Here is a 70,735-nt window from a genome sequence, read left to right as displayed (position 1 = left end):
TTAATATAAGGAATAAGACATTATTTATACTTTTACTTGTACTTTTGATATATTTTAGCAATTTCATGTTCTTTTGATATTTAAGTATATTTACAACCAAATGTTTTTAGGCTTTAACTCAAGTAGTATTTTACTGGGTGACTTTCACTTTTATTTGAGTCATTTTCTATTAAGGTATCTTTACTTTTACTCAGGTATGACAATTGAGTACTTTTTCCACCACTGTTCATTAGTGATTCATTAGTGCCGACACATTGGGTTTAAGTTGTGGATACAGTCAAGTTGGAAATCAGGTGGAAACATTCCAAAGCAATTGTAACATACGCTTGCCGATTTCAAGATGTCATCCTTGCATTCTAAATGGGTGTGACAGACAGTATGTTATTTAGTCAACTGAGAGACAAAAGGAAGAATTACACATCTCATTGAAAGGAACTGAGTCCCATGATTATTACAGAGGCTTGCAATGAGACAGACACACAGCTCTGTTGCAAAGACTGTCAGCTCTTTGAGAATGATTGCATGTTGCAAAGATATAGCACCTGTATGACTGATTTGACTGGTGAGATGTTGCTGTTAGTGTACCACGATGACTTGACAAGTTGTTGACGGATAATTATCTGCATTTCCCATCTTTACGATTTCATTAACTGACCCCTCATCTCACTAACCCTCAAGCCCCGCTAGCTGTAACAGTTGTGGTTACAGATGTAGCTGTTTCCTGGTCCACTGTTTTCTGTGCAGGAAACTTATGCAGTGACTTTGTACTTTTTATTCACACATAGAGTGGGGAAGACTGTAACCTACTCCTTTAATGTACCCTCCCCTAACTCAATCCAAACAATGAATGAAATAATAGTTTTGTTTGTGGTGGAAGATTTCCCTTAAAACAGTAGTATAGTATCCCATGTTTTTACATTTACAGTATGTCCCCATGGTAACCAGATAAGAGAGACACGCCTGTGTTCTGGGTTAACACAGACAACAGCCCACACAATGATTTTTATTTATTTATTTTTTATTTTACCTTTATTTAACCAGGTAGGCAAGTTGAGAACAAGTTCTCATTTACAATTGCGACCTGGCCAAGATAAAGCAAAGCAGTTCGACAGATACAACGACACAGAGTTACACATGGAGTAAAACAAACATACAGTCAATAATACAGTATAAACAAGTCTATATACAATGTGAGCAAATGAGGTGAGAAGGGAGGTAAAGGCAAAAAAGGCCATGGTGGCAAGGTAAATACAATATAGCAAGTAAAACACTGGAATGGTAGTTTTGCAATGGAAGAATGTGCAGAGTAGAAATAAAAATAATGGGGTGCAAAGGAGCAAAATAAATAAATACATTAAATACAGTTAGGAAAGAGGTAGTCGTTTGGGCTAAATTATAGGTGGGCTATGTACAGGTGCAGTAATCTGTGAGCTGCTCTGACAGTTGGTGCTTAAAGCTAGTGAGGGAGATAAGTGTTTCCAGTTTCAGAGATTTTTGTAGTTCGTTCCAGTCATTGGCAGCAGAGAACTGGAAAGAGAGGCGGCCGAAGAAAGAATTGGTTTTGGGGGTGACTAGAGAGATATACCTGCTGGAGCGTGTGCTACAGGAGGGAGATGCTATGGTGACCAGCGAGCTGAGATGAGGGGGGACTTTACCTAGCAGGGTCTTGTAGATGACATGGAGCCAGTGGGTTTGGCGACGAGTATGAAGCGAGGGCCAGCCAACGAGAGCGTACAGGTCGCAATGGTGGGTAGTATATGGGGCTTTGGTGACAAAACGGATTGCACTGTGATAGACTGCATCCAATTTGTTGAGTAGGGTGTTGGAGGCTATTTTGTAAATGAAAGTCAGTTCGCCAAAGTCGAGGATTGGTAGGATGGTCAGTTTTACAAGGGTATGTTTGGCAGCATGAGTGAAGGATGCTTTGTTGCGAAATAGGAAGCCAATTCTAGATTTAACTTTGGATTGGAGATGTTTGATATGGGTCTGGAAGGAGAGTTTACAGTCTAACCAGACACCTAAGTATTTGTAGTTGTCCACGTATTCTAAGTCAGAGCCGTCCAGAGTAGTGATGTTGGACAGGCGGGTAGGTGCAGGTAGCGATCGGTTGAAGAGCATGCATTTAGTTTTACTTGTATTTAAGAGCAATTGGAGGCCACGGAAGGAGAGTTGTATGGCATTGAAGCTTGCCTAGAGGGTTGTTAACACAGTGTCCAAAGAAGGGCCGGAAGTATACAGAATGGTGTCGTCTGCGTAGAGGTGGATCAGAGACTCACCAGCAGCAAGAGCGACCTCATTGATGTATACAGAGAAGAGAGTCGGTCCAAGAATTGAACCCTGTGGCACCCCCATAGAGACTGCCAGAGGTCCGGACAACAGACCCTCCGATTTGACACACTGAACTCTATCAGAGAAGTAGTTGGTGAACCAGGCGAGGCAATCATTTGAGAAACCAAGGCTGTCGAGTCTGCCGATGAGGATGTGGTGATTGACAGAGTCGAAAGCCTTGGCCAGATCAATGAATACGGCTGCACAGTAATGTTTCTTATCGATGGCGGTTAAGATATCGTTTAGGACCTTGAGCGTGGCTGAGGTGCACCCATGACCAGCTCTGAAACCAGATTGCATAGCAGAGAAGGTATGGTGAGATTCGAAATGGTCGGTAATCTGTTTGTTGACTTGACTTTCGAAGACCTTAGAAAGGCATGGTAGGATAGATATAGGTCTGTAGCAGTTTGGGTCAAGAGTGTCCCCCCCTTTGAAGAGGGGGATGACCGCAGCTGCTTTCCAATCTTTGGGAATCTCAGACGACACGAAAGAGAGGTTGAACAGGCTAGTAATAGGGGTGGCAACAATTTCGGCAGATAATTTTAGAAAGAAAGGGTCCAGATTGTCTAGCCCGGCTGATTTGTAGGGGTCCAGATTTTGCAGCTCTTTCAGAACATCAGCTGAATGGATTTGGGAGAAGGAGAAATGGGGAAGGCTTGGGCGAGTTGCTGTTGGGGGTGCAGTGCTGTTGACAGGGGTAGGAGTAGCCAGGTGGAAAGCATGGCCAGCAGTAGAAAAATGCTTATTGAAATTCTCAATTATGGTGGATTTATCAGTGGTGACAGTGTTTCCTATCTTCAGTGCAGTGGGCAGCTGGGAGGAGGTGTTCTTATTCTCCATGGACTTTACAGTGTCCCAGAACTTTTTTGAGTTAGTGTTGCAGGAAGCAAATTTCTGCTTGAAAAAGCTAGCCTTGGCTTTTCTAACTGCCTGTGTATAATGGTTTCTAGCTTCCCTGAACAGCTGCATATCACGGGGGCTGTTCGATGCTAATGCAGAACGCCATAGGATGTTTTTGTGTTGGTTAAGGGCAGTCAGGTCTGGGGAGAACCAAGGGCTATATCTGTTTCTGGTTCTAAATTTCTTGAATGGGGCATGTTTATTTAAGATGGTTAGGAAGGCATTTAAAAAAAATATCCAGGCATCCTCTACTGACGGGATGAGATCAATATCCTTCCAGGATACCCCGGCCAGGTCGATTAGAAAGGCCTGCTCGCTGAAGTGTTTCAGGGAGCGTTTTACAGTGATGAGTGGAGGTCGTTTGACCGCTGACCCATTACGGATGCAGGCAATGAGGCAGTGATCGCTGAGATCTTGGTTGAAGACAGCAGAGGTGTATTTAGAGGGGAAGTTGGTTAGGATGATATCTATGAGGGTGCCCGTGTTTAAGGCTTTGGGGAGGTACCTGGTAGGTTCATTGATAATTTGTGTGAGATTGAGGGCATCAAGTTTAGATTGTAGGATGGCTGGGGTGTTAAGCATGTTCCAGTTTAGGTCGCCTAGCAGCACGAGCTCTGAAGATAGATGGGGGGCAATCAGTTCACATATGGTGTCCAGAGCACAGCTGGGGGCAGAGTGTGGTCTATAGCAGGCGGCCACGGTGAGAGACTTGTTTTTAGAGAGGTGGATTTTTAAAAGTAGAAGTTCAAATTGTTTGGGTACAGACCTGGATAGTAGGACAGAACTCTGCAGGCTATCTTTGCAGTAGATTGCAACACCGCCCCCTTTGGCAGTTCTATCTTGTCTGAAAATGTTGTAGTTTGGAATTAAAATGTCTGAATTTTTGGTGGTCTTCCTAAGCCAGGATTCAGACACAGCTAGAACATCCGGGTTGGCAGAGTGTGCTAAAGCAGTGAATAGAACAAACTTAGGGAGGAGGCTTCTAATGTTAACATGCATGAAACCAAGGCTATTACGGTTACAGAAGTCGTCAAAAGAGAGCGCCTGGGGAATAGGAGTGGAGCTAGGCACTGCAGGGCCTGGATTCACCTCTACATCGCCAGAGGAACATAGGAGGAGTAGAATAAGGGTGCGGCTAAAAGCAATAAGAATTGGTCGTCTAGAACGTCTGGAACAGAGAGTAAAAGGAGGTTTCTGGGGGCGATAAAATAGCATCAAGGTATAATGTACAGACAAAGATATGGTAGGATGTGAATACAGTGGAGGTAAACCTAGGTATTGAGTGATGAAGAGAGAGATATTGTCTCTAGAATCATCATTGAAACCAGGAGATGTCATTGCATGTGTGGGTGGTGGAACTAATAGGTTGGATAAGGTATAGTGAGCAGGACTAGAGGCTCTACAGTGAAATAAGCCAATAAACACTAACCAGAACAGCAATGGACAAGACATATTGACATTAAGGAGAGGCATGCTTAGTCGAGTGATCAAAAGGGTCCAGTGAGTGGAGAGGTTGGTTGGGGGTCACGGCGATTTAGACAGCTAGCCAGGCCATCGGTAGCAAGCTAGCATAGGATGGAGGTCTGTTGTTTGCCACCTCTTGCGTTCGGTCAGTAGATTAGTGGGGTTCCGTGTGGTAGAGGGGATTAATCCAAATCACACAACAACAACACAAATAAGAACAATAGATATAGTTATTGAGGCCCAAGAAGAAACATAATAATAAGAAAAATAAATAAATTGTCCGATTGTCTATTCAGATAGCAGCCGGTAAGACAGCTAACGGTTAGCGGGCCGCAGATGGGCGTTCAGGTAACGTCGTGACGGAGGAGCCAGCCAGATCTCCTTCGGGTAGATAACGTCGGCAGTCCAGTTGTGAAGGCCCGGTGGGGCTCCGCGTAGGCAGTAAAACGGGTCCGGATAGGTGACTGCAGCCCAGGAGTGAATGATGGAACTCAGGAGTGATTGACGGAGCTGGCTAGCACCGGAATAATTGATGTTTGCTCCGGAATCGACGAAAGCCGATTGTCACACGGATAGCAGCTAGCTAGCTGTGAGATCCGGGTATGAATGTCCAGAGAGCAGTTGAAATCCAGGGACATGGAGAGAAAAATTGGTCCGGTATGTTCCGTTCCGAGCCGCGCTGCGCCGTACAAAACTGGCGATAGATTTTCGAGCTAAAGGATAGCTGATGACCACAAACCGTGGTTAGCTGAATACTAACGATTTGCCAGTAAAGAAGCTAACTAGCTTCTGGATTAGCTTCTGGGCTAGCTCCTGGCTAGCTTCTGGCTAGCTTCTTGGAGTTTCTGGCTAGCTTCTTGGAGGATTACAGATCTGAGGTAAATAATACTTTTTTATAAATATAAATTGGTGAGGCGGGTTGCAGGAGAGTGTTTTGAAGATGACTTGATGGAAAATAAAAATAAAATGTATGTGAAAAAAAAAAAGTTGTAAATATATATATAAACAGGACACGACAAGACGAGGACAAAATACGTCTGAACTGCTATGCGATCTTGGAATGAAACAAGGCACTTGTCCTTGAACAAGGCACTTTACCCAAATTTTCTCCAGGACTGATGTAGTCATATCATTAAATAATTTATGAATACTGTTATGTGAGACAGAAAGAGACAGTATTCTCTCATGGTCTAGCAAGTCAAGTTTGTTGGGAAGGAGCCAACTTTCTCACAGAATATCAGTCATGTCACCACTGAGTCATAGAAATGTAATAGAAATGTCATGCTAAGTGTTTTATACAGGCCCCAGCTGAGGAAGGACAATTTTCCCTGAAAATGTGGTATATACTGAGCCTACACTCCTTCAATTAAGACCAGGCAGACGCCATAGACTGAAGGGTTTTTACTATTGAGACCAAGGCAAGGCATTCCATTACAACATATTCCTGCATGCAGCCCTCATTTGATGATGATCCTCACACAGTTGTGATTGGTTGAGCTGGTATTGGGTGATGTGGTGCTAAGGTCTCTAAAGTTACTATTCTTTAGAAAGTTAAACTGAACAGTGCTGGAGAAGTGATACACACAACCTACCTTCTATAAACTGCAATAATACAAAATGGTGAAGGAGGAGCTAATGGGGAATCACCTGAAGCACAAACGTAATTGGTCAAGTTGGTGTGAGGTGATTTGATCCTTTAAGTTTGTCAGGAGCTGGTTGTGAAACTGACACACAGACTAGAATAGCATACTCCAAACAAAACAGACATACAAGCAAAATATTAATATAAAACTGGATGGAAATTAATTGGGGTAGTTGCTGAATAACCTAGATTTTGCATGATTTATAAAAGAAACATGCTTATTTGTGATTGGGTGTAGATGCATAATACATACCACCTTTCTCATATTTTAAGAAACTTGCCTGAAACTTGCTTGTTGATGTGGTTTTTGCGTTTCCAACTTCCTGTTCAGCTTAGCTGGCGGACCAGGGAACTTAGCAGTGCATGAGGCCTTTCTAATCGCCCTGGCCCGGGTATCCTGGAAGGATATTGACCTCATCCCGTCAGTAGAGGAGGCCTGGGTATTCTTTAAAAGTGCCTTCCTCACCATCTTAAATAAGCATAAATAAGCATGCCCCATAAGCATGCCCCATTCAAAAAAAATTGAACCAGGAACAGATATAGCCCTTGGTTCTCTCCAGACCTGACTGCCCTTGATCAGCACAAAAACATCCTGTGGCGTTTTGCATCAGCATCGAATAGCCCACGTGATATGCAACTTTTCAGGGAAGTTAGGAATCAATAAACACAGGCAGTTAGGAAAGCTAAGGCTAGCTTTTTCAAGCAGAAATTTGCATACTGTAGCACAAACTCAAAAAAGTTCTGGGACACTGTAAAGTTCATGGAGAATAAGAGCACCTCCTCCCAGCTGCCCACTGCACTGAGGCTAGGAAACACTGTCACCACCGATAAATCAACTATAATTGAGAATTTCAATAAGTATTTTTCTACGACTGGCCATGCTTTCCACCTGGCTACCCCTACCCCGGTCAACAGCCCTCCACCTCCCACAGCAACTTGCCCAAGCTTCCCCATTTCTCCTTCACCCAAATCCAGATAGTTGATGTTCTGAAAAAGCTGCAAAATCTGGACCCCTACGAATCAGCCGGGCTAGACAATCTGGACCCTCTCTCTCTAAAATTATCTGCAGAAATTGTTGCAACCCCTATTACTAGCCTGTTCAACCTCTCTTTCGTATCGTCTGAGATTCCCAAAGATTGGAAAGCTGCCGCGGTCATCCCCCTCTTCAAAGGGGATGACACTCTAGACCCGAACTGCTACAGACCTATATCTATCCTACCACCATTTTGAATCCCACCGAACCTTCTCCCCTATGCAATCTGGTTTCAGAGCTGGTCATGGGTGCACCTCAGCCACTCTCAAGGTCCTAAATGATATCATTACTGCCATCGATAAGAGACATTACTGTGCAGCCATATTCATCGACCTGGCCAAGGCTTTTGACTCTGTCAATCACCACATTCTTATTGGCAGACTCAACAGCATTGGTTTCTCAAATGATTGCCTCACCTTGTTTACCAGGTTACCAGGTTGACCTGGTTTACTTTTCCGATAGAGTTCAGTGTGTCATATCGGAGGGCCTGTTGTCCGGACCTCTGGCAGACTCTATGGGGGTGTCACAGGATTCAATTCTCGGGCCGACTCTCTTCTCTGTATACAGCAATGATGTCGCTCTTGCTGATGGTGATTCTCTGATCCACCTCTACACAGACGACATCATTCTGTATACCTCTGGCCCTTCTTTGGACACTGTGTTAACTAACCTCTAGATGAGCTTCAATGCCATACAACTCTCCTTCCTTGGCCTCCAACTGCTCTTAAATGCAAGTAAAACTAAATGCCTGCTCTTCAACCGATCGCTGCCCGCACCTGCCCGTCTGTCCAGCATCACTACTCTGGACGGTTCTGACTTAGAATATGTGGACAACAACAAATAGACTGTAAACTCTCCTTCCAGACTCACATTAAGCATCTCCAACCCAAAATTAAATCTAGAATCAGCTTCCTATTTTGCAACAAAGCATCCTTCACTCATGCTGCCAAACATACCCTCATAAAACTGACCTACCGATCCTCGATTTCGGCTATTTCATTTACAAAATAGCCTCCAACACTCTACTCAACAAATTGGATGCAGTCTATCACAGTGCCATCCCCATATAGTATTCCCATATACTACCCACCACTGCGACCTTTACGCTCTCTTTGGCTGGCCCTCACTTCATACTCGTCGCCAAACCCACTGGCTCCAGGTCATCTACAAGTCTCTGCTAGGTAAAGCCCCGTCTTATCTCAGCTCACTGGTAGCAGCACCCACCCGTAGCACGCAATCCAGCAGGTATATTTCACTGGTCACCCCCAAAGCCAATTCTTCCTTTGGCCACCTTTCCTTCCAGCTCTCTGCTGCCAATAACTGGAACGAACTGCAAAAAACACTGAGGCTGGAGACTCATACCTCCCTCACTAGCTTTAAGCACCAGCTGTCAGAGCAGCTCACAGATCACTGCACCTGTACATAGGCCATCTGTAAATAGCCCATCCAACTACCTCATCCCCATACTGTTATTTATTGATATATCTTGCTCCTTTGCACCCCAGTATCTCTACTTGCACATTCATCTTCTGCACATCTACCATTCCAGTGCTTAATTGCTATATTGTAATTATTTCGCTGCCATGGCCTATTTATTGCCTTACCTCCCCTATTCTACCTCATTTGCCCACACTGTATATAGACATTTTCGACTGTATTATTGACTGTATGTTTGTTTCTTCCATGTGTAACTCTGTGTTGTTGTATGTGTCTTACTGCTTTGCTTTATCTTGGCCAGGTTGCAGTTGCAAATGAGAACTTGTTCTCAACTAGCTTGCCTGGTTAAATAAAGGTTAAATAAATAAAAATGAAATAAAAAATAAATAAAATAAAACACATGTAGTGACTTGGCTCTTTTTATTCATGTAAAAATATTCATTTATTCAGAGCCACGTGCCACAGATACAGTTACACACACACGTCACACACACAAACAAACACAAACACACATACCACACACAGACAAATTCACACACACAGTTGTAGGCGCAGTGACCGTACGTACATACCCCAACCAGAAGCCATAGATTACAGGCAACATTCGCACTGAGCTAAAGGGTAGAGCTGCCGCTTTCAAGGTGCGACCCCAGCCACCCCAGTCATAGACTGTTCTCTCTACTAACGCATGGCAAGCGGTACCGGAGTGCCAAGTCCAGGACAAAAAGGCTTCTCAACAGTTTTTACCCCCAAGCCATAAGACTCCTGAACAGGTAATCAAATGGCTACCTGGACTATTTGCATTGTGTGCCTCCCCCCAAACCCTCCAACCCCTCTTTTTACACTGCTGCTACTCTCTGTTTATCATATATGCATAGTCACTTTAACTATACAGTCATGTACATACTTGCTCAATTGGGCCGACCAACCAGTGCTCACACACATTGGCTAACCGGGCTATCTGCATTGTGTCCCGTCACCCACCACCCCCTCTTTTACGCTAGTGCTACTCTCTGTTCATCATATATGCATACTCACTTTAACCATATCTACATGTACATACTACCTCAATCAGCCTGACTAACCAGTGTCTGTATGTAGCCTCGCTACTTTTATAGCCTCGCTACTGTATATAGCCTGTGTATAGTCTTTTTACTGTTGTTTTATTTCTTTACTTACCTATTGTTCACCTAACACCTTTTTTGCACTATTGGTTAGAGCCTGTAAGTAAGCATTTCACTGTAAGGTCTGTTGTATTCGGCACACGTGACAAATAAACTTTGATTTGATTTGAGCGGGAGCACAGCATACCAGGGCAGCGTGTCACTACACTCTGCATTAAAGAAACACAGGGCCCCTCTGATTCACAGTTATTATCTGTTAAGCTGGTATATGCTGATCACTGATATAGTCCTGAGGTCACTATAGTTTACCTTCCCCAGTGAGCCAAACAACCTGGAAAGGAGTGCAGATAAACAAATTCACTGTCAAACTCATTTTTGGTTTAACAAGATTCCCTGTGCCCAAATGTTCCGAGTGTGATCAGTAGGTTTATATTTCATTTTTCTTGGTGTATCTCACGCACTATAGTGTCCCTGTTTTTGCATTCCTCCTCTTCTCTCCCCTCCATGTCCATGGTAACCTGCTGAATAACAGACACATTTCTGTAACCCCAACCCTCCTTAAAGGCTGCACATTCAGGCTATAACCCTGGTTATTTGCCCTGATAGCTCACACAAGTCTGTTATCCACGGCTATCTGCTCACTGTTTCCAAAGTCTCTGGCAATGTGAAAGTTGTGAGTATAATGTTTTAGATCGGGGCTTTCCAACACTATTCATAGAGAGCTACCCTCCGGTAGGTTTTCACTTCAACCCTAATCTAGCACAGCTCATTTTAATAATTATCTGCTTGATAAACTGAATCAGGTTAGTTACAACTGGGGTTGGAGTGAACATCTACAGGAGGGTAGCTCTCCAGGAAAAGAGTTGGAGAGCCCTGTTTTAGATTATAGTCTTGAAGAGTGTTAATTCTTCTTTAGTAGTTCGTATGCATTTAGCTCAGACTGAAGATACTGTGAGGTGTCATGTTTCAGACTGGTGTCAGAGAAGGACAGCATTGTGATCCAGAACCTTCTATTTAACTAAACAGTCTGGTACATCATCTTGTGTGGGGTGTGTGTGGGAGGGGGAGGCTGAGAGTGTGGCGTGACTGCTGAGAAGAGGGGGGGGGGGGGGGGGGGGGGGTGAGGATGTGGATGTGGTGTGACTGCTGAGAAGAGGGGGGGGGGGGGGGGGGGTGAGGATGTGGATGTGGTGTGACTGCTGAGAAGAGGAGGTGGTTGCACCTTGGTTGGAAGGAGAGGTAACAACAGTATTCTTCTTCTCCTGCACAGATTGTTAGCTGGAGGTGGAGTAGTAATGTAACCAGAGGAAAACTGTTTATTTTGTTTGGTTAATAGAGTGTCAGGAATGTTTACGTGCCACAGGGTGTGGTTTTGCTTTGGACATATTTGTGTTGTCAGAGCTTATTTGCTTGACATGCTTGAAGATGCTTCTCTTAATATGCAGTAGTAGAAATATGTTATCCCAAAGGGGAACTGGTTTAGTTGCATTGCTGTTTATTTAATCATTCCCTGGAGGTTTATTTAATATTTGTATTCCAACTTGTCAGACACTCCTAACCCTCCTCATAGGCTACCCTGTCAGGCTATTTCTTGTTTATTAGCCCTGATATCTAACAGTAGTCTGTTGTCCACAGCTATCTGCTCATTGTTTTCCAAAGTCTCTGGCAAAGTTAAAGTTATGAATCTAATGTTTTAGATTATACTAGTGGAGAGTGTTTATTCTTCTTTAATAGTTCTTATGCATTTAGCCCAGACTGTAGGTGAGGTGTCATGTTTCAGACTGATGTCAGAGAGGGACAGCATTGTGATCAGAACATTATACTTAACTAAACACTCTGGTCTGGTTGACTTGTTATGCATAATGATCTGGTCACTGTGGCTTTTATGTGAGCTGTAAATGTACAGGATAGAATGATCAGGTGAAGTTTTTTTTTTTGGGGGGGGGGGGGGGGGGGGGGGCTGAGAGTGTGGCTTCACTGCTGAGAAGTTCACAAGGAGGGGGGGGGCAGGGGGTTGTGTTAGGGTGTTGTCTTGAAGACACTTCATCTCTCTCTCTGGAAGTGCTATAATATTCAGTTTGCTTTACATAACTGGTCTGATATTCTGTCTGTTTCTGAGAAATGTTTGAACTGAATGGGGAAGTAAGAACCCACTTGTTCACTGTGTCACTCCAATTCAAACTGTGATTGTTGAACCTAGACTTAAGTTACTGCTTCTTCTGTCTTGTTGATGTGTTATGTTCGTTTCTGACAACACATTTCAGCCTACTGTCTCAACAACCTCACACCCAGTCCTGTCCAGACCCGCTGACCCCAACAAATCCTTACCACATCCAATGAGCATAACTGGGTAGTTTTCCAAATGCACCTCTCTCTCTCTCTCTCTCTCTCTCTCTCATGCTCTAACACATTCTTTCTGTAGGGGTTTTCCTGTGAGGAGGGCTGGATATGCTTTATTTTCTCTACATGCTTTAAGATGCTCCTCTTTAATACATAGTAGTAGAAAACTATTATCCAAAAGGGGGAACTGGTTTAGTTATAATGCTGCTTATTTAACAATTCCCTGGAGGTGTAGTTAATAATTTCATTACAACTTGTCTGATTTCTAACTGAATCCTACCCTTCCTTATAGGCTACACATTCAGGCTATAACTCCGTTAATCGGACCTCTTAAGGTATAGGGGGCAGCATTTTCACTTTTGGATAAATAGCGTGCCCAATTTCAACTTCCTGCTACTCATGCCAGGAATATAAGATATGCATATTATTAGTATGTGTATAGAAAACACTGACGTTTCTAGAACTGTTTGAATCATGTCTGTGAGTATAACAGAACTTATGTAGCAGGCAAAACCCTGAGGACTAACTGTTCAGAATATTATTTTTTTTGCCTCTGACTTTTCCCTGAGTTGTCTTTGCCAAGGGATATTTTCAGTTCCTACCACTTCTACTGGATGTCACCAGTCTTTGGAATTTGGTTGAGGTTATTCATTTGTGCAACGAAGAAGAAGCACATCCTGGAACAACGTTACACTATTGAGAGTTGCGCAAGACGTAAAAAGGAGCATGGTTTGTTTACTTGCTGTTGTCACGGTCGTCCTCCTCTTCATCTGAAGAGGAGAGGCGAGAAGGATCAGAGGACCAATATGCGGCGTGGTAAGTGTCCATGGTAAAATCTTTAATAAAGAAAGACTGAACACTATACAAAAGAGTAACAAAAACAATAAACCAAATTCGACCGTGAAGCTACAAAATGAGACCTGTGCTGACACAAGCCACTAACATAGACAATCACCCACAAACAAACAGTGCAACCCAGGCTACCTAAGTATGATTCTCAATCAGAGACAACTAATGACACCTGCCTCTGATTGAGAACCATACTAGGCCGAAAACATAGAAATGCCCCAAAACATAGAAAAACAAACATAGACTGCCCACCCAACTCACGCCCTGACCATACTAAATAAATACAATACAACGGAAATAAAGGTCAGAACGTGACAGCTGTATTGAACACAGATAGCCCCGTCTACAATTTGATCGATTATTAACGTTTAAAAATACCTAAAGTTGTATTACAAAAGTAGTTTGAAATATTTGGGCAAAGTTTACAGGCAACTTTTGAAATGTTTTGTAGTGACGTTGCGTTTTTTGGCAGCTGTTTTTTTCTGGATCAAAGGCGTCAAATAAATGGACATTTGGATATATATGGACGGAATTAATCGAACAAAAGGACCAATTGTGATGTTTATGGGACATATTGGCGTTCCAACAAAAGAAGCTCATCAAAGGTAATGCATGTGTTATATATATTATTTCAGTGTTTTGTGTAGCGCCTGCAGGGTTGAAATATGCAACTCTCTTTGTTGACATTGTGCTATCATCAGATAATAGCTCTTAATGCTTTTGCCGAAAAGCTTTTTAAAATCTGACATGTTGGCTGGATTCACAACGACTGTAGCTTTAATTACATGTGTGATTTAATGAATGTTTGATTTTTATATAATTATTTGAATTTGCCGCGCTGCATTTTCCCAGTTTTTTTCCCAAGTGGGACGCAAGCGTACCCTATACCATAAGAAGTTAATCGGACCTGATTTCTATTTTTCGTTTTTTTTATTTTATTTTTAAAATATTTTTTATTTTTGTTCATGTTCAACATTTTTTATATTTTTTGTACCCCTTTTTATCCCCAATTTTCATGGTATCCAATTTTCTAGTTACAGTCTTGTCCCTGCAACTCCTGTACAGAATTGGGAGAGGCGAAGGTCGAGAGTCCTTCGAAACACAACCCAACCAAGCCGCACTGCTTCTTGACACAATGCCCACTTAACCCGGAAACCAGCCGCACCAATGTGTCGGAGGAAACACCGTACAGCTGGCTACGTGCCCGCCACAAGAGTCGCTAGTGTGCGATGGGACAAGGACATCCCTGACGGCCAATCCTTCCCCTAACCCTGAAGACGCTGGGCCAATTGTGCACCGCCCCATGGGTCTCCCGGTCGCGGCCAGCTGCAACAGAGCCTGGACTTGAACCCAGAAACTCTAGTGGCATCTCTAGTGGCACAGCTAGTACTGTGCCAGTCGGGAGGCATTTGCCCTGATTAGAGTTGTGAAGTGTGTTTATGCTTCATTAGTAATTATTATGCATATATCTCAGACTGTAGGTGTCATGAGGTGTCATGTTTCAGACTGTTGTCAGAGAGGGACAGCATGGGGGGAGGTCTTAATCTTAATGTACATGCTCATTGTATTCTATTCTTTATGGTGTTGAGGGTATGTTTCTGGTTGCTGTTGTGGAGTATCTTCATCACTTATCTATAGCAGGACAGCACACTTTTGTTACAGTCCAGCTTTATGGTAAAACCCTGCTTCAAACTGCTTCAAACTAATCGTGGCCTAGATTGAAGACCAATAACAGTCAGTTGATTAGTTGAAATAGTTGTGTTATAGATAGTTTACCTAAGCAGCCCGTATATGCTACAGCTCAGCGTTCAACACCATGGTGCCCACAAAGCTCATCACTAAGCTAAGGACCCTGGGACTAAACATCTCCCTCTGCAACTGGATCCTGGACTTCCTGACGGGCCGCCCACAGGTGGTAAGGGTACGCAACAACACATCTGCCACCCTGATCCTCAACACGGGGGGCCCTCAGGGTTGCAAGCTTAGTCCCATCATTAAGTTTTCTGACGACACAACGGTGGTAGGCCTGATCACCGACATAGATGAGACAGCCTATAGGAAGGAGGTCAGAGACCTTGCAGAGTGGTGCCAGGACAACAACCTCTACATCAACGTGAGCAAGACAAAGGAGATGATCGTGGACTACAGGAAAATGAGGGCTGAACATGCCCCCATTTACATCAACGGGGCTGTAGTGGAGCGGCTCGAGAGTTTCATGTTCCTTGGTGTCCACAGCACCAACAAATTATCATGGTCCAAACAGACCAAGAAAGTTGTGAAGAGGGCACACCCTTCCCCCTCAGGAGACTGAAAAGATTTGGCAAGGGTTCCCAGATCCTCAAAAAGTTATACAGATGCACCACCGAGAGCATCCTGACCAGTTGCATCACCACCTGGTATGGCAATTGCTCAGCATCCGACCCTAAGGCCCTACAGAGGGTAGTGCATACGGCCCAGTACATCACTGGGGCCAAGTTTCCTGCCATCCAGGACCTACAGTTGAAGTCATAATAATCGGACCTCTATCCACCGGATGTGTACCAAACTCACTAAAAGTGGCAGTAATAAAGCCTCTCTTGAAAAAGCCAAACCTTGACCCAGAAAATATAAAAAAACTAATCGGACTATATCGAATCTTCCATTCCTCTCAAAATTTTTAGAAAAGGCTGTTGCGCAGCAACTCACTGCCTTCCTGAAGACAAACAATGTATACGAAATGCTTCAGTCTGGTTTTAGCACTGAGACTGCACTTGTGAAGGTGGTAAATTACCTTTTAATGGCATCTGTCCTCGTGCTCCTAGACCTTAGTGCTGCTTTTGATACCATCAATCACCACATTCTTTTGGAGAGATTGGAAACCCAAATTGGTCTACACGGACAAGTTCTGGCCTGGTTAAGATCTTATCTGTCGGAAAGATATCAGTTTGTCTCTGTGAATGGTTTGTCCTCTGACAAATCAACTGTAAATTGCGGTGTTCCTCAAGGTTCCGTTTTAGGACCACTATTGTTTTCACTATATATTTTACCTCTTGGGGATATCATTTGAAAACATAATGTTAACTTTCACTGCTATGCGGATGACACACAGCTGTACATTTCAATGAAACATGGTGAAGCCCCAAAATTGCCCTCGCTAGAAGCCTGTGTTTCAGACATAAGGAAGTGGATGGCTGCCAAATTTCTACTTTTAAACTCGGACAAAACAGAGATGCTTGTTCTAGGTCCCAAGAAACAAAGAGATCTTCTGTTGAATCTGACAATTGATCTTAATGGTTGTACAGTCGTCTCAAATAAAACTGTGAAGGACCTCGGCGTTACTCTGGACCCTGATCTCTCTTTTGACGAACATATCAAGACTGTTTCAAGGACAGCTTTTTTCCATCTACGTAACATTGCAAAAATCAGGGCTGATTTCAAGGTTTTACTGCTAACATACAAAGCATTACATGGGCTTGCTCCTACCTCTCTCTCTGATTTGGTCCTGCTGTACATACCTACACGTACGCTACGGTCACAAGACGCAGGCCTCCTAATTGTCCCTAGAATTTCTAAGCAAACAGCTGGAGGGAGGGCTTTCTCCTATAGAGCTCCGTTTTTATGGAATGGTCTGCCTACCCATGTGAGAGACGCAGACTCTGTCTCAACCTTTAAGTCTTCACTGAAGGCTCATCTCTTTAGTGGGTCATATGATTAAGAGTAGTCTGGCCCAGGAGTGTGAAGGTGAATGGAAAGGCTCTGGAGCAACAAACCGCCCTTGCTATCTCTGCCTGGCCGGTTCCCCTCTTTCCACTGGGATTCTCTGCCTCTGACCCTATTACAGGGGCTGAGTCACTGGCTTACTGGTGCGCTTTCATGCCGTCCCTAGGAGGGGTGCGTCACTTGAGTGGGTTGAGTCACAGATGTGATCTTCCTGTCTGGGTTGGCCGTGGCGGAGATCTTTGTGGGCTATACTCGGCCTTGTCTCAGGATGGTAAGTTGGTGTTTGAAGATATCCCTCTAGTGGTGTGGGGGCTGTGATTTGGCAAAGTGGGTGGGGTTATATCCTTCCGGTTTGGCCCTGTCCGGGGGTATCATCGGATGGGGACACAGTGTCTCCTGACCCCTCCTGTCTCAGCCAGTAGTTTATGTGTCGGGGGGCTAGGGTCAGTTTCTTATATCTGGAGTACTTCTCTTGTCTTATCCGGTGTCCTGTGTGAATTTAAGTATGCTCTTTCTAATTCTCTCTTTCTTTCTCTCGGAGGACCTGAGCCCTAGGACCATGCCTCAGGACTACCTGGCATGATGACTCCTTGCTGTCCAGAGTCCACCTGACCGTGCTGCTGCTCCAGTTTCAGCTGTTCTGCCTGCGGCTATGGAATCTTGACCTGTTCACTGGACGTGCTACCTGTCCCAAACCTGCTGTTTTCAACTCTCTAGAGACAGCAGGAGTGCTGGAGATACTCTTAATGATCGGCTATGAAAAGCCAACTGACATTTCCTCCTGAGGTGCTGACTTGCTGCACCCTCGAAAACTTCTGTGATTATTATTTGACCATGCTGGTCATTTATGAACATTTGAACATCTTGGCCATGTTCTGTTATAATCTCCACCCGGTACAGCCAGAAGAGGACTGGCCACCCCTCATAGCCTGGTTCCTCTCTAGGTTTCTTCCTAGGTTTTGGCCTTTCTAGGGAGTTTTTCCGAGCCTGCATTGCTTGCTGTTTGGGGTTTCAGGCTGGGTTTCTGTACAGCACTTTGAGATATCAGCTGATGTACGAAAGGCTATATAAATTGATTTGAAGTAGGAAGTTTACATACACTTAGATTGGAGCCATTAAAACTCGTTTTTCAACCACTCCACAAATTTCTCATAAACAAACTATAGATTTGGCAAGTCAGTAAGGACATCTACTTCGTGCAAGACACAAGTAGTTTTTCCAACAATTGTTTACAGACAGATAATTTCACTTATAATTCACTGTATCACAATTCCAGTGGGTCAGAAGTTTCCATACACTAAATTGACTGTGCCTTTAAACAGTTCTTGCTTGTTTGTAGGTGACCAAATACTTATTTTGCACCATCATTTGCAAATAAATTCATAAAAAATCCTACAATGTGATTTTCTGGATTTTTTTTACTCATTTTGTCTGTCATAGTTGAAGTGTACCTATGATGAAAATTACAGGCCTCTCATCTTTTTAAGTGGGAGAACTTGCACAATTGGTGGCTGACTAAATACTTTTTTGCCCCACTGTATTTCAAGGCCTACCTTGAAAATCAGTGCCTCTTTGCTTGACATCATAGGAAAATGAAAATAAATCAGCCAAGACCTCAGACAAAAAAATTGTAGACCTCCACAAGTCTGGTTCATCCTTGGGAGCAATTTCCAAACGCCTGAAGGTACCATGTTCATCTGTACAAACAATTGTACGCAAATATAAACACCATGGGACCACACAGCCGTCATACCGCTCAGGAAGGAGACGCGTTCTGTCTCCTAGAGATGAACGTACTTTGGTGTGAAAAGTACAAATCAATCCCAGAACAACAGCAAAGGACCCTGTGAAGATGCTGGAGGAAACAGGTACAAAAGTATCTATATCCACAGTAAAACGAGTCCTATATCAACATAACCTGAAAGGCCGCTCAGCAAGGAAGAAGCCACTGCTCCAAAACCACCATAAAAAAAGCCAGACTATGGTTTGCAACTGCACATGGGGACAAAGATCGTACTTTTTGGAGAAATGTCCTCTGGTCTGATGAAACAAAAAATGGAACTGTTTGGCCTTAATGACCATCGTTATGTTTGGAGGGAAAAGGGGGAGGCTTGCAAGCCGAAGAACACCATCCCGACCGTGAAGCACCGGGGTGGCAGCATCATGGTGTGGGGGTGCATTGCTGCAGGAGGGACTTGTGCACTTCGGAAAATAGATGGCATCATGAGGTAGGAAAATGATGTGGATATATTGATGCAACATCTCAAGACATCAGACAGGAAGTTAAAGCTTGGGCGCAAATCAGTCTTCCAAATGGACAATGACCCCAAGAATACTTCCAAAGTTGTGGCAAAATGGCTTAAGGACAACAAAGTCAAGGTATTGGAGTGACCATCACCAAGCCCTGACCTCAATCCTATAGAACATTTGTGGGCAGAACTGAAAAAGTGTATGCGAGCAAGGAGGCCTACAAACCTGACTCAGTTACACCAGCTCTGTCAGGAGGAATGGGCCAGAATTCACCCAACTTATTGTTGAAACGTTTGACCCAAGTTAAGCAATTTAAAGGCAATGCTACCAAATACTAATTGAGTGTATGTAAACTTCTGACCCACAGGGAATGTGATGAAAGAAATAGAAGCTGAAATAAATAATTCTCTACTATTATTCTGATATTTCACATTCTTAAAATAAAGTGGTCCTCCTAAATGACAGGGAATTTTACTAGGAATAATGTCAGGAATTGTGAAATGAGTTTAAATGTATTTGGCTAAGGTGTATGTAAACTTCTGACTTCAACTGTATATACTAGGCAGTGTCAGAGGAAGGTCCCAAAAATTGTCCAAGTCTCCAGTCACCCAAGTCATAGACTGTTCCCTCTGCTACCGCACGGCAAGTGGTACCGGAGCGCCAAGTCTAGGTCCAAAAGGCTCCTTTACAGCTTCTACCCACAAGCCAGAAGACTGCTGAACAATTAATCAAATGGCCAACCGGACTAATTGCATTGATACACACCCCCCCCCCCCCCCCCCCCCCCCCCCCCCATTGTTTTTGCACTGCTGCCACTCGCTGTTTATTATATGTGCATAGTCATGTTTACCCCTTGCCTGCATCTAGCTGATCTAGGGTGTAATCATTAGTCTTTCCAAGCCAAACTTCTTGATCATCTTGATGGTAATAACTTGTATTATAAATCACTACATTCCTCCCTCAGCCATGTGCAGACCAGAAGTGTAATGGTTGTTATAGAACATGTGTAAATTATAATTAATTGGTGGGATAAAGGGCATCAACTTTAGAATAAGCTCATCTCTGCTTGATTAATAACTGGCCATATTTTCCTTTTTTGCCCCATTCAAAATACCCTGGTAGATGCGTCATGGGTAAAACATTTGTTTTTCCATACTTATTCCTAAGAATAAGAGTAGGCTTTAATAGACTGGTGTCAGTATTAGAGGACCAACAATTATCCAAGGCACTGGTTTAATGGTACTGATTGACAAGAATCTGAATGTGAAAATGTATTAAAAGATTACAACTTTAAGAAGAGTTAAAGTGATGGAATTAAGGCAGAGATAATGCAGCAGCATCCTGATCTGGGGGTTTGGGTAGTCCTGAGTGCTGTCCCTGTCTCTGGTGGTTGTGTCCAAATAGCTTGGTTAAGGGATGGGTAGTCCTGAGTGCTGTCCCAAAAAAGGAAAGAGATAGGGAAGAGAGAATGAAAAGGATGTAGCAAGCAGTATTTACAAATGTCTGGTGGTCAGGTCCTCAGTGACAATCACAGTATCTACGAATGTCTGGTGGTCAGGTCCTCAGTGACAATCACAGTATCTACGAATGTCTGGTGGTCAGGTCCTCAGTGACAATCACAGTATCTACGAATGTCTGGTGGTCAGGTCCTCAGTGACAATCACAGTATCTACGAATGTCTGGTGGTCAGGTCCTCAGTGACAATCACAGTATCTACGAATGTCTGGTGGTCAGGTCCTCAGTGACAATCACAGTATCTACGAATGTCTGATGGTCAGGTCCTCAGTGACTTTATAATATATAGGCAAGTCTGTTGTTACAGCCTGATAGAGAACACACTCACCCTTATATGACAAGGTTTTCTATTTTGCGCTTTTTGATACACCTGTAAGCAATGATGCCAATGCAAACAACGACCAGGACGAGTATCAGTAAACACCACCACAGTTCACCCCCTTAAGAACAACAGATAAAAACACACAATTATTGAATAAGTATGTATCATATTACAATTGGAGGACAAATTATTTACAATGAGGAATCATAAAGCAATAATCAATCAAAGGATTAATACAATTACAAAAGGGAGACGGTAACAGTTGCAAAGCCACTGAGGAGTAGATTCGTCTGTCAGAGGGAAATTGTCAGTGTTGAGCAGCATTGCTGCGCTGTGCATTTCTGCACTCACCAGGACGTCCATATTGAGCAGCAGCTCCCGTGAAGTCTGAACCTGCCACCAAGACAAACAACTCAACAGCCAGACTGCAGATGTCTTTGTTAGGGATTCACTCAACTGTACACAGGACAATTAAGTCTCACTAACAAAGCTAGGATGGGAATCAATCTGAGTGTCAATTTGGATAATGCTCCATTTTAAGGTAATTTTCAATTGAGCCACCGTGAATGTGATCTCCACTAAGGCAGAAACATTGCCTTTAAAAACGTGCATTGTGGGCAAAGCTCAATCAGACTGAATCCCGGCCTTAGTGTTCAACTCAGCAAGGGATTCTGCATAAATAGTGCTGTGTAAAATGACCATAACATTCTCTACAGCCAGTTTGTGAAAATAATACAGAATGTTTGAATCAATGACTCACCATTCACAGTAGTTGGTGCGATGCCGATGACAGGGCAATCTGAAATAGCAGAACAGGGCTGATTAGCCTACATGCAACAATTGACAGACGGATCACATATGGAAATGTTTTTTTGGTGATAGATTTTTTTTCTCATACTCTATAATATAGGCGACTGGTAACTTCCTATAGCCCCCTGTGTTTATAGACACCCAGGACCATCGATTTGTTCACTCTACCCACTAGCATTTAGTTCACGTTGTACTATTGTGGGCCATCACAGAGACACTCACTGGCTTGTTCATAGTTGGTAATGGCTGTGCTGTTGGCCTCCAGGGCAGGCTGGATGCTCTCTGAGACGTTTCTGCACACAGTGTAATAATAATCCAGACTACAAATGGTGCACCTCCCAGAAGGAGGATAGGGGGTGGATGTGCATTGCTGGAAAGGACCTGGCATCGTCAGCAGATTCTGGTTCAGGTCACCATTATGATCAAAACATTTCGTCACCTCTGGGCACTTTGTGTCGTTACACAGGAAACACATGTCCTTCATTGCAACTGAGAGAAACAGTGAGATGTATTCACACAAACAGGCAGAGGAGGATTACACTGTTGGCCAGAACAGGGGGGGGGGGGGGGGGCATTAATACTGATGAATGATAGAGAGTGTGTTAACATAGCTACCTTTTTCCGAATCCAACCTGTGAAATAATGGACCAGGAATATTAGTCGAACTCAAAACAATACAAATTCCTGCAATAATTTGTCATGACATCTCTTCGAGTATGAGTTTCAGGGTGCCATACAAGCTAGAACAGCTACATACATTTGAAACAAATAGTCAAACCGAAAACTGCAGACAAAAATGCTATCTTCCACTAAGATCAGTGGGTTAAACTGACAACGGAGTGAAGAGTAGAAAGGGGGGCAGGGGGGAGATTCTCGGTACAACACCGGGACATGTGGTTCGAAGTATTCTAGTATTATTCTGCAGGTTGGCATTTATTGTCATGAATCTTACCTTGGAGGCAGTTCTGCTGGTTCGCGCCCGGGTATGGGCGAGGGGACGGTCTGAAATTATACTGTTACACATACAGGGCAAGATTCATGACAAACGGCACCCTGCTCCCTATCCTGGCGCGTAAACTCTGAAACCGCAACAAGGTTATCGAGTTAAGATAACTCGATATCGAGTTATCGAAATAAGATAAAATACTCTACGTCTACAAGCGTGGCCGATACAATTCCATAACAAGGTATAGAAACACCATGAAAGACAGCGGTAACAACATTCAACGACCCAACCGACACAATGAAAATAAAAACTCACCTGGCGGTTGTATCCTTTGGTACCGGCGCAGTATTTTCTGGCTACTGTTATCTACCGGTGCGTGCAGCCCTACTTTCTACCCTCTCCGCCTCTAGCCTACTTCAAATTACATGCTGAACAGACAGCAAGCGTGCTTTTTTGTCCACCCTGGTGTCTGGTACCGGTCCAGTATTTTCTGGCTACTGTTATCTACCGGTGCGTGCAGCCCTACTTCCTACCCTCTCCGCCTCTAGCCTACTTCAAATTACATGCTGAACAGACAGCAAGCGTGCTTTTTTGTCCACCCTGGTGTCTGGTACCGGTCCAGTATTTTCTGGCTACTGTTATCTACCGGTGCGTGCAGCCCTACTTTCTACCCTCTCCGCCTCTAGCCTACTTCAAATTACATGCTGAACAGACAGCAAGCGTGCTTTTTTTTGTCCACCCTGGTGTCTGGAAGGTCTGAAGTTACACTGTTACACATACAGGGCAAGATTCATGACAAACGGCAACCTGCTCCCTATCCTGGCTCGTAGACTCTGAAACCGCAGAGTCTGGTGTCAGACAAGCTCAGGACATGCAGGTTGACATATAAAAACAAACTCTGAACCACCTATATTAATTTGGGGACAGATCGAAAATAATTAAACATTTATGGCAATAGCTAGCTTTCTGTTGCTAGCCAATTTGTCCTGGGATATAAACATTGGGTTGTTATTTTACCTGAAATGCACAAGGTCCTCTACTCCAACAATTAATCCACAGATAAAAGGGTAACGTTAAACCGAGTTCATTACTAGCAATCCCTCCTCATTCAGGCTTCTTCTTTGGACTGTATCTACTACTACTCATGCAGGTCCAGGATTTGTTTCAACCTGTGTTCGTTTGCGTTTCACACGTGTTTTATAGCACCAAACGCTCCAGGATGAGATCTAACAAGATATGCGAGAGCACAGTAGCTGCATTGCTCAGGACTCCTGGCAGTTAGTTTTAGCTTCTTTGGTTCTGCTGCCACCTTCTGGTCAGTCGAGCGTTGGAAATGTAAACTGATGTCTTGGCTCTTCTGCCACTGGCCCTGGCTTTGGCTGCAAGTGGTGAGTTGTCCTGTAATGCCATTGCTGCAGACTCTGTAGAATGCACCACTTATTTCGCTACATTGTATGGATACTCAACTATTGTTGTCCATGTTCTAAAGCAGGCTACTGCACCTTGCATGTAGCTTGGTAGCCGTAGCGTTTCTGCTTTAGCCAGCAACTCATCATGCATGACAATGCCAAATAAGTCTTTAAAGCAGGAACAAGCTGGTAAATGTGCTGCAGGTACTGTTCCTTTTCCCAATGAGTGTCATTATTACTGCTAATTAGAGATGGGTCCTGGGGGATTGCAGTTAGCTGGCTTGTTGTTTATCAGGCAGCCTGCTCCATGTGGAGGGTATCTGCTGCTAGGTTTAGGAACAGAACCTTACAACTGGCCTCTCCGTGTGGTAACCTACAGTACCATAGTCTGCTGTGTGTGTAGCCATATGTTACAGTGAGGCAGGGCAGTACTATTGTGTCAAAGTTGTTGGTACACCTAATGCCCAGTCATGATGATTATATTTATGGGATCCTGAGTGGCTCAGAAATCTAAGGCAGTGCATCGCAGTGCTAGAGGCGTTTCTACAGACCCGGGTTTGATCCCAGGCTGTATCACAACCGGCCGTGATCAGGAGTCCCATAGGGCAGCGCACAATTGGGCGGGTTAGGGGAGGGTGTGTCTGGGGTACGCCGTCATTGTAAATGAGAATTTGTTCTTAACTGACTTGCCTAGTTAAATAAATGTATATATATTTTTTTTAAAAGTCAATTTCAGGACCAGTTTATAAAGTCAACATTTTCAGCCTGTGTCATATTTCTAACAAAGAAATTGTTAGTTAATGCAGTGTGGAACAACATTTGATCTCTTTGTTATTAATATGCCATTGTGTTCATATTGTTATGTAATGTTTAGTCAAATATGGCCACGGCTGTTTCCCAAACTCCAGTCATCCTGTGTCTTTTGGCCTGCAACAGGGAAACAGGGAAAGATGGTAGCATTACTTATATTACTGTGAGGCTACTTGATTGAATATAGGGCCTAGTCATTCTGACATTCCCATCCATTGTCCAATCTCTTTATCTTCAGAAATACAAATATTTGTTTACCTGCATCTCACTCTTATTTGTGCAAACATTCCACTACCTCACTGAATGGAGGGAGCTTCTGCCCTAAGTAGTCTTTGATAATCACAAAGATATGAAACAGGACTAAACCTCACTACAAGGTTTTTTTTTTTACCATGTTACAAAGTTGATATGATGCCATAGGGTAATCCCAAGGATTTAAACTTCCATGAAGGTCAGTTAAAGGTCAATGTGTGGAATGGACGTACAATAACAAGATCCACAGGGCCTTGATTGGTGTGCCCACTCACAGATATGCTCCCGAGTGGCGCAGTGGTCTAAGGCATTGCATCCCAGTGCAAGAGGCGTCACTGTAGTCTCTGGTTGTGATTGGAAGTCCCATAGGGCAGTGCACAATTGGCCCAGCATCGTCCAGGTTTGGCCGTGGTATGCCGTCATTGTAAATAAGAATTTGTTCTAGACTGACTTACCTAGTTAAATAAAGGTTACATTTAAACATTAAAAAAATATATATACAAATGTCATGTCTCTCATGTTTGAGTAGGTACAAGTTGCAACTAATCACTGGTTCAGGGTTTGATGTTTTCATGTTAACGTGTATTTGAAAGTTCACCTGTGTTTGAGTCATTTGAAAAGATTACGTAAAAGAGATTTTAAGCCTTTTTCCAAGACACAAAACATTTCTTCTCCGAGAGTGTATTTCTCTCTGATATACAGTCGTGGCCAAAAGTTTTGAGAATGACACAAATATTCATTTTCACAGTCTCCTGCCTCAGTTTGTATGATGGCAATTTGCATATCCTCCAGAATGTTATGAAGAGTGATCAGATGAATTGCAAATAATTGCAAAGTCCCTCTTTGCCATGCAAATGAACTGAATTCCCAAAAAACATTTCCACTGCATTTCAGCACTGCCACAAAAGGACCAGCTGACATCATGTCAGGGATTCTCTCATTAACACAGGTGTGAGTGTTGACGAGGACAAGGCTGGAGATCACTCTGTCATGCTGATTGAGTTCGAATAACATACTGGAAGCTTCAAAAGGAGGGTGGTGCTTGGAATCATTGTTCTTCCTCTGTCAACCATGGTTACCTGCAAGGAAACATGTGCCGTCATCATTGCTTTGCACAAAAATGGCTTCACAGGCAAGGATATTGCTGCCAGTAAGATTGCACCTAAATCCACCATTTACCGGATCATCAAGAACTTCAAGGAGAGCGGTTCAATTGTTGTGAAGAAGGCTTCAGGACGCACAAGAAAGTCCAGCAAGCACTCACAATTTTACCTAAGAACACAGCCATGAATAAAGAATGGTACCAACACATCCTCCGAGAGCAACTTCTCCCAACCATCCAGGAACAGTTTGGTGACGAACAATGCCTTTTCCAGCATGATGGAGCACCTTGCCATAAGGCAAAAGTGATAACTAAGTGGCTCTGGGAACAAAACATCAATATTTTGGGTCCATGGCCAGGATACTTCCCAGACCTTAATCCCATTGAGAACTTGTGGTCAATCCTCAAGAGGCGGGTGTACAAACAAAAACCCACAAATTCTGACAAACTCCAAGCATTGATTATGCAAGAATGGGCTGCCATCAGTCAGGATGTGGCCCAGAAGTTAATTGACAGCATGCCCGGGCAGATTGCAGAGGTCTTGAAAAAGAAGGGTCAACACTGCAAGTATTGACTCTTTACATCAACTTCATGTAATTGTCAATAAAAGCTTTTGACACTTATGAAATGCTTGTAATTATACTTCAGTATTCCATAGTAACATCTGACAAAATATCTAAAGACACTGAAGCAGAAAACTTTGTGGAAATTAATATTTGTGTCATTCTCAAAACTTTTGGCCACGACTGTAGTATGATAATGATTATCTTTGACATAAAATGACTATTACTGTAACATGGCCAACATATCATTCCCACACACAATACTCAGGCTTGTATGAGACACACACACACAGAGCGTATGCACCTGGTGTGACACCTGTACAGGTAACCTCCCAGGAGGGAGGGAGGGAGAGAGGGAGGGAGGGAGGGAGGGAGAGAGGACACATACACTCTTCTCCCGCTGAACATACTGCTGTTACATACTCTACTCCACATCCAAAAAGAAAACACAATTCAGTAAGTACATTTATCTTTGGTTTGGTTGTGGTTAGAACTGTGTTGGTTGTGACCTCCATAATGGTTAGAACTGTGTTGGTTGTGACCTCCATAATGGTTAGAACTGTGTTGGTTGTGACCTCCATAATGGTTAGAACTGTGTTGGTTGTGACCTCCATAATGGTTAGAACTGTGTTGGTTGTGGCCTCCAAAATGGTTAGAACTGTGTTGGTTGTGGCCTCCAAAATGGTTAGAACTGTGTTGGTTGTGGCCTCCATAATGGTTAGAACTGTGTTGGTTGTGGCCTCCATAATGGTTAGAACTGTGTTGGTTGTGGCCTCCATAATGGTTAGAACTGTGTTGGTTGTGGCCTCCATAATGGTTAGAACTGTGTTGGTTGTGGCCTCCATAATGGTTAGAACTGTGTTGGTTGTGGCCTCCATAATGGTTAGAACTGTGTTGGTTGTGGCCTCCATAATGGTTAGAACTGTGTTGGTTGTGGCCTCCATAATGGTTAGAACTGTGTTGGTTGTGGCCTCCATAATGGTTAGAACTGTGTTGGTTGTGGCCTCCAAAATGGTTAGAACTGTGTTGGTTGTGGCCTCCAAAATGGTTAGAACTGTGTTGGTTGTGACCTCCATAATGGTTAGAACTATGTTAGTTGTGGCCTCCATAATGGTTAGAACTGTGTTAGTTGTGGCCTCCATAATGGTTAGAACTGTGTTGGTTGTGACCTCCATAATGGTTAGAACTGTGTTGGTTGTGGCCTCCATAATGGTTAGAACTGTGTTGGTTGTGACCTCCATAATGGTTAGAACTGTGTTGGTTGTGGCCTCCATAATGGTTAGAACTATGTTAGTTGTGGCCTCCATAATGGTTAGAACTATGTTGGTTGTGTGTTGTTGCTCTGTTAATTGCATCATTATCTAATGATTGACAGTGTGTTGATTTTTACATTTTGAAGTAAACAATGATCTGTCTCACAGAATAATACTTATAATACTTTAAAAAAAAAAATGCAATCTATGAATAGTTAATCTGTGAAAAATGCATCACTAATGTGCAAGGACAGAGTATTAACAATTGACTAATGAACTAATTCAAATGAATAAGATATTCAGAATAGACAGGACTGTATTTAGAGGAGACAGTCCCAGGAATTTGTAACCAATGTATATTCATATAGTCAAATAATTATGTGATTGATAATTATGACCATAAACCCCAGAATCACCACGCTCAGACAGGCAGATTGCATGACACACCTCAAGGCCTAAATGAGAAGTCAAATCTCCAGAAGCCATATGCAAATGGATTAGAGAGGAAAGTCTTTTACAGAAGCTATGATAGGAAAGCGGTGGTTTTGAAAGAGAGACATGGAAAGAGAGGAGGAGAGAGAGAGAGGGAGACAGAGAGAGCGAGAGAGGGTGGAGAGAGAGGAGGAAAAGAGTAAGGTAGAAAGGAAAATATAACCGAGAGAAAGATCGAGAGATGGAGAAAGAGCGTGACATAACATATCAATTAAAGTACATGTTTTTCTCAGCATGTTCTCCTTTACCCCCAGTGGGCTTACTCCATGGTGCAGGTAACTAGGTGGATAACTAGGGCGGTAGCTAGGCAGCTGTGAGCTCACAGCCTCAGAGGAGGAAGCCTTAAAGAATATACCCCAGTATCCCTGAGACCTGGCTCACATGGAGACACGTTATCCAACTGACATTTTTCGGACAATAAAAGTTGTCTTTTACTGAGAACAAAGGGATGCACGATAGATAGAAACAATATTAGAATTACGTTTAGCGAAAGGTGTGATATTAGAATGATTCCACTCTCTCCTCACCTCCCTCCCTGCTGAGGAAACAGACACAAACATGGACTCTGCTTCCCGCTTCTATTTCCAGCCCAATAGCACCATGAAATACCCTGACTCTGACCGTGAATGGGTACCTCAGCATTCATCTTCATTTACATAGCTAGATATATTCAAAATATGCAAATACACTGACAGTACTCTAGTTATACACCAGGAGTGTTGCAAACAATTATTTACATAATGGGGATTGTATCCATTTTAGACACAAAGGCCATATTTGGTCTTGTTTTATGTAAAGTTATACAGTGTTTTTTTATTTATTTTAAATCATTTTAAATTTTTACCCCTTTTCTCCCCAATTTCGTGGTATCCAATTGTTGTAGTAGCTACTATCTTGTCTCATCGCTACAACTCCCGTACGGGCTCGGGAGAGACGAAGGTTGAAAGTCATGCGTCCTCCGATACACAACCCAACCAAGCCGCACTGCTTCTTAACACAGCGCGCATCCAACCCGGAAGCCAGCCGCACCAATGTGTCGGAGGAAACACATTGGTACCTTGAGCATGAGCGAGTGCTTAGTCACAGAAATATGACAAACAAACAAGGGAGGAGAGTTCAGAACAGATGTTGGATGACTTACTAAACACGGTACTGAATAGCCAGTAGGGTATTTTACTTAACTCTGACCTATGACCTCTGACCCTTTCCTATCCAGACTAGGCTCACTGGCATGTTTCTATGACGACGCCCCAACCCTAAACTCCTCCTTGAGCCGGCTCCTCCTCTCTCAACTTGATGACTGTAGCAACTCTGGAGTCAACAAGGTATCCCCCAGTCTCTCTCTCTCTCTCTCTCTCTCACTATTTCCAAAGTTGTTGTTGTTTATATTCTTTATAACTCAGGAATCACTAAAGTTGGGATTTTACAGAGAACAATTATGGGAATAATCTGTGGTGTTTATTTTTTAACCCTCCTCTTCCTCTCCCCTCCTCCTCCTTCAGCTGAAGAAGAAGCTCTTCAACACTGTGATGTCATTATCTGTGGATGTTTCCAGTCCTGAGCTGCTGCGTGCGCTGGGTCCCGGTGTTACGCTGCTTTCCCCTTTCCATCTCTCCCAGTTCTCCCCCGACGCCCTCAAGGACACCCTGATGTCACTGGGGTCAGAGGTGAAGTGGGGTCTGACCCAGGCCAAAACACTGGCCAATAAACTACTGCAGGGGAAGCAGGTGAGAGAGGTGTTACTCTTATCAATATGCCTTAGTCTCAGTCAGTACTATTAACAGGCTTCTCAACTGGAATGTTTAGGCGATCCTCTTCTATTGTATGAGGGGCCGAGGTAGGTACTAATGGTCAAATAGACAGCAGCTCTAAAAACTCTAATTTCTGTATCTCTTCTCTTCCTCCTTCCCTTCCTTCCTTCCTTCCTTCCTTCTAGTCGTGGCTGAAAGAGACTCTGTCTGACCTGATGGACAGCCTACCTAGCCCTCCGGTCCCTAACCCTCCTCAGGAGTTTAGTAGGGGTCCGGACCTCTCAGCCCTGCGATGGAAACTCTTCTCTCTCTTCACCTCCACATCTGAAGTAATGCCCATGCGCAGGAGAGCAGGTGAGAGAGGGAGAAACACACACACCTAAGGTGCAGATAAGAATGTGTGTGGGATTATTTTGAAAATGAACATAATAAAGACGCACATTACAATACATTTACCACAACCTCCCTGGACCCTCTCTCTCTCTAGTTCTCCCTCAGGGGGAGGCGGGCCTTACTGTGTCACTGTTGGAGGAACTGGGTGGAGCCAACGTCTACTGGAGCCCAGCCCAGCTCTCCAAGATGGACGCCGGCACAATCACCGCTGTCATGGAAATGCTGGGGGAGGTCCTTGATTACAGCGCGAGCAACTAGTTGTGCTCAGAGAGGAGGCCATCCAGGTAGATGGCCAAGCTCAGGCACAGATCAGTTTACCCTCTTCAAGTCTACGGGGGTTCCGAAACATACCTTAGATCAGTGTCTAAATCTTGGAGCCATTTCATCCAACTCCACAGAAGTTAGAAGAATCTCAAGTGCAGGGGTGAGGATCTTTTTTTTGTTCTGCTATTGAGTGAGCTGTGCATTCTGAGCTGTGCTGTACTATATTGTACTACAGGCCTGGGGTCCAGTGTCAGGTTTGAATGAGAGCCAGGTGCTCCAGCTGGGCTGTGTCTCTCAGGGGTTCAACCTCACTGAGCTGGCCAGCCTCCCCTTCTCCTCCCTGGACACTCTGGAGACACTTTCCCGCTGCTCCTGGACACAACCACAGGTACTGTATATATGAACCTTCACACACACACACTAACTAAATACTAGACTCTAATGGTGATCATGTCTGGTCCCTGGCAGAGGGAGGCTGTGTGGAGCGTATTAATGAGACATTGGGAGAACTGGGAGCTGTGGAGTTGGTGGGACTGGACCAGTTCATCTGTGGTCTGGACACTGAGGAGACTGGTCAACTCAACACTGATGCCTTCAGGTCAGACATGGACAGTGCGTGTGTGTTTGTGTAGCGGGTTTCTTATGTACCACAGGAGAACCAAGAAATGAAGAGCAACACCACGGCTGTCTTTTAGGCTTTTATGTTGATCTGCAATAGTATTGTGAAAAGACAGGACAGGAACACATTAGTCTCCAATGCACCATCTGACTTGTTGTTTTTTCTCTCTTTGTTTTCTCAGACTCACACACATACATAAAGCCATAATGTATACTATAAAATAATAACCAGTCCTTAATACAAAGAATGTATAATCTTAATTCTTAGACAATAGAACCATACCTGCAATAGTATTGTGAAAAGTCTCCAATGCACCATCTGACAAGTTGTTCTACACAGGAGCATGAAGAAAGGTAAAACACATATCCTGTCTCACATCCCCAATACATTGCTAGATGCTTTCAGTGTTGACAGTACCAAAATACAAGAACTCATGTACAAAAACACTGCAACATAAACAAGTTACAACGTGAAATCGCCTCTATTCCATTCAGACCGTAGAGGACCAAACTACATCTCCCATAATGCAACGCCAGCACCAGCTCAGCTAACCTTCTGCATCACAGAAAGGCATGCTAGCTAGCAACAGCAGCACTTTTAGCACTCTGTAAACTATATTAATAACAACAATACAACTCTGAAAGTTACATGTTTCAATAGTCGTTAGTAGGTGACACAAGCACCCAGATGAAATAAAATACATTTAATGAAACAAAACCCGAAGATGTTAACATCATTCAGCTACTGTAGCTGCCTACCTAACATCAACAGGCAGCACCAGTAGCGCTACAATTAAAAATAGACACCAAAAGTAAAGTTCCTGGCGATCATAGCGATCTGACTCCCCCCTTCTCTCTGAACTTGGAATATTCCTGTTCGCGGGCTTTGGCCACTGACCTTCAACCTGGTTGTTCTGTTCTGCGTTGTGTACTATTCTAATAATTTGAAATTTGATGGAATAACCATTTTAACTCTACTAGATTTGCGTGAGATTATTTTATAATGTGTTATATATCTCTATAGGGAGGCAGTACAGTCGGTGGGCGAGGTGCAGTGCCCCCTGGCAGTAACAGAGCTTCTGAAGCAGCGTGCGGTGGCTGTGTTTGGGCAACAATATGGGTCAGATACACTCCTCTGTTCCCCTCTTTTTCTCTCTCTCACACACTATTGCTCTCACTTATTTTGTGAAATACATTTTAAAATGTAAGCCATTTCTCCTCCCTCCTCTCTCTTTCTCTCTCTGCTTTATCTCACTTTTCTCCAGCTGGTTTGAGTTTGTCAGAGTTTCTTTCTCTCAGTCCCTCTGCCTTCTCATTCCTCAGTCCGACCAGCGTTCCCCTCATCCCCCCAGACCGCCTCGCTGTGAGTACACTCTCTCCCTGCCTCCCTCTATCAATTTCAAATTAAGGGTTTTATTGGCATGGGAAACATGTTTACATTGACAAAGCAAGTGAAATAGATAAACAATAGTGAAATAAACAGTGAACATTACACTTACAAAAATTCCAAAAGAATAAAGACATTTCAAATGTCATTACAGTGTTGTAATGATGTGCCAATAGTTAAAGTACAAAAGGGAAAATAAATAAATATGGGTTGTACTGACAATGGTGTTTGTTCTTCACTGGTTGCCCTTTTCTTGTGACAACAGGTCACACATCTTGCTGCTGTGATGGCACACTGTGGAATTTCACCCAGTAGATATGGGAGTTTATCAAAATTGGGTTTGTTTTCGAATTCTTCGTGGATCTGTGTAATCTGAGGGAAATGTGTGTCTCTAGTATGGTCATACATTTAGCAGGTTAGGAAGTGCAACTCAGTTTCCACCTAATTTTATGGGCAGTGAGCACATAGCCTGTCTTCTCTTGAGAGCCAGGTCTGCCTACGGTGGCCTTTCTCAATAGCAAGGCTATGCTCACTGAGTCTGTACCTGTAAAGTCACGGTGGTCAGGTATTCCGCCACTGTGTACTCTCTGTTTAGGGCCAAATAGCATTCTAGTTTGCTCTGTTTTTTTGTTTTCTCATGATTTGGTTGGGTCTAATTGTGTTGCTGTCCTGGGGCTCTATGGGGTTTGTTTGTGAACAGACCCCCAGAACCAGTTTGCTTAGGGGGCTCTTCTCTATCTCTGCTGTGTACCACTGAGGTTTTCTAATTACTAGGTTTACGGAAGAAAAATAGGTGACTTTGGAACCCAGCACTCCATACTCTTCTGTATTCTGATCAGGCACTCTCAACCAGCCAGCTGAAGGCCCTGGGTCCTGACAATGCTGCCATGGTAACTAATGCACAGTGGGCAGTGCTGGGGGTGGCACAACGGGCCGCTCTTGGCAATGCTCTGGGTGTGGCCTATGACCGAGTGGCCTATGACCGCACAGAACCGACTACAAACCCACTCAGAAACCTGCCCCAACTCTCAGGTGAGTAGGAGAGAGGGGACTGGGAGAGGAAGAGATGAATTCTGCACTCATAACAAGTGGGAAACTCAGAAAATACTACTTGTAAAGCGTTCTAGTGCTTTGAACTAGTTGAGAATGCCGATTGGCTAATGGCAAACAACTGAGCTCACAGATTTTTTATTTAGCTAAGTCAGTTAAGAACAAATTCTCATTTACAATGACGGCCTACCGGAGAACAGTGGGTTCAGGGGCAGAACGACCTTGTTAGCTCGGGGATTCGATCCAGCAACCTTTCGGTTACTGGCCCAACGCTCTAACCAATAGGCTACCTGCCGCCCTATTATTGACAAGTGGATATTTCCCAGTCATATGCTGGTAATTACAAATTTACGAGATGTTATGAACACAACATGAGTGAGAGATGGAGATGGGTAGAGATAAAGGAATGCTCCTGTGGTCAGGTAAGAGAAATAGTTGATTAGACTATGAGGAAGAAACTGAAATAAAGATGTATAGGCAGGAGAGAGAAGGTCAGTGGTATAATGTATTTTTTTCCTCCACCAGGAGCATCTATGCTGGGAACTCTGGGAGTTGGAGTCTTTATGCGGCCCTTGTTCCTACTGCTGGGGTTTGTCCTGTAGTGAAACTACACATCCAATAGACACGCATGACATATGGAACTACTCATGCATGTGTTGAACAAGAAGAGAGATTGTTGATAATATGGCATATTTTAACACATTTAACAGTAACAAATATAACTTTATATCCTGCTTCTTTAAAAAAATAATAATAATCTAGATTAAGCCAGAGCAGGCCTTGAGCACATCAAAGCAGATACCTGTGACAATGTAAAAGCACTTACATATTTCTTTAACAAATATAAAGATCTTATCTTTTTATATCTTTGTTGCAATGGGGGGTCTCTTCTAGTAGGACAATGCTGGAACATGTAATGATGTGTGAGTCGGTGTTGTTTGTTTTCTGAGAGTTGGGATCATAAAACGAGGATTATGGGTGCTGATAAAATTGGAAGTGGAAGACTAACTTAATAATAAAGATTATGAACCTACTATCACTTACTCTATGGATTGTTACAACTGACAGAAGCTCAAATAAGACTCAGAATATAATAATCACTTTCTCTGGGTATTTTATTAGAAATGCTCTACGCAAGAAAGAAAACATAGAATTGGGTTACAGGGGGAAAGAGGGCTGTGTGTTAACATTGTAATCTCTGAAGACTGAAGAAACTCTAGCTGGAGACACGCACACAATACCTTTATCAAAAGAGTAGAAGAGAACAGTTAACACCGCTGATTGGGTGACTAACTTTTTTAACTTAATATCTTTTTTTTTTTTACTGTAGTTCAACACGCCTTACATGCTTTTCTTTAGCATACAATCACTGTCCTCAACCCTTCACACCTCCACTCCTACACCAGGAGTTTCACTATCACTCCATCCATATCCATATCATATATGTCTAGTACTCATATTTACATGGTTATGGTTCAGTTGTGGTCAAGTACAACCACACTTTAGTAATGGAAGGGTCCAACCCAACCCCTCCAGGTTATAGAGGGGCATCTTGAGATGGGATGTTTCCTGATGTTACGAGGCCGGATCAACAGGAATACTCTGCCTGACGTCTCTGTGGAGCCAATCTCATCCCTGATCATACTATATGGCTAGACGGACGGGGATGAGAATGGAGAACATTCAACAGACAAAACAAATACCCGCACATACACAAACCCTTAAATCAAAGCCTATGAACAAAACTACAAGAAAATCAATGCAATAGTGAGAATGAGAACTGGGACGGGCTCTACACAGAGAAAGACCAGTGGTGGCTGTCACCAATCCACTGTGAGATTCTGTGCTTGGATGAACCATAGAAAACAAACATTCAAATCAATAAGCAAATCACACCCCCATGTTGACTAGTCTCTTCCAACACCAGTCACATTCCCTGTTGATGACAGACAACAGAAACCTAATAGAACTCAGCTGTAGACTGACTGGTGGTTAACTGTCTCCATTTTAAAAAGTACACTTCTGAATGGAAGTGTTATTTGGTAATATAACCTGTAATAATGCGTTTCATAAGTCATTTACAACCAAAGGAGGTTGGTGGCACCTTAATTGGGGAGGATGGGCTCGTGGTAATGGCTGGAGTGGAATCAGTGGAATGGTATTAACTACATCAAACACATGGAAACCATGTGTTTGATGCCTTTCCATTTGTTCCGTTCCAGCCATTATTATGAGCCGTCCTCCCCTCAGCAGCCTCCAGATGTTAATACTACCTCAGTTTAGACGGGTACAGCACCTGAGGTACTGCGTCCAGAATCAGTCAGACAAACACACACACAGGTTATGGCTGCCATATGACAAATGTGACAGAAAATTAAATAAGCATTGAATGAAAACAACTGTTATCACAATGTGCTTGTGTGTTGGATAAGTAATGACAGGAACACACTGCTGAAGAACAGCTTACAGTGAAGAGCTTTCCTTCCCATATCTCCTCTCTCTTACTAAAATATCTGCAGTTTATAGTACTCCCTCACCCTCCTTCCCTCCAAAATATTATCTTTCTCTCCTCCTTCCACTCCCTCTCTCTTAGACAGGTTTGTCTGTCTTGCGTGCAGTGATGAAGGCCATGCCGTGAGTCCTGAAGTGTGTGTTCAGATCCGAAACCTTCTCAAAGCGTTTCCCACACACCTTACACCCCACCCTGCCCTCCCCGTCCTCCCCCAGCGGTGTGGGGGGGTGAGACGAGGAAGAGGGAGACCCCGGAAGGGAGCCCCCTCTGGGACTCCCGTCACCGTGGTTACCGCCATTGCCGGGCGAGGATGTCAGGGAGCGGTCGTTATGGCCATGACGGCTGTGGTTGTCAGGGGGCGTGTCTCGAACCCTGTGGCTGATGAAGCGGTGGCGGGAGAGGGAGGGGGCGGAGGCAAAGCAGGCTCCACACTGTAGACACTGCAGGCTGACTCCTCCCCCCAGGGCCTCGGAGCGGTGCTGGGGGATGTGGTCCAGGAAGACGGCGCGGTCCTCGGTGGTGAAGCCACACGGAGTACAGTGGAACCCAGACTCTGGCTGGTGAGGGGGGGCCGAGGAGGTGACGCGAGGTCTCTTAGCAGGGATGATGCCTTCGGTCAAATCGTCCTCTTCCTCCTCAGTCTTCAACCCTCCTCCTCCGTCTTCCTCAGCTGAAACAGTGAACGGAGGGTTGGAGCCTCCGTCCTGCTCCGAGGAACTGTCGGCCCCTTCTGCACCCCTCCCTCGCTGACAGACATAGAGAATTAGAGTTAATGACATTTAGCATTAATAACCGGTCTTCCTACATAAAGGCTGCAGTCGGTAGTTGTGAGAGAAAGTGGAACTGTACCTTTGTGTCCAGAGCTGACATGCCGTGTCTCAGCTGGACATGTCTCTCCAACACCAGTCTACTGCTGAACGTCCTCTTACCCTCACCACACAACCTACACACACAAACACACGTTAGGTTTTAGTGTAGGGGTTAAGGTGAGATACAGCTGTTGTAGGGTAGTATAGGGGTTAGCGTGTAGTGTGCATACTTAGTGGGTGACTCATTTAGACTCTGACGTGGGGGTAGGGTATGTAGGGGTTAGGGTGTAGTGTGCATACTCACCGGCAGTGGAAGGCTCGTTTGATGCCCTTGTGTTTGACTCTGATGTGGCGTCTGAGGCTGGACGTGGAGGAGAAGGAGTTCTCACACAGACTACACGGGAACTTCTTCAGGATCTACACAAAACACAGGCACCTTACAGTGAACAGTCCCCTCAGCTCCCCTAGTTTAAAAACAGAAAGGCTACTAAAGACAATGATGCTTACTGAGAAAAACGGCTGAAAATCTGTTCTTCAAAGAAAAAAAAGAGGGCAAACTTTCCTGGATCCCTCCACTTCATGTGAGAGGTGACTGTGCTCCAGAACTTTAGATATACATGATATGACTTTATAACCTATATGATCAGGACCAATCCCAATTTGAGAAACACCTGGGGAGCTCAAAGTTGAGCATAAATAAACTGATCGTATTTTGATGGAAGAACGTAAGTGACGTATTAAGCATAACTTTTCTCAAGTGAGGATTGGGCCTGTGGTGATTAGGTGATTCATTTAAGGGCCGGTTAGGGGTTAATTTTGGGCAGGACTGGGCCCGTGGGCCGGCAGTAGAGTAGGCCTGACCTAGAGGGTCAGAAGATACAATGGATCACTGATCAGTTAGAACCGATTCAGAATCAATCTACTGTACTGCACATCAAACAGTATATCACTACTGCATGAAACATTTAACTGTCTTTATGTGTAGTCTATGTGCAGTCTGTGTTCCTGACCTTGCCATGCTGCTCGGCCATATGGGTAATGTAGTCCTCTCTGTCAGCGTAGCGGGCGTGGCAGGGAGCACAGCTCCACCCTGGGCTTGTCTTATTGGTCTCTCCATCCTTCTCTTCCTCCTCCTCCTCTTCCTCCCTTCCCCACTCCTCTCCGTCAGAGCTCTCCGTCTTCACCGAGCTCCGCACCCGGGGGGGAGGGGCAGGAGAGGGCGCCATGGCAACGGGAACTTCCTGTTTGACCGCAGGGCCTCTGTGAGTAGTCTGAGCGAGGGAAGGGGAAGGAGAATAGAGAAAGGAACACAGCAGATAGGGAGATGGAGGAAAGTTAAGCTACATTTCATATCGACAGAACTGACTGACCCAAACCCAGTCTGGAGAAGGACTGTGTGAGAGGGGAACCCATAGATGTACCTTGATGTGCTCCAGCATGGAACTTCTCTGCGCGTAGAGCTTGGGGCACTCAGGACACTTGAACACGTGCACCTTCTGCTTGACTAGGTGGGTGTCAAAGTGGACGTACAGCAGTGGCTTCTGGGTAAATACCGTGTCACACATCACACACTTGTAGATCATCCTGTAAGGAAAGAGTGAAGGGTATAAGTTTCAATGCCATACAACACTCCTTCCGTGGCCTCCAACTGCTCTTAAACGCTAGTAAAACTAAATGCATGCTCTTCAACCGATTGCTGCCCGCACCCGCCCACCTAGCATCACTACTCTGGACGGTTCTGACTTAGAATACAGTGGGGAGAACAAGTATTTGATAACCTGCAAAATCGGCAGTGTTTCCTACTTACAAAGCATGTAGAGGTCTGTAATTTTTATCATAGGTACACTTCAACTGTGAGACACGGAATCTAAAACAAAAATCCAGAAAATCACATTGTATGATTTTAAAGTAATTAATTTGCATTTTATTGCATGACATAAGTATTTGATACATCAGAAAAGCAGAACCGAATATTTGGTACAGAAACCTTTGTTTGCCATTACAGAGATCATACGTAATTGTAGTTCTTGACCAGGTTTGCACACACTGCAGATTTTGGCCCACTCCTCCATACAGACCTTCTCCAGATCCTTCAGGTTTCGGGGCTGTCGCTGGGCAATACGGACTTCCAGCTCCCTCCAAAGAATTTCTATTGGGTTCAGGTCTGGAGACTGGCTAGGTCACTCCAGGACCTTGAGATGCTTCTTACGGAGCCACTCCTTAGTTGCCCTGGCTGTGCGTTTCGGGTCATTGTCATGCTGGAAGACCCAGCCACAACCCATTTTCAATGCTCTTACTGAGAGAAGGTTGTTGGCCAAGATCTCGCGATACATGGCCCCATCCATCCTCCCCTCAATACGGTGCAGTCGTCCTGTCCCCTTTGCAGAAAAGCATCCCCCAAAGAATGATTCCACCTCCATGCTTCACGGTTGGGATGGTGTTCTTGGGGTTGTACTCATCCTTCTTCTTCCTCCAAACACGAGTGGAGTTTAGACCAAAAAGCTCTATTTTTGTCTCATCAGACCACATGACCTTCTCCCATTGCTCCTCTGGATCATCCAGATGGTCATTGGTACACTTCAGACGGGCCTGGACATGCGCTGGCTTGAGCAGGGGGATCTTGCGTGCGCTGCAGGATTTTAATCCATGACGGCGTTGTGTGTTACTAATGGTTTTCTTTGAGACTGTGGTCCCAGCTCTCTTCAGGTCATTGACCAGGTCCTGCCGTGTAGTTCTGGGCTGATCCCTAATCTTCCTCATGATCATTGATGCCCCGTGAGGTGAGAACTTGCATGGAGCCCCAGACCGAGGGTGATTGACCATCATCTTGAACTTCTTCCATTTTCTAATAATTGCACCAACAGTTGTTGCCTTCTCACCAAGCAGTTTGCCTATTGTCCTGTAGCCCATCCCAGCCTTGTGCAGGTCTACAATTTTATCCCTGATGTCCTTACATAGCAATCTGGTCTTGGCCATTGTGGAGAGGTTGAAGTCTGTTTGATTGAGTGTGTGGACAGGTGTCTTTTATACAGGTAACAAGTTCAAACAGGTAATGAGTGGAGAACAGGAGGGAAAGAAAAAGAAAAACTAACAGGCCTTTGAGAGCCGGAAGTCTTACTGGTTGGTAGGTGATCAAATACTTATGTCATGCAATAAAATGCAAATTCATTACTTAAAAATCATACAAAGTGATTTTCTGGATTTTTGTTTTAGATTCCGTCTCGCACAGTTGAAGTGTACATATGATAAAAATTACAGACCTCTACATGCTTTGTAAGTAGGAAAACCTGGAAAATCGGCAGTGTGTCAAATACTTGTTCTCAACTACAAATACCTAGGTTTCTGGCTAGACTGTCAACTCTCCTTCCCAAACATACTCTCGTAAAACTGACGATCCTTGACTTCGGCGATGTCGTTTACAAAATAGCCTCCAACACACTACTCAGCAAACTGCATGCAGTCTATCACAGTGCCATCCATTTTGTCACCAAAGCCTGATATACCACCCACCACTGCGACCTGTATGCTCTCGTCAGCTGGCCCTCGCTACATATTAGTCGCCAGACCCACTGGCTCCAGGTCATCTATAAGTCTTTGCTAGGTAAAGCTCCGCCTTATCTCAGCTCACTGATCACCATAACACCCACCCGTAGCATGCGCTCCAGCAGGTATATTTCACTGGTCACCCCCAAAGCCAACACCTCCGTTGGCTGCCTTTCCTTCCAGTTCTCTGCTGCCAATGGCTGGAACGAATTGCAAAATTTGCTGAAGTTGGAGACATATCTCCCTCACTAACTTGAAGCATCAGCTATCTGAGCAGCATACCAATTGCTGCAGCTATACACAGCCCACCTGTAAATAGCCCATCCAACAACACACCTCATCCCCATATTGTTTTTATTTACTTTTTTTGCACACCAGTATTTCTACTTGCACATCATCATCTGCTCATCTATCACTCCAGTGTTAATCTGCTAAATTGTAATTACTTCGCTACAATGGCCTATTTATTGCCTTTCCTACTTACGCCATTTGCACACACTGTATATAGACTTTTTTTCTATTGTGTTATTGACTCTGTTTATTCCATGTGTAACTCTTTGCTTTATCTTGGCCAGGTCGCAGTTGTAAATGAGAACTTGTTCTCAACTGGCCTACCTGGTTAAATAAAGGTGAAATTAAAAAATAAATAAATCTGAGAACACAACCAGTGTGTGTGTACATACTTGGCTTGTCCTCCAGTGAGTGTGGGGTGCTGGGTGTTGATGTGGCTCTGGGCGCTGGGGGAGGACTTGAAGGCCATCGGGCAGCTGGGACACTTATGGAACACCTCACAGTGGGCCGTCTGGATATGGGACTTGACCGAGTTTAACCCTCCGAACACCACCTGACAACTAGAACACCTGCAGACAGAGAAATACATATAATTGTTGATGTTGTCCCTAAACACGGATTCAGTGTCAGATATTTCTCCATCCTCCGAATGGTTAAAGCATGGGTTGGTGGTAGGGCTGTTGCGGTGACCATATTACCGACACACTGGCAGTCACGAGTCATGACCACAGTAAAATTCCACGTAATTGTTGAGTCATGGTAATCTCCTCTTATGCACTCTGGACATGTGCATAAGAGTACTCAAGTCGCTAACTACCACCAGGTCCTAATGGCCTGGTACTCAGGGATCTACAGTCCCTCCATCAGGTCCTAATGGCCTGGTACTCAGGGCTCTACTGTCCCTCCATCAGGTCCTAATGGCCTGGTACTCAGGGATCTACTGTCCCTCCACCAGGTCCTAATGGCCTGGTACTCAGGGATCTACTGTCCCTCCATCAGGTCCTAATGGCCTGGTACTCAGGGATCTAGTCCCTCCATCAGGTCCTAATGGCCTGGTACTCAGGGATCCACTGTCCCTCCATCAGGTCCTAATGGCCTGGTACCCAGGGCTCTACTGTCCCTCCATCAGGTCCTAATGGCCTGGTACCCAGGGCTCTACTGTCCCTCCATCAGGTCCTAATGGCCTGGTACCCAGGGCTCTACTGTTCCTCCATCAGGTCCTAATGGCCTGGTACCCAGGGCTCTACTGTCCCTCCATCAGGTCCTAATGGCCTTGTACTCAGGGCTCTATTGTCCCTCCCATCAGGTCCTAATGGCCTGGTACTCAGGGCTCTACTGTCCCTCCATCAGGTCCTAATGGCCTGGTACCCAGGGCTCTACTGTCCCTCCATCAGGTCCTAATGGCCTGGTACCCAGGGCTCTATCTATCATATAAAATAAAAGGCATATATTGTCAGCTAAATGCCAAATTAACAAGCCTACAGCATGGAGCATAGCCAGATAGCATAGGCCTACAGTAGCCCAACTCAAATTTTATTCTTCTGAAATACATTTTCTTCATATCAAAATGTTTTAGACCTGACTAAAATAAATAATCAATTTATTGTGGTGTACATTACATAGATTTATTATACTTTTTTATATATTGATGTTCCAATGGTGCACATGTTTACGTCAATTTCCTTGAGACCGGCAGACTTTTGCAAAATTTCACGACCGCTACAGCCCTATTTGGTGGTAAGGTAATCTGATCCTAGATCAGCGTCTACGGGAGTAACTAGGTTTGTTTCAACCACAGAGGGAGTGAAGGGTTGAAAAGTCACCTGTATCCGATGCGTCGTGTGAAATGGAGACAGGCCTCCTCCAAATGGGATTGAAAGGCTGGCTGCTTGGCCACACCCCCACACTCTGGGCAGACATAGGGGGGGCGGGGGTTGTGGATGCGAGCGTGAGCAGAGGCACTGCAGCCGTTAGGAAGGAGCATGGGAGGAGAACACTCCGTACAGGACTGGCGGGAGAGAGAGATGGGAAAAGGAGGGTGCACAGGTCAGTAAGGCAGGTACTCCTAAAGCCATGAAACAAGCTATTACATACAGTGTCTAGACTGAAAAAGTTCTGTGGATTTTTGAACACACACACTGCTCTACTCACAGTGTTAAGGGCTGGTTTGACCTCTTGGAAGTGGGCAGCTACCTCAGCCTTGCTGCAGAACTGCACCTTACACTCAGGACACTTGTTATTGGTGTACAGCACCGGCTCTGTCGCCTTCTTACTGATGATTGGCTGCTGCAGCTGGGGGGCGGGGCTCAGGGTTGTCGGGGTCATGGCTGAAGTCACAGCCGGAGCAGAGGACGCTGGGACAGAGGAGGTGGAGAGGGAGGGAGAGAGCATGCCTGAAGGAGGCATAGAGAGAGACGGGGAGATAGATAGGGGAATATAGGGGAAGGGGAGTGAAAGGTAAAGAGGGAAAAAAGAGTGAGAGGTAAAGAGAGAGGTGGGGTAGATAGGTACTGATAAACAGCGCTGCACTAGTATTCATAAAGCGTCTCAGAGTAGGAGTACTGATCTATGATCAGGTCCCCCCGTTTATATAATATTCATTATGATCTCGAAGTCAAATCTGATCCTAGATCAGCACTGCTACTCTGAGATCCTTTACAGTGCATTCGGAAAGTATTCAGACCCCTTGTCTTTTCCCACATTATTACGTTATGGCCTTATTCTAAAATTGATTACATTTTTTTCTCCTCATCAATCTACACACAATACCCCATAATGATGAGGTGAAAAAAGGGTTTTTAGAAATAATTGCAAATGTATAAAAAAAATTAAAACAGAAAGACCTTATTTACATAAGTATTCAGACCCTTTGCTATCAGACTCCAAATTGAACTCAGGTGCATCCTGTTTCCAATGATCATCCTTGAGATCTTTCTACAACTTGATTGGAGTCCACCTGCGGTATATTAAATTGATTGGACATGATTTGGAAAGGCACACACCTGTCTATATAAGGTCCCACAGTTGACAGTGCATGTCAGAGCAAAAGCCATGAGATCGAAGGAATTGTCCGTAAAGCTCAGAGAGAGGATTGTGTTGAGGCACAGATCTGGGGAAGGGTACCAAAAAATGAACAGTGGCCATCATTCTTAAATGGAAGAAGTTTGGAACCACCAAGCCACCCAGCCAAACTGAGCAATCGGGGGAGTAGGGTCTTGGTTAGGGAAGTGATGGAGAACAAGATGGTCACTCTGACAGAGCTCCAGAGTTCCTTTGTGGAGATTGGAGAACCTTCCAGAAGGACAACCATCTCTGAGGCAATCCACCAATCAGGCCTTTATTGTAGAGTGGCCAGACGGAAGTAAGAGGCACTCCTCAGTAAAAGACACATGACAGCCAACTTGGAGTTTGCCAAAAGGCACCTAAAGGACTTTCAGACCATGAATGCCAAGCGTCATGTCTGACGGAAACCTGGCACCATCCCTATGGTGAAGCACGGTGGTGGCAGCCTCATGCTGTGGGGATGTTTTCCAGTGGCAGGGACTGGGAGCTTAGTCAGGATCGAGGGAAAGATGAACAGAGAAAAGTACATTGATCTCCTTGTCGAAAACCTGCTCCAGGGCGCTCAGGACCTCAGACTGGGGCGAAGGTTCACCTTCCAACAGGACAACAACACTAAGCACCCAGCCATGACAATGCAGGAGTGGCTTTGGGACAAGTCTCTGAATGTCCTTAAGTGGCCCTGCCAGAACCTGGACTTGAAGCCAATTGAACAGCTCTGGAGAGACCTGAAAATAGCTGTGCAGCAACACTCCCCACCCAACCTGACAGAGCTTGAGAGGATCTGCAGAGAAGAATGGGAGAAGCTCCCCAAATACAGGTGTGCCAAGCTTGTAGTGGCATACCCAAGACTCAAGGCTGTAATCGCTGCCAAAGGTGCTTCGGCAAAGTAAAGGGTCTGAATAGTTATGTAAATGTGATATTTCATTATTTTCTTTTTTATACATTTGCAAACATTTCTAAAAACCTGATTTTACTTTGTCATTATGGGGTAGTGTGTGTAGATTGAGGGGGAAAAACGATTTAATTCATTATAGAATAAGGCTGTAAACAAAAGTAGAATATGTCAAGGGGTCTGAATACTTTCCGAATGCACTGTATGTATACAGTCCTAGGTGAGAAATGAAGGTAATAGCACACAGTCTCTCTCACCGATGGGAGTGGTGTCCTGTTGGCCTATCATCTGCTCTACACTGACAGGTCTCATGACCAGGTGGGAACACTGCATGACCAGTCCCCTCTCCTTGTGTTCCCTGGCGTGGAGCAGCAGGCTGCACTTGTTGAAGAATGCCAGCCGCTTGGCACAGTGGTTACAAGTCACCTCAATCCTCAGGGACCGCCGGTCATAGTGGCGGGCCAGGCTGCGCTCCAGGGCAAACGCATCGCCACACTCCAGACAGCGGTAGCCCTGCGACGCAAAGGAAGAACAACATGAATACAATACCTATGTCGATGACAAGTCTCTAGATACAATGCATATTCATTGGTCTTGTATGTATTGGCTGGCGCAATCAAATTTCCCCTTTGGGGATTAATATGTGCCCTTGAGCAAGGTACTTAACCCTAATTTGCTCCAGGGGTGCCGTAGTACTATGGCGGACCCTGTAAAACAACACATTTCACTGCACCTATCTGGTGTGTGACCATAAAAAATACACAACATCAACAAGAGCGATTTATTGGTCTACTGAACACAAGGTCTAACAGAAATTGGACGTCTGCTTTTACCCCAACCACTACTAGTGCAATATTGAATCCATGCTGATATAGACCCATCAAACTCAACTCTGGACCTCAAAGCCAGTTCCACTGTTTTTTCATTGTTCCCATCTAATCAGGGACCGATTTAGACCTGGGACACCAGGTGGGTGCAATTCATTATCAGGTAGAACAGAAAAGCAGCAGGCTTCGGACCTCGTGGTGTAAGAGTTGAATACCCCTGATATTCAACCTAGGTCTGTTACCTGTGCAGGCAGAGGCAGGTCCCACTCCGGTGGTAGTGGTGTACAGAGGTCTGGTCTGTAGCTGGGCAGCAGGTTCTTGCTGTTGAGGATCTTGTTGAAGGCCTCCACCAGACTGGACTGGCTCCTGGAGATAATGGCTCCTGTACTGTTCACTATGGAGGCTGGTCTACTGCCCCCCTGAGGGGTGAGGAGGGGGGAGGGGGACACAGACACACCCCCATTCAGGGTCTTCTGGCCCAGGCTGCGCACGCCAGCCCCCCCTGGACTGAATCTGGGGGAAGAGGAAGAGGCGGAAGAGACAGAGGGGAGGGCTGCTGACTTGGTGATGCTGACAGCCGTAGCCGACACTTTGGGCTTGTTGCTGTCGGCGGCCATCTTGTTTTGGGCCTTGCTGGCGGCCATCAACATGGCAGTACTTGCATCCTGGAGTGTAGACACAGGCAGGAGGCTGCCACCCTTTGACTTCTGCTGCGGAGGCTGCTGAGATGCCACCCTCTTGGACCGGCTGAGGACCTTACGACCCCCCGGGGAGGGTTTGGAGCCATCTGCGCCTTTTGAGGGGGTCCCCCCTGCTCCTTTGGATGCTACTCGCGTCACTGTCCTGGTGATGCTGCCTGTCGGGGTCTTGACTGTTTTGATTCGGACTTTGAGTGGGCGAACGGGGGCTGTTGATGTTGTCGTAGAATTGGCCGGAGCCGTCTCTGTGTCTCCTGTTTGTCTTCCATCCACAACCTCCATCTTCTCACTGTTGTCTGATCTGCACTCCAGGCTAGGCTCACTCGCCATGGGCTCCTCTCCCTCTCTAGCCCCCTGTTGAGTTGATGCTGAGGTTGGTGCCGGGCTGGAGCTCCTCTTGGACAAAGTGGACATAGCAGAACCTGTCTGGTCAGGCGGGGGGCTCTCTGGTGAATCCCTCTCCTCGATCACATGTTCCGGGTTTCTTTCCTCCATCACTGGGCTAGAGATGGGTCTGGGGTTACTGAGGGCGGCAGCCAGCCAGGACTGACGGGCCTGGGCAGGAGGAGGGGAGGGAGACCTGGGGGTGGAGGGTACTTCATCTGGAGGGGGCGGTTTAGAGCTGGAGGATGTCTGAGAGATGGAGGGAGGGGGTTTGGAGGAGAGAGGAGGAGGGCAAGAGAGGAGAGGAGGGGAGGGGGGAGTTGGGGAGCTGAACAGCTCTGAAGAGGACACTTGGCGGTGTCTGCGTGGAAATTTGGGAGGGGAGCACATGGGAGAATCTGGGCTCTCTTGAATCACTAGCGGGCTTCCCAAATCCGGTTCAGAGTCGTCCTCATCCGAGTCCATGATGCGCCTCACCCCCACTCTCAGGCTTCCGTTGGAGGGAGGGGGGGAGGAAAGAGGCCCGGGAGGGCACAGAGTGTCCTCACTCAGGATGGAGGGAGAAGAGAGGTGTGGGTTGATAGAGAGTGAGGACGACGATGATGATGAGGAGGATGTGGAGGTTATAGGACCAGCAGAGGTATGAGAGGAGAGAGGTTTCCGTCTGTTGAGAATATTAACTGTATGTTTGGTTGTGCAGGCCGACCCCCCTGCGCCTCCAATGCTGCCCCCTCCTTCACTTGCAGTGGGAGGGGAGCAGGTTGACCAGAGTTCCCCATTGGCCTGACCCAATGCCTGGCCCAGCCCCTGGCCTCTCACACTGGGCTCCAGCGTGACTGTGGACCCCTCAAACCCATTCTGGAGAAGAGGTTCTGAGGAGACCAGACCAGGCATCCTAGGAGCCAGTTGTGAATTCAGCAGGCCCCCTTTGACTCCCGTCCCAGTCTCCACCTCAGGGTCTGTCCCACTGCCCCCAGGGCTGTCCCCATCCTCTTCATCTGACCCCTCAGTCTCTTCATAGGAGTCAGGCCTCACCCTGTTCTTAACAATCACACTGACCACTGGAGGCTCACTTTGGGAGTTGGGAGGGGAGTCAGTGGGGCTGGAAGGTCTTGGTGAGGGACCCCTGGCCCCCGACACGCTTCCCCCGACCTTCCCTGACCCCTCCCCACCCTCTTCCGGTGCAGACTGGATGGCCTCTTTGGCATCGATGTCTGGAATGTCGAAGGCTGCCAACAAGTCGTCGAAATCTGGGGTTTTCATGTCCCCCATTCCCGGATTACAAAACCTGCAGAACGGACACACAGGAGTGAGAAATAAACATGGTTGTCCCCAACCCAACCAAAGCCTGAGGCAGGACCGAATACTATGAATCTTGAATAATTCATGACAAACGTAGATGTGACTTCCTGTTTTGAACGTAATGTCGTAATCATCATAATGTTAAATTGCAATGTTGAATAGCCTATATTTCAGGCAGCTATGTAAGTTAATTACTAGAACCCAATAAACCTCAAACCTGGCAAACTTGTTGAATGAGTTAGCAGTTAGAAGCAACCACTTTATTTGGAAGTTAGAAACTTATTTGAAAGTTTAAGTTCCCCTACTGCCCTCGTGTGAACTGGCTACTGAGCTAAAATTAGCAAGTTAGTACAGCAAAGGCAGCTAGCAATACCGATAGCTAGGCCTAGTTTTCAGACAGCGTTTTCCACCCTTGTTGCACATGCTTCATGTAGTGCAGCTGTACTAGCTAGCTAGCCATTCTCGCTGAGTTTGCGAGAACACAAAATGTGGATATTTTATCGTTATCAGGCAGAATGTGCATTTAGCTATGTAGCTAGTTACGACACTGAGCTGTCAACCACCTCAGCACACATACACTAACTAGTTACGTTCCCTTCTAGCATTGCTCCGACCAGCTAGTTACGTTCCCTTCTAGCATTGCTCCGACCAGCTAGCGTAGCTAACATTACTTAGCTAGCTAGAATTTTCTACGTCGTCAACGCAAGGAAGCCTTTTAACGCCTGCTTTTCAGGTATTTAAACCTTACAATTGGAAATTATTTAAGGGCATTCATTTGAATAAGTTGTTTATACTGGTATATGTGACAAGCAGAAATGTATATCTAGTTTTAAATGTGAAGGAAATGTGGTTTGTTTACCTGGCTCTTCGGTTCCCGACTTTCCTTTTTGACGCATGAGTTGTTCGTCACCAGAAACGACGGGGGAGATAGGTCCTGCCAGGTTCATAACGTGTCAACTTTGGAAGCTGATGTGTATGCAATTTGCCAGCTGTTTCCCCACACTCCTGACGTACATACGTGTTATATTGTAATGCCTTGTTCTTGCGAGTGTTGGCTATAATTTCCTGAACATGGCAGTGGTACAATCAAATAACCTTTATGGCACAATGTCCTCCAAAGCCAAGGGCATGCTTTTGTTGCATTTGTGGGGTTGCAGGGACAACATTTAGACAATGTATCTTATGTGTTTCACAAAGCATGGCTTTTCAGAAAGACCTAGTTACACAGGAATAGTTGCAATAAAATCAATGTTTATCTGACATTTTTATACTAAAAGTCAAGTTATGGACTTGTGTAGTCATCAATCCCCTCTTTGGAAGGAGTATGTGTGCAGCATGTCAACATTGGCACAAAACTCCACAACAACCAGCTGAGGTGTTCTCTTGATTTATGTAAATGTATTTATTATTATCAGCACATAAATGTACACTTACTGAATGTGCTTGGGTTGATATAAGGTCCCACTTTAGTACAAACTTTTTAATATTTTTTTTAAAGGCAACATGCATCATCATTAACCTTGACACAACAAAGATAAAGAAAGCCCTGTTCAACTGTTTTGAGTATGGCGATACAAAAAAAACCTAGAGGTAATTTGAGGTTACAGTTTGCACAACTATTATATTAAAAGGAGCCATTGTCAACAGGTCAACGCCAGGGTATCGATTATGTTTACTGTGTAAATGTTCATTTCTTCTTCTCATCGTCTTTGTCTTTCTTGCTGTCAGGTTTGGATCCTGTCTGTGAGGCCAGCGAGCCCATGGCATTCCGGATGGCCTCGTTGTTGGGGTCGACACCCGGTAGGTTCTCCAGGACGCTCTGGAGGAACTCTGGGTCCTGCATCACATCATAGTCCTCCTCATCCTGCAGAGAGAGATTAACATACGCTAGAAAAACAAGAGCATTTGAGCATGTGTAACAAGCGGGATATGTCCGCTACACATGTACACTTTCATCTCAGTGGTGTGAGAGAGTTGGCCGTACCTTAGCACCCTCTGAGTCTACAGGGGCTCCTGTGTCCATGTCCATTGACTCTGCACCAAACTCTGCTGGGTAGGATAGGACAGATGTTACAGACTGACTGTGCCATGTTATAACTGGTTATAACAGGTGTATGTCACTGACCTCCACCCTGCATGGACATCTGTAGAGCATAGGCAATCTGCTCGTCCTCCGTCATGCGGCTGAAGTCGGGCATAGCGGGCGTGGCCGTGTCAGCCTGGGGGACTGACATCTTCAGCAGAGCTTCGTCTGACTCTAGAACAGGAGGTGGTTAACAGTTTATCCACCCATATGCAGTGCCTCCCTTCAGGGAAGATCCAAGTACAGAGAGGGGAGAGAGATAATGGTGTATGGGCATTGGTTGGTTGCCAGTTATAGATGAGTGATTAGTTTGTAGGTGGAGGGTTATTGTTATGTGTACATGGTGTAGATGGAGAGTTGTGTATTTGTCTCACCGTCAGCGGTAGGCGAGGGAACCCCGGCCTCAGCAGCAGACACCACTGCTGCCCTGCGAGTCTCATCCTCCTGCCTTTGTCTCTGCTCCTCCATAGACACCCTCAGAGCCTGGAGAAGGCACAGAGTGCAGAAAAAGTTCAAAGGGGGAAGATTGTAGCATACGATAATAATCATCTAAAAAAGAGGCAGAGAGAGAGAACTAGAAAGTGTAAAAACTAGAGTGAGAGGGGATGATCAACCCATCTAGTCCTCCCCTCTCACCAGTGCCAGCTCTGGGTCTGCACTGGGGTCCACTCCAAACTCAAAGTCACTGGACCCCAGGCCCAGCATGGCTCCTCCCTCCCCAGCAAGGATAGGAGAGGACAGTAGGGCATCAGCCAGACTGGGGCCTGGAGGCACTGTCACAAGGTGGGACCCTGCTCCTTCCTTCCCATTCAGAGTGTTGATGAAGGCCGTCAGCTTTTCTGTGTTCACCTCCTGGAGACCAAAAGGAGGTTATATAAGGGAGACAGTGATGGCTATAAATAAATAATGAGACCAGATACATATTAGGTAAGATATTTGGTACCTCCTCTCCAAAGTTAATGATGTCCACACTGACTTTCTCTTTCTTTAGACGCTTTGCCATTTTCACCAGCTAGAGAGAATGTGACAGGAAATGATGTCAGAGGGGACATGCATGCACCTATCAACACACTGCATTGATAGAACACTCACATCCTTCTCGTTGTCCTCCACTGGGCTGCCCACAAAGGCAATTATACGCATCTTGTGGTTCTTCCCCTGTCTGTGCTTCAGAGCCAACTGGGAGAGGAGAGGACACAGGGTTCAGTGTCGTGACGTACAATAAGATGAAGTTGTATTGTATTATTGTGTAGTATACATACATGAGCCACTCTGATGCCTGTGCAGAAGCTGATGTTTCCACGGGGCTGGACAGCGTGCAGTTTAGACAGTATCCTCCCCGCGTCTGCAGTCAATGTGGTCAGCACCTCACAGTTACTGCGCAGAGAACAATAGTTACTACACATTTCTTACACTCAATCACTAAAAATAAATCACAAGTATCCAGGAATCCTGTAATATCTAAATGATGAATGTTTAAAATGTTTGTTGCGACCATAGGACAAGCACAAAGACACATCTCACACACACAGCTCCTTACTTGGCCATGGTGATGAGGCCCACATTGTTCTCAGGGTTGCTGCGCGTCTTGGAGTGGCACACAATGTTGACAGCATCTTGCTGGGCCTGAAGTCTGGTGGGGAGGAAGTCTCCATTCCTCATATACTCACTGTTGTCCACACTGAGGCACACAGACAACACAGTACATACATACGTTACACAGTGTAGCATGTAGGCCAGGGAGGGGCAACTCTAGTCCTCAGGGGCCAGAGTTGTGTCACACTCCCCCCCCCCCATCCCTATCAAACACAGCTGATTTAAACTAATTGCATTCTAAACTGAAGATCATAATTACTTGATTATTGGAGTCAAGTGTGTTAGCTGGAGCAAAAGTGTGACACCAACTAGGCTCCCGAGGACTGGAGTTGCCCATCCCCGATAAAGGCCCACTAGAGCTGGGTTTCCCAAACTTGGTCCTGGGGCCCCTCCTTGGGTGCACATTTAGTTTTTTGCCCCTACACTACACAGCGGATTCAAACCACCAAAACTTGATGAGTTCATCATTTGAATAAATGAGTTAATGCTGCCATTTGTACGTTTTTGGGCACACAGACCAAATTCACATAGAAATGTGAGTTATGTAATTCTCATTGAAAGCAAGTATTTTACGTTTGGTTTTGTACACCAGCTTCAAAACAACTGAAAATACAATATTTGTGGTTATTGAAAATATATTTCGCAGTGGTTTAGATGGTACAATGATGCTCTACACTATACTTGCTTTTTTGTCACAAATAAATGATAACTATTAGAATTTTAGCAACCAGGAAATGGCGGAGACATTTCTGCAACGTGCATCTAAGTGTCACCTTTAACTGGCAACAGTAACATTCTGCCAACCGTTTTCCCCAACCAGGACTCTCCATTTTACCCCCTTCTCCCATACTACTGCTAATCCCTAGACAGACTGATGGTAAGGGACATATTGAAGTGCATAGCTAGCGAATGTTGTCGATGTTGACATAGGAAGCTTTTATCCAGAACAACTTACAGTAGGCAGAAACAAAGACTGAGGTAATCGTTTACCGAACCTTGTGTTTAAACCACTGCCTTGTTCACCAAATAACAAAGAATACTAGCTAGCTAACGATACATTTCAGGATGTAATGCTTGCTACATTGGCGTAATCCATCACGACCTTACTTGAAACAACTTCTCGGAGAACATCTTGCTAACTAAGCTGCTCTAAATTCTCTGAAATATTTTATTGCAATCACAACCGTTTGCATGCCATAGCGAAGCTAGCATTAGCAAGCCAAAAATGACTCAGGAAAATGGCTAGGATTGCTGGCCGGAAGTGTTTACATAACTCATGTTAGCGGCAATTTCATAATACATTTTTAAAAAAGACGCACGTTCACATTAAATTAAACAAACTCTTCCTCTTACTTAGTTTAAAGAATAATACATATGACAATGTATTTGTTCTTTCCCTTACCAGACCATAGTACTTTCGAGCCCCATCTTGGAATCTTCTTGTTGCTATCTACGTCACCAGAACTGATGGGAAATGCAGTTCAGCCCCAATATACCTGCGCATATATTTGTTGACAATGACTTACACGTACACCACAGGAGGTTGGTGGCACCTTAATTGGGGAGGACGGGCTGATGGTAATAGCTGGAGCATAATTAGTGGAATGGTATCAAATACACCAAACCATGTAGTAATTCAGTAATTAGTGTAAATAACTCATTGTGGAACCAATACCAATACAAAAAATACAAAAAAATACAATCAATTGTGTATGAAAGTGTGTAGATATGTGAATGCACTCCTTAGCGCCCCCACCCCTCTCCCCCTGCACAGTTGTGAGCTATAATTTTAATGAAGTTATCTATTTTTATTTTATTATTTTTTAAAGCAAACACCACAAACTCATGTCGGGAAAAGAAAAAGGCGAAACTAATCTACGCCCGTTCTGATAAAAATCTTAGGGCATCTATCCTCGGGGGATGCCTTGCTTGACCACACCCTCCTTCCTTGCTCCTGGCCTGCCCTGCCTCTTCCACCAATCCATTTGTTTCTTATGGACAGAAAAGAGCACAAGCTCTGAGCTGTCCGATCAGGTCCATTGTTTACTGAGCGGCCACCATCTCCTGTGCCTTTCCTTCCATTATGAGCAGCCTCCACTGACATACGTTATGGACCAAGAGAGGCTGCAATCCACATTTTGGTTTGGTTTAATGAGCAGGTAAGCTGAGCAGGTCTATCAGGGTCAAAGGTAAACACATTAAAAAGAGCACAACTTGAGGGCCATGGTTGTTAATAATATTAACCAGGAATATATTGAGCTTTTTACAAAGAGGATGGATTAGGGAGGAAAAGTAGTGAACGCAAGAACACCTAATATTACATTTTTGGGGGCCCTGCTTAAGGCCTTCTTTGCCTCTCCTGCAAACAAAAACCTAAGTCAATATACTGTAAAATACCATGTCAAGGACAGAGACTCCCCCACTCACAAATAAAGTGATGTGAGTTTGTGGATCTACTGTAGTGTAGACCTACCCTTCCATTCCCTAAACAGTTGTATCATGTTCAGGAATAAGGACAAGAACCAACATTTAGAAAATAAGTTTATTCTAAAATCAGAGCCAATATGAAAAACATTACATCACTGAAAGATGGTAGAAGGAACAGGCAGCATGAGAAGGCATTTCCGTGACTACTATATACATATTTTATACAGGCAGAGTAAAAATAGAGTAATTGAAGCATAGACGGTAACCAGCAACATTGGCTCGGAGGCTGTGTGAAACATTCAACGTAGAAAAGCATGGGACATCCTTGCCCCAGAACAATGGAGAATATATCACTATCAAAATCAAGCATGAAATATAAAAAGTGAAATTGTCAAACAATCCCCTCCCATATGCAATACACTACTTAAGTCTGACATTTCCTGTCAGAAGAATACATTATTATACGTACAATCATCTACATGTACAACTTATGAATCATTTCAGGCTACAAGGTCATAATACAAATACAATAAATACGATTCTTGAAACTTTAAGATGGCAGACTTGTTCATATTGCATTAGTTCATATGTTCTGTAGTGTCTGTGTTGCAAGTGTACCGCCCTTTGAGCACCAAAGGGTGAGGTGTCTGTTGTGCTGTGGTCCAGTCAAGTCACCAGACGCTGCAATGGGTTTAATCCAGCATCTACACAGAAGCACACAGGCTTTAAAACAACATTGTTCTGACTGTCAGATGTTAGTTTGTAAAGTTAAGCATACGCTAAAAGTCATGATCAGCGTTCATGGAGTCAAATCCAGACCCTGTTGTCACACTAAGGCCCTTGTTATAATAAGACACAATACCATCTATTGAAAATGTGATTCAAAACATGGGAACATGGGGCTTGGAGTGTTTTCTTTGGTGGCCAACTGTTCTCAAAAAGCACAAGACTGAACTGAGCTCTTTGAAATGATGGGGAAGCTGAGCAGGGTTATCAGGGTCAAAGGTCAAAACATTCAAAAGAGCACAACTTTTAATTGAGGGCCATGTTTGGAAATTATTTAACCAGGAATACCATATCAGCTTTTTGAAAAGAGGGTGGGTTCGCGAGGAAAAGTAGACGCAAGAACTTGAAATGAATCAAACCATGTAGTAAGTTGTGTAAATAACTCATTTGGAACCAATACCACCCTCTCTTGTGCCCTTCCTTCCTATGTGCTTTAAAATACGTATATTTATCATGCAGGACAGCTCCTCTCAAATGGTGAGCGCTGCAACTCTGAAGGGTCATTAAACTCAGATCCGTTAGGAAAACATCAAGTTCATCAAAACTCAAGTTCTGAAGCATAGGTTTCCATGTAGTTTCCATATGCAGCAAGTTTGTTCAAGTCCATACCATTTTGATTGCTTTTCCAATTTGTCATGACAGTTGATCAGAAAGAGCACCACTTCAGGGCATGGCTGTGTTATTGTACTCCCCCATTCCCTTTAAACATCCCTATTGTCTCAGTGCATCGATGAACATGAATCATTTCCACCACAGGCTGATATCCCCCAGTTTGTCAGTCTGTCCATCTCTCCCTCTCTGCTTTGAACCACATGTGCACTCCCATCTACTTAGAAATGTGTCCTCACAATCAGGCCATGGTGGCCCTTTAAATCACTCTGTTGGAGTGAAATACAAGATCTAGCATAACCAGTAGGTAGTGATATGTGTCTGAAATATCCTACTACAGGATAAATAGTATGAGCTACCACACAGCGCTTGTGTTAGTATTCTACACAATGACTGAGCAAATGGGGGAAAAAAATAAACCCATGTTTATATAAACGCTAATGTACAAGAGGTGTACTACAGAGATGCAAACAAAGTCATTCACACAATGTGGTGAGTCACAAACTCAGTGGGGTGAAGCAGCCATTTCTGTAGCCAGCAGAAATCCCTTGTTGCTTATTAATGAAAGTCAGGTCAGTTAAAAGTATCAAAGTGCTTGAATGACGGTGGTAGAATTACCATTGCTTGAAGAACACTTATAATCTTTGTGCACAAAACAGTCTAAATGGCTGGGTGTGAATGAATGTGATGAAATTGAACTGTTATACAAAGACAGAAAAAGGCAGGTGTAGAGTGTGCGTTAAAAGCTCGCTCTGAATTTTGATTGGCTCATTCCTTTCAACCCTGCTGGTTGATTGGTCAATTTTCTTTCAAAGATACTTTTGATTGGTAGTGAGAATATAAAAACATGCTCAAACAAGAGTTTGAATGTATGTGTAACAGGACATTAAAGAAACAAAAATATGAGAGAGAGAGAGAGAGAGAGAGACACAGCTCAGCAAGACTAGCACCAGACAGACACAAAGGCACAGATATAAAAAGCTAGCGTTAGGTGTGGTCAGGTCACTGTCCTGTCCTTCTGTTACTGCTCCTCTTTGTCTCTTCTCTGGTGTGGTGAACCTCCATTCAAAGGATCATCAACTAGATTCAGCCGTGGGGCGATTTTTTTTTTCTTGAGCGGATGGTCAGGGGGCCGGAACATAATGACAAATAATTAGCAAATTGACCGCAAGAAAGCCCAAACATTAATAATATTTGACAAACAATTTCAAACCTTGCTTTCAAATCACAGATCTCTATTTTGCATAGGAATACTTTAGAACAGATTTCTTAAATTGAAATCATTTAGAGTGGATTTGCTGGTGTTTACCTTTTTTGTCCACCAATAAAAAAAATTGCATCCGCCAGGTCTCCAGTTGGAGAACCCCGCTCTATTCTAAGGGTATGGAGGTGGCGGCCATTACTATGTTCTTGCTCTGGTCTCTCACTCCTAGATCAATATAGCACATGTGGTCTCATCAGAGAGGAAGATTCCAGGATAACCATGGAGACAGTGACAGACAGAGCCTTCCCATCAGCCAGTAACACTGTGTATGGCAGTGGAGGCTGTTGAGGGGAGGACGGCTCATAATAATGACTGGAACAGTGCAAATGGAATGGCATTAATCCATGTGTTTGATGTATTTTATACCATTCCACTCAAGACATGACCATGAGCCCGTCCTCCCCAATTAAGGTGCCACCAACCTCCTGTGGTGTATAGCCTACCCATACTGCCCTACCAAGAAAAAAGGCAGTAACTGCTCATTTGGTCAAAAATGAGTTAGCATGTATTTAATGTAGCAAAAATGACTTAATCATGTGGGCAAGTGTAACAGTATAACTTTAGACCGTCCCCTCGCCCATACCCGGGCGCGAACCAGGGACCCTCTGCACACAACAGTCACCCACGAAGCATCGTTACCCATCGCTCCACAAAAGCCGCAGCCCTTGCAGAGCAATGGGAACCACTACTTCAAGGTCTCAGAGCAAGTGACGTCACCGATTGAAACGCTATTTAGCGCGCTCCACCGCTAACTAGCTAGCTATTTCACATCCGTTACACAAGTATCCTGCCTCGCATTGTTTTTGAGAAAACGGGGTTGATATTAGCAGTAACTCCACTAGGTAACTGTGAAGCTAAGGTAAATAAAAGCTATTTTTCCCAACAGTTACTGCCTTTTTGCTTGGTAGGGCAGAATAGCTCTGGCCTGTACATTCCTGCCCCCAACTCCAGTCAGTCAGCTACTGTATACATCCATAATCTAAAAGAATAGAAGGTCTGTGTGATGAAGTCATATGTTCTGTCCACAGCAGTAATAGTGTGGTCATAATAAAAATAATAAAAAAACACTACATAGAGGTGTGGACAGATGTAGAATGATAACATATGAGATATTATGTTCGAAGTCACTGAAAACGGAACCCTAATACTGTCCACAAGAAGGAATGCACAAAGTAACAGAACAGAGAGTGATATAGAGCATGGTGTTCCTCCTCCACACTGTTGATACAGGGGTGTCTAAGCCCACGTCCCTCTCCCCTTCAGGCTTTGTGATAGGTGGGACAGTGTATGTGGGTTTCGTGACACAGAGACTCCTGTAACTTAGTTGGAGAAGTGTTTCTAGCAGCATACCCATGTATCTGTCTGGCTGACCAAGCCTTCAGACAGCCACCACCTCCCCACACATATATACACACCACTCTCCCTCTTTGTTCCTCTCTCTGGCACCCAGTCACACTCTCCCTCACTTCACCACCCCCCCCATCCCGTTCAGTCAGCCTGAAGTATGTTCCAAACCTCCCCCGCAGAAAAGGAGGGATGGATCGACAGAGTGAGAATGGAGGATGCAAGACTACTCTCCCCCTCTCACTCTTCCACCCACCTCCTTGGTTCCAGAATCACCTTTTCCTCAGATGACTCCAGATCAGTTGTTACTGTGGGGAACACACAGGGAGGGAGGCCAGTGAGCCATGGGAAACACCATAGTGAAGATCTTAATAAGAGGAGGAAAAGGATTGGACCAGACTTACAAAGCAGATGTTAGTCTCTGGGACAATGTCTGATAGTGAGATGGCATCTTCATTACCCGACTGATCACCTGACGCTTCCACTTCCGCACCCATACTGAGAGACAGAGAGAGAAGACTGATAAGGGTGTGTGTGTGTTCACGTAAGTGGGAATACATGAATCAGTGGTGTAATTCATTTGTGTACCTGTGGGAGACACCGTGGTCTTGGTCTGTGCTTGTTACTGCTCTATGTACCTCAACCCCTACTGACCTAGAGAGAGAGTGAGAGAGAGAGGGCGAGAAACACATGAGAAATGGATGACTTGAAGAGGAGGACTGACTTTGTGGAGGAGAGGGGATGGAGGGATGTGTTACTGTAGCAGAGGAGAGGAGGAGGTGAGTCCTGTGCTTCCTAATGAGGACGTGGAAAAGTTGGCCTCTGCATCCCCTGACCCTCCCGCCAGGGGAGGTGTCCTTGGCACCAGGTCTGGCCTGCCCGACTGCATGCCTGAACAGAAAGAGGGAGTAAAGAGGGGAACTAATGGCACAATTCCAAGTCGACCCCTAATCCCTTGTCCATACGCACTTCATGTAGCTCTGGTCCACCTTGACCTCTAATCCCACATACAATCAATGTTTGTGTTAACTGTTCACTCACCACTGTCTCCCTCTGCGTCAGCCTTGTTGAAGTGTGATTGGTAGACGAGTCGAGAGTCCACCACAGACTGTCCAGCAGCGTGGGAGAGGGGGGGGCCTCCCAGGGTAGGAGCTCTCCTCAGACCCCCCGGACCCCCACCACGAGACTTCTTGGATGGGGAGAGCTTCACTGAGGGGTGGGGAAAACAAAATAACAACAGCACGTTATATCATAAAAAGTAAATATTGAAACAGAAGATACACACACACAGCAGTCTTACATGGGATCTTCTTGAACACTGTGTTACACATGAATTGTTGGAAGCGCTCAGCGTAGAAGCCTGGTCTGTGCACCGACACTGTATCCTACAGAGGAAAAGGAATAAACCAGTTACAACCTGATATAGGCCTGACATAAGCAGTGGCAGATCTGACACATGCATCTGTGGCATCTTTCATAATGTACTACAGGTAATGTGTGTGTGTGTAGGATCTTACCCCATCATGGACGAGGGCCTTCCACGAGTGTTCCAACTTCTTGATGAACCTGAAAAACAGTCTTCGTGAACGTAGCTCAGTTGGTAAAGCATGGCGCCAGGATAGTGGGTTCGACTCCCGGGACCATCCATACGTAAAATATAAGCACGCATGACTAAGTCGCTTTGGATAAAAGCATCTGCTAAATGGTATATACAGTGAGCTCCAAAAGTATTGGGACAGTGACACATTTGTTGTTGTTTTGGCTCTGTACCCCAGCACTTTTTGGATTTTAAATGATACAATGACTATGAGGTTAAAGTGCAGACTGTCAAGCTTTGATTTGAGTGTATTTTCATCCATACCAGGTCAGTGTATCATTTCAAATCCAAAATGCTGGGGTAAAACAAAAAATGTGTCACTGTCCCAATACTTTGAGTACTGTGTCATTATATTACCATGTGAATATGTATGTAATCTGTTCACAAGAACGCACACACAAGCACCTACCTGTAAGACTGCAGAATGTCGATGATGCCGATAAAGACCAGCAACCTCTCTCCTTTAGAGTTCCTGGCTGGGATCCCGCCCATACTGAAATGACATATGCCACACCAACCAATCACCATAAACAAATCCTGATTTACGTGACAGTTGGCACTTTTCCCAAGGTAATATTGTGTGATGTATTGATTGACTCACTGGTCCTCAGACTCCAGGGCTCCCTTCCCGCGGGCCTCTCCCTGTATAGACTCCATGGCTGTGCAGTATAGACTTTTCTGGGCCTGGGGTCGGCGCTGGTCTGGGGTCACCGCCCCCTCTGACCCCCCACTGTCCCCCATCTGCCCCCCACCTCGCTCCCTCTCTCTACTAGCCTGCTCCAGGTTATGGATCCCCACCAGTAGACTGTAGTCCATGATTTTAAAACTCTGCAGGAGCTGGAGCACACACACAAACACATAAGTGTTACTATACAGTAGACCCAAACAGCACACACAGAACACACACACCCTCCCTCCCTCACCAGGCAGTCTCTCTGGATGGTCTTGCTAAGGGCGTTGTAGTTGTCCGTCTCCAGCAGTAGTCCATCAGGCAGGTCCTGGATGAAGTCCAGGTCTTTAAAGGTGGGAAAAGTCTTGTCCCTCTCCTTGGCTGAGGCCCGTCTCTTATAGGTGGAACCCTTCATGTCGTACTTATGGTGCATGTGGACCACGCGGGGCAGCAGGTTGTTCATCACCACCAGGCGGATGTTCTTCCCTCCCGCCTGGATGCAGTACAGACCGTAGAACTTAGGGAGCAGGGTCCGTTTGTTCTGATTCAGGTTCTATAGAGAGGGAAGAGACGGGTAGAAAGGAGAGGAGAAGAGTGAAAAAGACGAAGCCACCACAGACAGCTTGGTATTATTTAAACACTAAAACACAGGCCACCACAGACAGCTAGGTATTATATAAACACTAAAACACAGGCCACCACAGACAGCTAGGTATTATATAAACACTAAAACACAGGCCACCACAGACAGTTAGGTATTATATAAACACTAAAACACACAGGCCACCACAGACAGCTAGGTATTATATAAACACTAAAACACAGGCCACCACAGACAGCTAGGTATTATATAAACACTAAAACACAGGCCACCACAGACAGCTAGGTATGTGCAACTGCACATGGGAACAACGATTGTACTTTTTGGAGAAATGTCCTCTGGTCTGATGAAACAAAAATAGAACTGTTTGGCCGTAATGACCATCGTTATGTTTGGAGGAAAAAGGGGAAGGTTTGCAAACCGAAGAACACGATCCCAACCGTGAAGCACGTGGGCAGCCTCATGTTGTGGAGGTGCTTTGCTGCAGGGGGTACTGGTGTACTTCACAAAATAGATGGCATCATGAGCAAGGGAAATGATGTGGATATATTGAAGCAACATCTCAAGACATCAGTCAGGAAATTAAAGCTTGGTTGCAAATGGGTCTTCCAAATAGACAATGACCCCAAGCATACTTCCAATTTTGTGGCAAAATGGTTTAAGGACATCAAAATCAAGGTATTGGAGTGGCCATCACAAAGTCCTGACCTCCATCCTATAGAAAATCTGTGGGCAGAACTGAAAAAGCGTGTGCGAGCAAGGAGGCCTTACAAACCTGACTTAGTTACACCAGCTCTGTCAGGAGGAATGGGCCAAAATTCACCCAACTTATTGTGGGAAGCTTGTGAAAGGCTACCTGAAACGTTTGACCCAAGTTAAGCAATTTAAAGGCAACGATACCAAATACTAATTGAGTGTATGTAAACTTCTGACCCACCGGGAATGTGATGAAAGAAATAAAACCTGAAATAAATCATTCTCTCTACTATTATTCTGACATTTCACATTCTTAAAATAAAAGTGGTGATCCTAACAGACCTAAGACAGGGAATTTTTACTAAGATCAAATGTTGGGAATTGTGAAAAACTTCCGACTTCAACTGTATCTGTCCATGAAGTCTCCCCCCTCCTCCTTCAATGTATCTCCATGAAGTCCCCACCCCTTCAATATCTCACCATAAAGTATCCTGGTAGTAGCTTCTGGAGAAACTCAGCCTCTTTGTGCTGCACTGTCTTGATAATGAACTCATCATCACTGGACACGTAGAAGAGAGAGCCACTGGCGCCGGAGTTAGACAGCTCTATCAGGCCATCGTTACACAGAGAGTACTGTAGGAGAGGAGTTAGGTAGCATCCTGACCACAGAACTACAACCAGACACAACCATAGAGTTCTACAACCAATCAAACAGATTCAATTAAGTTAATTTTTGTAGTCTACTGACCAGGTAGTCGTCTGGACGGATGCCAAAGAGTTCTCTGAAGTAGCGGAAGGCGATGGGGGCGTAGGTCTTAAACCTGAAATCACTGTAGTGGTGGGCAGGGGTCAGGTTACTGCCTTCACTGAGACAGAGAGAAGGGTGTTAATGAGTGCTGAATACAGGAAGACTTCTCTCCAGCATAAATGCAAGATGGGCACAGACAAGTGGTGTAGCGCAGTTCAGGGAAAAAAAAAAAAGATTCTAGCTAATCTCATGCTGTTTTACACATCTGTAATTATTTGCATATGCTACATGTTTCAGTTTTCTTAGCTAATCTCATGCTGTTTTACAGATTTTGCCATGAGGCTGAGAGAACGTGTTTCAGTTTTAAAGCCAATTTCCTGTAATTATAAACATTTCCTTCATGGTTTATGACATGTTCATATAGTATCTGGGGGCCCAACTTATATTTTAGGGGGTGTCGGGTGGCCACCATACCTCATGCGGGTGCTCAGGGGTTGTGTGCTACACCAGTGACACAGACACACAAAGAGAGACACAGACACACAAAGAGACACACACGTCTAACCTAGGGAAGAAGATGCTCTCGACCACCACAAAGTCCTGCATGAGAACATCCCTCTCAGCCTTCTGACTCAGGCTGCCCACAGTGTGAGTGATGCCCAGCTGAATTGCTCCTTTCAGGGCTGACGACGTAGTCTGGAGGGGGAAGTGGAAGCTTGGCTTGTCAAGAGAGATTGATAAATTCATTGTGTCTGAGGAAATCTCATGTTATAATTAATCTATGACTCTCAAATGCTTGTGTACATTACATTCTGCGAGTCATCATTGGCTGTGGACGAGGAAGGGTTTCAGGCTACGGGTAATTTTAGCACACATGTGGTGTGTGTGTGTGTGTGTGTTGACCCCATGCTGACCTTCTTATAGGTGGTCTCTCCAGTGTTCGTCTCAACTCCTCTGTGTCCAATGGTCTTCTTCATACTCTGACTTGATCCAGGCATCTGAGACAGAGACAGGATGAAAGAGAGAGAGAGGAGAGAAAGATGGAAGAGAGGATGGGAAGAAATAAAAGGTATTAAGAAACTAAAGAAATGCACTGTAGAGTTGTGGGTTTGACTCCATTAAAACAAGTTTCAGCGTCACCCTGTTCTCTCCATTGTTTGGTTTTATGACACACGGCTTAAAGGTAAACATCAGCCATTGACACACAGAAACCATCAAAACCAGTTCCCCCTCCCTTTCCACATATCCTGTGTCCTCTCCCTAGACAGAGAGGTGATATACAACACATCTTCACCAGGGTCTATAAATGTTGCGTAAATACACACACTGTTCCCTAAACCTAAAGGTAGTGGAAAACACAGTTTCATCAACAGTGCTCCAGCATCATCAGCAGAGTGCTGTAATTAGTGGTTGTGTGAGTCAGGGATGGTGTCCGTCTTACCTCGGGGGATGCCACTTTCCGAGACGCACTGGACCCTTGAAGGGAGAGATAAAAAAGGAAAACATATTGGAGAGTATAGTGATGATATTTTCGTTAGGCTCCTCCATGTTCCATGCGCAACTCAGTCCTCTTAGAATCGAATAGTTACCGACAGAACCTAGCTAATAATCACAGAGCTAGAGTCATGCTAGACAGCTGTAGTGATGAACTTGTCATATAGTATAGTAGTTTATGGAGGAAGGAACCTGCATTAAAGCGTCTGATCGGGTTGTGTGATGTCTGGAATGACACATCGTCCCATCCAAACGTTGTTGATATACATTGCGCACGGAGGGGTCAATTGGCGGGAAGAACGCAATATAAAAAGACACATTGGTTATACCAGAACTGTGATTTGGGGTATGTCGTCATTGTTCTTATTCTAATTGTTACAAAAGCCACAAACAAGTTCATTAAATCATTGTTCAAAACAAGACTTATTATTTCTACCTTGTTCTTGGCTACAGAAGAATTTTCAAACTGGAAGGTGTATTATTCTCTTGTCCATAAAAATACTCAGATATCAGTTATATTAGTAGACCTTTTAAAACAAATATTAAGGCCGTATCCAGTGTATTGTTATTTCATCTTGATCATCTGGAAAAGCACATGTGACATTCTTTCTTCCATTAGGCTACTTTCAGTCAGTTTAAAAAAGTGGATTTCACTTAGTAACTGTAGTGTAGCCTACCGATACAAAATCTGAAGAAAAACTATGGCTGAATTTAAGTGGAGGGAAAAGCACGTCTTCGCCTGTTTGGCAGTTTTTCGCTCAATTTCAGGCCATATGATAAAGGTGAGCCAGCAGACCTTACCCAAGGCATTTGCAGAATATGCTAAAAGATTATCAGGGCAAAGGATGGAGAGACTACAAACCTCAGTCATCCTGCTGAGTTCGATACTCTGGGGGTGAACATGCTGGTGTTCCTTGGTATAAATAATAATTTGTTTTATCGGATTGTATATTTAGGATTTAGCCTAAGGATAATAGGCCTATTCGTTTTAAGCCTAAACCAATGTTCATTCAAGTGTTATAAAGAATGTTAAAGGCTAAATAATAATTTATGTAATCTGATTGATGTTGACTATTATATAAATGCACAATTTGTAAGCTATTCAAAAGAAAGTTGTTTGCGAGACAACTCCGACAGAGTCATCATTCATTTATTTTTTGTTCCCGCTTATTGAAAGTGCTGCTGCAGGAGCTTATACCCGATTGTCCGTTGCACAATTCAAGGACATTAATAAACACTTCGACAATATTAGTTTAACTTGTCAAAGTAACGTTTACTGCAATTTATTGACAGTAGCCTATGTGTAGGCCTATATTATTGGTTGTTTGGTTTGCAAAGAGGGATTTAACGGCACAATTTATTTTTCATGCTCTCCGCTCTTTCTACATTGTTCTCTTTCATTGTTAATAATCTAACTACCACATGTATTGAAATTGTAGGCTACGGCAATTAGGGTGTAGGCCATTTGGCATGCCGCCCTGCTGTGTGCTCACTGCACTAAGACTCCAGCGGTGTAGTCAAATTCAAATAGGTTCAACTGTCGATGACATTGAGATGTCATCATCAACGATGCAATCGTACAATCGCCCAACCCTAGTGTCCGAATTGCTTCATTGCATTATTTCCACTCCATGCACAAAACCTAATAAACTTCAGCGTAATTTTGACTTGAGAAGAAATTTGCCACAGTAAATGCTTGACAACCACTCTAGTTAATTACAAAAACAGCCATCAACCATGTAATTTTCCACAGATGCCGAGCCATGGTTAGACCTACACAGCCACAGGAATGGATAGGCCTAGGCTAACTGCTGCTCCCATTCACATTGTGCTCTAGATTTACACCACTTTTCCCTCTAATGCTGCTTCCATGTCAGCCTGCCCTGGATGCTATTGTGGTTGGGCCTTTGCCTCAAGCCTAAAACAATCCTGGGGAACCCTTGTACTTCAGTCACTGCTCAGGATGCATTGCATTTGTATGACGTTTTTCACTAATTTATAAAACACCAAATGTTGTAGCTTGTAGTTACAACTACCCTTACTGACTGCCTATCTGTTACTTAGTGCCTCTCCATCTCCAGACAGTATAGTATTACAGCAGACATCCCCTCTCAGACAGTCTACCACAGAGCAGATACTGTGAGAGCATAGAGCAGCGGAAGGGCAACAAGTTAAGTGTCCACTCACGGCATCTCTCTCTCTCTCACACACACACACACACACACACACACACACACACACACACACACACACACACACACACACACACACACACACACACACACACACAGAGAGAGAGAGAAATACAGAGCAATGAGTGGACATAGCCTGGTATTAGGTTTAATGGGGAACACCGGATACAGGGAAAGATCAGGATGGTCGGAGGAAATTACGAGAACTGTCGGCATCGACACAGGGACATACGCCAGTCTCTGCAAAACATAACCCCAGTCTGATACTGTGTCTAGGCCACTGGGTCCTCTACCACAGGTCTCTGGCAGACATAACCCCATTCTGATACTGCGTCTAGACCACTGGGTCCTCTATCACAGGCAATGACTAAACTTTTTCCATAACCCAAACTAAGCTTGGGACTTTCCCTGTGACTCACCGAGTTGCCATCTTCCTTTTTGGTAGGGATGTGCTCATTACCAATCCTCTCTAAGAATAACTTCAACCCTGCAGACCCCAGGCCCAGCCCCAACTTTATCCAGCCCAAGAGATAACAACCAATAGCCTATTATAAAACATTGTCAATTTGTGCGACAAACATGCCAACATAGAAAAACACAGCAAACACGTGTGTGAAAAATCTAGAAGCAAAATATGTCTGGTATTTTCTCAATGTTATCACATCATCATGACAATGCTTGAAATATGTGCTCCTCACAAAAGGATTCCCCATTTAAAATTGTGTGCGTGTGTGAGATTCGCCTTCTCACCCACTCCATGAGAACTTCAGGCCTGTAACCAATAGCAACTGCTATTTCTGAGTTTCAACATGTGTTGAAATATTACAATATTACAACCAGTTGGCAAAAAACTTGTCTGCTGTTATTGTAATAGTGTGGGCAGGTCAGAGTTATGTTGAGGACAGTGAGAGGCAAGAGGAGGGAGACCTACTGAAAATATATCATGGAAAGGTGGCGTACTGATAGCGAAACAGGAAACAGCCTAATGGCTACCTGTCTGTGATATTAGGCTAGGCCTATTCAAATTGTGAGATGGATGAAATCAATCAATTAAACCAATCCACATTACTTGAGCAAACGCCACAAGGATTCGTTCGTTCAGGGAGTGGAGAGGCACTGTGTCTTGCTAAACCATGTTGTAGCCATTTCACTGCAAAATGCATTGCACACACAATAGAAAGGAAACACGAACAATAGAAAACAACCGTTAACAGCCTGTATTTGGTCCACTCGTCCTTTGCTTGCTCTCAGCTTGCTCAAATGCCACAAGGCCCTGTAATGCCTGTAAGAGGCACTCACAGGAAGGAACGAAGCACACGATCAGCCACTCTCTCACACACAAACACACACTGCAACACCATGCAGATACCTCTCTGCAAGGCTCTCCTCCAGAACTGAGTCCTAATGTCTATGGAAGAAGATACAAAACAACTACAACCAGTTACACATGAACAAGGCATGCATGCAACCAAATTAGGCCTCAATCACATTGCTCGCCTCTAAATTAGCCTAAATGGACCACATGCTACAGAGTAGAGGTCGATCGATTATGATTTTTCAACGCCGATACCGATTATTGGAGGACCAAAAAAGGCGATACCGATTAATCGGCTGATTTTTTTATTTTTAATTTGTAATAATGACAATTACAACAATACTGAATGAACACTCATTTTAACTTAATATAATACATCAATAAAATCAATTTAGCCTCAAATAAATAATGAAACATGTTCAATTTGGTTTAAATAATGCAAAAACAAAGTGTTGGAGAAGAAAGTAAAAGTGCAATATGTGCCATGTAAGAAAGCTAACGTTTAAGTTCCTTGCTCAGAACATGAGAACATATGAAAGCTGGTGGTTCCTTTTAACATGAGTCTTCAATATTCCCAGGTAAGATGTTTTAGGTTGTAGTTATTATAGGAATTATAGGACTATTTCCCTCTATACCATTCGTATTTCATTAACCTTTGACTAATGGATGTTCTTATAGACACTTTAGTATTGCCAGTGTAACAGTATAGCTTCCGTCCCTCTCGTTGCTCCTACCTGGGCTCGAACCAGGAACACAATGACAACAGCCACCCTCGAAGCAGCGTTACCCATGCAGAGCAAGGGAAATAACCACTCCAAGGCTCAGAGCGAGTGACGTTTGAAACGCTATTAGCGCACGCTAACTAGCTAGCCATTTCACTTCGGTTACACCAGCCTCATCTCGGGAGTTGATAGGCTTGAAGTCATAAACAACGCAATGCTTGACGCACAACGAAGAGCTGCTGGCAAAACGCAAAGAAAGTGCTGTTTGAATGAATGTTTACACGCCTGCTTCTCCCTACCACCGCTCAGTTAGATACTTGTATGCCTGTATGCTCAGTCAGATTATACTATTATATTATTATCCTGCAACGCAGGACACGCTAGATAATATCTAGTAATATCATTGCCCATGTGTAGTTATAACTAGTGATTATGATTGATTGATTGTTTTTATAAGTTTAATGCTAGCTGGCAACTTACCTTGGCTTACAGCATTTCCGTAACAGGCAGTCAGTCTCCTTGTGGAGTGCAACTAGAGAGGCAGGTCGTTATAGCGTTGGGCTAGTAACTGTAAGGGTGCTAGATCGAATCCCTCGAGCTGACAAGGTAAAACTGTGTCGTTCTGCCCCTGAACAAGGCAGTTAACCCACTGTTCCTAGGCCGTCATTGTAAATAAAAATTTGATCTTAACTGACTTGCCTAGTTAATATATTTTTTTTTTTAAATCTCCCATGGAAGCGAAATCTGTATCCATTCCACCCTAAACTAACGTTACTTAGCCTAATTGATTAGTGACTGCCTGTTTTTGTCAGGAGTCCAAAAGCTGTAGAACAACATTAATGTGTCAACAACATAGACATGACCACCACATTCTATCCACGAAAACAATTGTGCTGGCATTACAAGTAAATATTCAACACACACCTAGTTAGCTAGCCAACATTGCTGGCTGGCCTCAGTTTGTTGGGTTGGCTAGTTAGCCGGCTAACATCAATTAACAGGTGTTTCGTCCTACTACGAGATGCGGCAAATATTACAAAATATCAACAAAGACCCACTGGTTTCGAGCATGGCAAATAGTTAACAGAGGCAGTAAATTAGCCAACTAACGTTACTGTAGTTAGTAAACATTGCTGGAGTTCGAGAATTTGCCCCATTCAGGGTGAGCTAACATGAACTACATCTGATTGAAAATAACCACATTTTCGGGTGTGCGGCTATCCCATCCCAAGCCCTTAATACAATCACCATAAAGTACATAACCCAATTTCAAGCGTGTAACGTTAGATGCCTAGCTAGCTATAACGCAAACCATCCGATCCGTTTGTTGATGTTAGCAAACTAGCTAACAGCAACTGTGATAACGTTAGCTAGCTCAGACAGGAGAAATTAAGTCAGTTGAATTCAGACAAAATGACCATATTCAGCTACAGGCTGTGCTGAATCTGTAGCTACGTTAATTAGATTACATTTTCGTGCAAACTACTTCACGGAGACCTAAATTAGTTATTATAGATACCTGTCGGAGCAGTCAATCCCGAATCAACTGGAACGGCGGTCGCCATTTTGGATTGGCCGGTATCGGAACAGATAGAACAAATTTTTGGCATGGGTATCCACCTAGCTAGTAGATGGCCAGCGGCAAAGTCAAAATGGGCTATATCGTAAAAATATATGAAAACCAAAATGTGCTATTTGGTATTAATTTGGGGTTAAGGTTAGACATACAGTCAGCAGTGTGGTTCTGGTTAGATTTCAAATAAAAATGTAAGAAGATACATTGTAGAAATAGGCTGGTTTATGACTTTGTGTATCTCCCTTAGACCGGTTCGTACGTAAAACATTCTAAATAAGGCTGCAAAGACATCGATTTAATGGCGGGGGGGAACAGAGATAATATGCATACTTTCTTTATGAAACACCATTTTCCACCACCATAATAGAGTTGCTAATGCTAGTTCCTGATGTTGCGCTCTTCTTCGATGACGTTTAACTGCGGTTGGCATCCAATAAACTTGCATTACCGCCACCTACTAGACTGGAGTACAACTCCCTTATACTTTGCTTGAAAAAATAAATAAACAAATATCCTACCATCTAAAACTACAAAAAATGAATAAAAATTAACACCACCCTACTCCACTATTTCAATCTATTTAGTCCTACCTCAGGCCAACAACCTTAACACATCCTGTAATCATTCTAATGTCAAGCCCTCACACCCAAATACCTCTCTGCAGCTGCCACCACAACCTCAATTTTCTGTG

The 70,735-nt window shown here is 44.4% G+C and overlaps 3 protein-coding genes and 1 long non-coding RNA gene across 11 annotated transcripts; all 4 read right to left on the bottom strand.

The window, feature by feature from the left end:
* Positions 1-20,228: 20,228 nt before the first annotated feature.
* LOC110508400 lies at positions 20,229-24,028 on the bottom strand. 3 transcript variants are annotated; one of them, XR_005040362.1, is made up of 8 exons: positions 22,975-23,666; positions 22,666-22,792; positions 22,329-22,345; positions 21,936-22,202; positions 21,664-21,702; positions 21,255-21,296; positions 20,910-21,021; positions 20,229-20,499 (listed from the first exon to the last, which is right to left on the bottom strand). It is a non-coding gene; the product is annotated as an uncharacterized LOC110508400 (long non-coding RNA). The 3 variants fall into 3 exon arrangements; XR_005040361.1 differs by lacking the exons at positions 22,666-22,792; positions 22,975-23,666 and adding an exon at positions 23,677-24,028; XR_005040360.1 differs by lacking the exon at positions 22,666-22,792 and having other exon boundaries at positions 22,975-23,662.
* An 11,076-nt stretch (positions 24,029-35,104) lies between these two features.
* Positions 35,105-49,404, bottom strand: LOC110508380 (zinc finger protein 687a). Of its 4 annotated transcripts, none has more exons than XM_021588881.2 (11): positions 49,184-49,403; positions 46,183-48,310; positions 45,371-45,626; positions 43,310-43,551; positions 42,982-43,166; positions 41,551-41,727; positions 38,746-38,908; positions 38,335-38,595; positions 37,629-37,741; positions 37,365-37,458; positions 35,105-37,261 (listed from the first exon to the last, which is right to left on the bottom strand). In XM_021588881.2, the coding sequence occupies exons 2-11, from the start codon at positions 48,292-48,294 to the stop codon at positions 36,593-36,595; spliced, it is 4,272 nt and encodes a 1,423-aa protein (XP_021444556.2). In that variant the 5' UTR covers positions 48,295-48,310; positions 49,184-49,403; the 3' UTR covers positions 35,105-36,592. The 4 variants fall into 4 exon arrangements, 3 of the variants coding, with proteins under 3 accessions (XP_021444556.2, XP_036823223.1, XP_036823220.1); XM_036967328.1 differs by lacking the exon at positions 49,184-49,403 and adding an exon at positions 48,902-49,079; XM_036967325.1 differs by lacking the exon at positions 49,184-49,403 and adding an exon at positions 48,542-48,874.
* Positions 49,405-49,695: 291 nt separating this feature from the next.
* On the bottom strand, positions 49,696-53,560 carry LOC110508390 (26S proteasome non-ATPase regulatory subunit 4). Of its 2 annotated transcripts, none has more exons than XM_021588897.2 (10): positions 53,406-53,560; positions 51,948-52,088; positions 51,670-51,784; positions 51,500-51,586; positions 51,351-51,419; positions 51,044-51,259; positions 50,782-50,890; positions 50,450-50,581; positions 50,309-50,373; positions 49,696-50,188 (listed from the first exon to the last, which is right to left on the bottom strand). In XM_021588897.2, exons 1-10 carry the CDS (start codon positions 53,429-53,431, stop codon positions 50,012-50,014), a joined length of 1,137 nt encoding a protein of 378 aa, XP_021444572.1. In that variant the 5' UTR covers positions 53,432-53,560; the 3' UTR covers positions 49,696-50,011. The 2 variants fall into 2 exon arrangements, with proteins under 2 accessions (XP_021444572.1, XP_021444578.1); XM_021588903.2 differs by having other exon boundaries at positions 49,703-50,188; positions 50,309-50,370.
* Positions 53,561-54,527: 967 nt separating this feature from the next.
* Positions 54,528-70,392, bottom strand: LOC110508369 (phosphatidylinositol 4-phosphate 5-kinase type-1 alpha). 2 transcript variants are annotated; one of them, XM_036967298.1, is made up of 18 exons: positions 69,988-70,392; positions 67,801-67,839; positions 64,187-64,221; positions 63,660-63,743; positions 63,311-63,441; positions 62,746-62,863; positions 62,478-62,630; positions 60,954-61,253; positions 60,632-60,867; positions 60,440-60,523; positions 59,951-59,999; positions 59,734-59,818; positions 59,475-59,642; positions 59,192-59,324; positions 59,022-59,087; positions 58,838-58,931; positions 58,690-58,741; positions 54,528-55,134 (listed from the first exon to the last, which is right to left on the bottom strand). In XM_036967298.1, exons 1-17 carry the CDS (start codon positions 70,076-70,078, stop codon positions 58,739-58,741), a joined length of 1,869 nt encoding a protein of 622 aa, XP_036823193.1. In that variant the 5' UTR covers positions 70,079-70,392; the 3' UTR covers positions 54,528-55,134; positions 58,690-58,738. The 2 variants fall into 2 exon arrangements, with proteins under 2 accessions (XP_036823193.1, XP_021444537.2); XM_021588862.2 differs by lacking the exons at positions 54,528-55,134; positions 67,801-67,839 and having other exon boundaries at positions 58,710-58,741; positions 69,988-70,390.
* Between the last annotated feature and the right edge of the window lie 343 nt (positions 70,393-70,735).

Source organism: Oncorhynchus mykiss, chromosome 3 (assembly GCF_013265735.2).
Source record: "Oncorhynchus mykiss isolate Arlee chromosome 3, USDA_OmykA_1.1, whole genome shotgun sequence".
In the NCBI taxonomy this organism is placed as follows: domain Eukaryota; kingdom Metazoa; phylum Chordata; class Actinopteri; order Salmoniformes; family Salmonidae; genus Oncorhynchus; species Oncorhynchus mykiss.
This window is presented reverse-complemented; position numbering and strand designations above follow the sequence as displayed.

What these genes read in the sequence shown, in the direction of transcription:
- LOC110508380 (XM_021588881.2), bottom strand. Translation starts at nt 48,294, where the DNA reads ATGGGGGACATGAAAACCCCAGATTTCGACGACTTGTTGGCAGCCTTC. An exon ending in TCAAACCAGCCCTTAACACT is followed by an intron (nt 43,167 to 43,309) that starts GTGAGTAGAGCA and finishes CTCTCCCGCCAG; the next exon opens with TCCTGTACGGAGTGTTCTCC. An exon ending in AAACGAGCCTTCCACTGCCG is followed by an intron (nt 37,459 to 37,628) that starts GTGAGTATGCAC and finishes TTGTGTGTGTAG; the next exon opens with GTTGTGTGGTGAGGGTAAGA.
- LOC110508390 (XM_021588897.2), bottom strand. Translation starts at nt 53,431, where the DNA reads ATGGGGCTCGAAAGTACTATGGTCTG. An exon ending in CAGGCATCAGAGTGGCTCAT is followed by an intron (nt 51,587 to 51,669) that starts GTATGTATACTA and finishes CTCCTCTCCCAG; the next exon opens with TTGGCTCTGAAGCACAGACA. An exon ending in TCATTAACTTTGGAGAGGAG is followed by an intron (nt 51,260 to 51,350) that starts GTACCAAATATC and finishes TTTGGTCTCCAG; the next exon opens with GAGGTGAACACAGAAAAGCT.
- LOC110508369 (XM_036967298.1), bottom strand. Translation starts at nt 70,078, where the DNA reads ATGCCAAAAATTTGTTCTATCTGTTCCGATACCGGCCAATCCAAAATG. An exon ending in GAGGAGAGCCTTGCAGAGAG is followed by an intron (nt 64,222 to 67,800) that starts GTATCTGCATGG and finishes TCTCCCTTCAAG; the next exon opens with GGTCCAGTGCGTCTCGGAAA. An exon ending in TGACGCAGAGGGAGACAGTG is followed by an intron (nt 59,325 to 59,474) that starts GTGAGTGAACAG and finishes CTTTCTGTTCAG; the next exon opens with GCATGCAGTCGGGCAGGCCA.